We start from the raw sequence: 72,089 nt of genomic DNA, 5'->3' as shown, positions 1-72,089 counted from the left end.
TTCGATACACACTGAAAGTATATTCGACATTGCGGATTTCCCACGAGACTACGGTAGGCAGCCTGTTCTCATTTAAACACAATATCTGCAAACCTGTGGCATCCAAGCCTGCCAGCAATGAAGGTCTACGTTGTATTGTCGGGCACGTTTTCGAGATTACTCATTTTCGGGTTATGAAGAAAAAAGCGTTGGGGGTGCTTTAGTCGAAAACGAAGAGGCCCATGGCCGACTAGGATAAACCGTAAAGCAATGAAAGTGCTCCAGCGTTTTTTTTGATGGCACTAATATTTGCGATGGCTACTGAGTTCTTGAACTTTATATATATATATATATATATATATATATATATATATATATATATATATATATATATATATATATATATATATATATATATATATATATATATATATATATATATTATTTATTCTGTTATCTTAACAACTATGTGGAAAGGGGTAGCCGTCACCAAGCAATGGTGACAACAACTCCTTCATTTATTTTCTATTTCAATAAAAAAAGAAAAGAGGCCTGAACTGCATGAATTGCGTAAGGTGAAATGGATAATAAGAATTGTTAGGGTTTAACATCCCAAAAAACACGATATGATTATGAGGAACGCCGTATTGGAGGGCTCTGGAAATTTCGACCATACGGTGTTCCTTAACATGCGCCTAAATCTAAGTACACGAACCTCAAGCATTTTCGCCTCCATCGAAAATGCGGCCGCCTCGGGTGAAATTCGATCCCGCGACCTTCGGGTCAGCAGTCCAGCACCATAAGCACTAGACCACCGTGGCGGTGGGTGAAATGCATGACACGTGCACTACGCAGCACGACATTGGCTAGTGGAATATGGGCTAGTGCATTGCTTCGGTTAATAACAATGTTAACACTGAAACACCGTGTTGATGCCCAGAGTACTAAATGTCCAAATTACTCCACAGGAATACCAAACTATGAAAGGGTTTTAAATGCGTTTTGCTGTGTTTTGTGCTAACATACAGTCGAGTTGAATGCAGAAGTCACGTTGGGGTGGGTGCCGGTGTTCATTAAATAGTCTAAATTAAACTTATCCGGTATGGAATACCTGTGGCAGTAGTGCGATGAACAACGCTAGTGTCTAGGTGTAATATTATAGTTGTTTACTTTAATTAATCCCAGGAAACTGACCAGATAAAATATAGAAATTTGAAAACACTCTTGAAATATAAGAAACTTGTTTATTTCAGTTCACTAAAAACCTGAATAAGCGATGGGCTATGCACGCTGAACAAAGGCAAGAAAAAATAAACACTTTTACTCCGTAGCACGGCCACTCTTATTTCGTGCACACATATCATGCTGAGACGAAGCCTTCTTCTAATAGTAATAGTAATTCGCATAATCTTTTTTTTAAACATATGTCTAAGAAATGCTCGCGTTTGTGTTTTAATTTATGAGTGCAGGTTTCGTTAGAACGAGAGCTGTCGCAGGAGCTCGTAAAAACGAGCTCATAATGTTAAAGTCAAGCAGACCACATGTAAACATTTGGTGGTGTCCAGCAGCATTACGCCTATTCGAGAAATGTCACCGTGCCTTTTTTAAAGGCGTGCAAGACACGTCTCGTAAACAGAGAAACCGTTTGACCCTTTCCACAGCTTGCTTTGGGACTCGCTTTACGGCGTCTAGTTTACCAGAGGCCGCATTTTGCGCATCTGCGCTATTCAAGTTTATAAGCCTGCAGGCATTTTCAGTAGAGTTTAAGAAAGGTGCATGCTGTACCGTTGTTTAGCGTGCTAAAATTACTGTGTTCTTGCTTCTCTGTCTCGCAGAATATGATGAAATGAAATGAAACGAACCACCGTAGAAGGGTGCACCGTTTAGGGGACGAACGACAAGGCAAACAGGAAATAAAAAAGAAAACTCACAGGGTCCCTTATGCATTCACCTAGGACGACTCGAAGGCGAAAACCATCGCCATCCTTATCTCCTCAGTCGATGCATTGAACCTCCCCCGCACCCCTACGAAAGTCTTCCGCACCTAACATGGTTTTCCAATGCCTCCAGAATCGGAGGCATTGAAAGGTGTCTGCACCTCAGCTGGTTTTGCATTGCCTCCGTGATCGGCCATGTGAAGCCAAAGGACGATGCCATGTGATGATGTCATCAGGCGACGCCTCGTTATGTGACGTCGTAGTGACCACGTGGGATTTCATCGTGACGTAACAAATTTTGGCGAGCCGCACGTCATGATTACGTCATAAAGTGACGTCATCACGTGATGTTTTTTTATCACTCGGGTTGACGCCGACGCCGACGGTCAACTGTCGCGCTTGTTGAGGCATCTAGGAGTTTCGCCTTAATAAACAAGCAAACAACAGCGACAACTGCTGGGGTTTTGCACAGCACTTGCAAGGAAGAAAGGAAAAAAAACACCAAAAGATTAAAAAAAGAGGGGTGAAAGACAGGCCCGCGGGACGTAAGAGTAATTTAATATCTGGAGTTTTTATGTGCCAGAACAAGGGCCGCAGGGGAGAAGCTGCGCTGCGGACATCCTGTCTTCGTGGAGTATATTGTACATGAAGCAAGAACAAGCGAAAAAAAATATATATATTAGAGGCGACAGTAATCATCGACTTAGGTATCTGGCAGTGGCACTCGCACGCCGGCGTTCGTGCGCCCTGTTGTATTCCTTAGATCAAATATGCTCCCTCGCGCTGTAGAAGCGAATCCCACAGGCCACGTATAAAGAGGCGCGTGGTTGTGATCTGATCCGAAAGGGGCCGCAAAAATCTCAGCTGGTCACACACACAAAAAAAAAAAGCATCTGCTCTTTCAACGAAATAATTCAACTAATTTTCACTAATTGTCGTGAGAACTAATTGACACTTATTTTAAGTAAACGTATGCTTCGATAGCATATGTATCCAATATAACTGTTAACTAGAAGCACAACCCTTGATTTCGCGCAAGTTTTATTTTTTTTGCGAGACATTTTCTGAATATTCGTAAAACGGGGAGTAAGTGCTGGACCAGAGGTGCTTTCTAGAGAAATAAGAGCTCCGCTCGGTGCCCGTGCCACTTAAATGTCGGAGAGAAAGACAGCCGCTTCTACGCATTACCACACGGCCACCTGGATTGGCTAGCTCGAAGATCAGTCCACCGAAAGTGTTTCGCGGCTAGCCCGCGGCGCTTTCCGTATACACAAAAGGCACATGTATGCATTCAGGCACGACCCGCTCCGAGCATTTTATAATCTCTGGCTTTAATATGCAGCCTTTTGAGCCCACCACGTCGCCCAGTGTGAGAGTAATGACAATGAGCAACGCGAAATCTACCCCCCACCCCGATCCCGAAATAACTAAGAAAAGTAAATTAGTAGAAAAAATCACAGGGTTCGTTATGCATTCGCCTAGGGCGACTCGAAGGCGAAATTCATCTTCTTCTTTTTCTTCTCAGTCGCTTGTACCGATCCTGCCTAGCAACCCACCGAACGCTTTCCGCACCTAAAGTGGTTTTGCACTGCCTCCAGGGTCGGAGGCGTCGCAAGATTTATGCACGTCATTTGGTTTTGCATTGGCTCCGTGATCGGCTCACCTTTGACCAAGAGACAATGTCATGTGATAAAGACATCATGTGACGTCGCAAATTATTTCAATCTGTAACGTCACGATGACGTCACACGCTGGCGTTATCACGTGATGTTGCTGTTTTGCATCACTCGTGTTGGCACCGACGCCGCTGGACGCCGACGTCACCAACGCGGGACGCCGGTCAATAAAAAGAAGAGAGAACAGTGAAGAGGCACGTCGTTTACTTTGCACGAAACAACAAATGGCTTTATCTTCACGCTTTCGGGTCGGTTATTTCACGTTCCGTACGTCCGAACGTAGATACACGTAAAACACACGTGTCGCATCCTATACAGCCTTATATGAAAAGGCAGATGTTGACGGGAAGATGGAAGCTTAAAGAGATGAAAAATTCGTGAAGAATGGGTGTCGGTGGAGCCGACGGTTCGGCACCCCGTGTCCAGAAATTTTTCATCAACAGCCTTATACATATAATGGAAAAACGAGCGAGTTGGTATTGATTGATTCATGCTTAGGACTGTGCAGCGCTCACAAAAATTACATACATGTATGTGCGTGCGTATGTGTTTTTGCGGGCGTGTGTGTGTGTGGCGTAGCAGGAACCAATGCCGGGAGTAGCCGACAACGAAATGTGCTTGCATTAGAAAAAAAGCATGGTGTGTGAGCCATCTCCCATTTATAACATCTCTATTTCATCTCACGCTCGCACGCTCACACGCACGCACGCACGCACGCACGCACGCGCACACACACACACACACACACACACACACACACACACACACACACACACACACACACACACACACACACACACACACACACACACACACACACACACACACACACGCATGCACGCACACGCACGCTCGCTCGCTCGCTCGCTCGCTCACTCACTCACTCACTCACTCACTCACTCACTCACTCACTCACTCACTCACTCACTCACTCACTCACTCACTCACTCACTCACTCACTCACTCACTCACTCACTCACTCACTCACTCAATCGCAAATGCAAAGCTATCTTTTGGAACTGAGCTAAGGCAGGGTGAGTGCTTTTTCCAAGGAAGTACAGTTTCTATCCCGATAGTTTATTTGTGACTTATACGCATGTTTAATTTTATTACGAGCACGACAATACCTGACCAATGTTTGGTCAGACTAACGCCCCATCTAGGCCATTGGGCAGCGCTTCCTTAAATCATCGAGAGGTCACGCCATAACAATTTGTAAGATCATCCATCCAGATGACGAGTTTACATTTTCCAATGCTTGACAGAAATTCATTGCCGGACCATGGTCGACATTCCCTGCCGGAGACGGCTGTATTACGTCGAATGCTGCAGGACATCAGTCAGCCACATAAGATGATCTTCAAACCAAATCAAATCAGATGCTTATTTTATATTTATATTTTTTGTGGAAGAAAGGAAAGGGGCAGTCACGTTAAGGACGCTGCATTGAGTAGCTTGATGACATGGCTGTCCTTCTGCTGAATCTTGCGAAACAAGTGGTGGGTGGCCTTTATAACCTAGCGTGGCGTTTTCCCTAGTTGTTCGCCGTCCAAAAAATTCCACAGCATATCCACGGGGTGAATGATGATGAGTGGGGCGAAGCTCTCGTACGGCAGGATCTTGGCGGCGGCGTCGCGCAGCTTCACGCCCAGTACATCATCAATGACGTGACATCGTGCCGGTTTATACTAAAGGGTCGATGAGAGTCATGGCGACTAGCAGCTCACTTTAATTTTACATGTACGCTGTGAATTTTTATTGTTTAATCACGCACAGGAGAAATCTCACCAGACACTACCTTGGAGGTAAACAATGGCTGCTAATGGGGAATGAGAGACAGAAGAAGTCTGCTTTTAGCTAACACTTACACTTCTACTAACGTTTCCTACTGGAACATGCCAATGGCTGCTAATGGGGAACGAGAGACAGAAGAAGTCGGCTTTAGTTAACGCGCACGCTGCGAATTTTTTGTTGTTCAACAACGCACAGGAGAAATCTCCCACCGGCACCACCTTGGAGGTCAAGATCTGGTACTAGCGTTAAGACTGGTTACGCACTACGACGGAGACGAACGGGTGCCGCTTTAAGGAGCTTCGCCCCTAAAATGCTTCCGAAGCGCGGAATCGAACCAGGGACCTCTTGCTCCGCAGCGAGTGGCGCTATCCACTACGCCACGAAACGCAGATCCTCCACGTAGCTAACGGCGAGCGTTATATACACACCATTTACCGCTGGACGGACTCAGAGACGCTAGGCGCTTATAAGCGTTTTTTCATTACCAGCGAGATGGCGTTAGGAGCGCGACGGGTGGATTTAAAAGTCGTCGGCAAGCGCGCTCGCTTCTTGTTATGTTTGCGCAGGGAGAACCTTGCCCTTCCGCTCTCTGCTTGCGCGGTTTTCTCGTGCTGAGGGGAAGAGGGATGTTTCAAGCTTTCCCCGTGATGTCCGCCCTCATGTTACGGAGCGTACGAAAGTCACTCGAGCTCAAGGGACGCCGCTAAACGAACAAACAGAAGATGAGCGCGAACTATCAAGTGTCACAGCTCGACACTTGAAGCACTCTAGTTTCCTTCGCTGCTTTGGCCGCCTTTGCAACAGGAGCGCTGTTCAAACTGAGAGCATCCAATGGCGAGCCTCACTTCATATAGCATTAGTTTCTTGCTATCGCATTCATTGCTTCGCCCTTGCGGCGAAGCTGTGACTATTTTTACAAGAAGCGCTAATAAATATATATAATTCGAAAAAACAATTTGAAGGACTCTTGAACTTCGCCTTCAAGAGTAGAACGCGATAGCGTAATCGCACCCCGTGCGCATCGCCTTCTCAATTGATTGTTTCAGTTCCCGGTTTCAGTTCTCGGTGCATGCCCCAACCGTGCCACAAGGAAACAAACGTCTGTACGCGTAACATTGGCCGTTTCAAGCTATCTTAGAATGCCTACTGCAAGTACAGTTGCTGTTGTTGTTGTTGTTGTTGTCCTCTGTGCATGGCTCATACCCAATGCAGGGGATTGGCCAAGTGGAGGGTGAATTTTGCTAATATTATCTTAAGAGTGTCGTTCGTAGAAGCTATTATTAACTAATATAATGAATTTATGTTTCAATTATTGGTAATGAAATATTTACTCAGGCAGAATTTAGATAGATATTCTTTTAGACTGTCGAATGAATTCCTCAATGGCGAAGAAAACATCCCTGTTGCTGTATCCCAGAGTGGTGGCCCCAAAAGAAAGTATAACCGGCTCCGATACTTCTAGGCCCAGCTTTCGAAGAGGTGGTTCTACGATTTTTTTCCTCAGTGTCGTGAACCGTCGACAGGATAAAAAGAAGTGATCGATTGTTTCCTCCTGATTGCAGAAGAGGCACAGTGGGGAAATCGCTAAACCTGCTCTGTGTAAGTAAAAATTGAGGGAGCTAACGCGGCAACGAAATTTCGTCATGACTACTTTCATTATTCTTGACGTGGATAAATCGCTGCGCCAGGAAAATGAGAGGTGCTTATACTCTCGAGAAGCAGTCAATGCTGATGATGGATGAAAGAACTTTATTGTTTGTCCGGCAGATTAACGACCCGGGCTCAGGTCTCCCATGTCGGGACGTGAAGGCCTTGCCTCTCCGCCGCTTCACGGGCCTGCTGGACTGCCCAGAGTTGGTCGGCGAGCTTGGAGCTGCGCAGAGCGGCTTCCCACCTCGCCGAGAGAGCATCGGGATTAATACGTTTGGCTTTAGCCTCGCATTCCCAGAGCATATGCTTAAGCGTAGCTGTGTCTGTCTGGCAGACCTTACATATGCTGGTGTTATAGATCTCGGGGTATATTCGGTGATATAACAGTGGATTAGGGTAAGTGTTCGTTTGCAGCTGTCTCCAGGTAACCGCTTGAGCTCTGCATAGATTGCCACGAGGCGGAGGGTAGCATCGCCGGGCCAAGTAGAAGGTCTTGGTCAGTTCGTTGTATCCCGTAAGTCGATCCCGGTCCGCGAACTCTTCGACAAGGCCAGCTCCTCCCGCACGGGTTGTTGCGTCGCGTGCGGCGGAGTGCACTGCCTCGTTAAGGTTGGGGAAGTGCGGGCAGACTTCGCCCATATGGGCGGGAAACCAGATCAAGGTAGCCTGAGAAACATGGCCGGCATTCGTGAGTATACGAAGGGCTTCGATCGAAATCCTACCCTTAGCGAAATTCCGTACAGCTGTGCGCGAGTCACTGAGTACAGTCTGAGTGTCAGCGTCAGTTATGGCCAGAGCAATGGCCATTTCTTCAGCTACCTCCGGGTGTCGGGTCTTGACACTAGCTGCGTGCGTTGTTATTTTCTCTGTGTTGATCACGACGATCGCGAACCCTCGTCCGTCCGGATAGCACGCGGCGTCAGTGAAACGCGCGTTCTTATCGGTACAGTATGCTTTCAATAGAAGTGTAGCTCTGGCTTTTCTGCGACCTGGGTTGTAAATCGGGTTCATGTTTCTTGGCACCGGGGTGACTTGTATCTTCTCTCTTATCCCCTTAGGTATGTCCGCCTTGTCACCGTGCTGTCGGTGATATGTGATGCCCAACTCTTGTAATATATGCCTTCCCGTGCTGGTGATGGTGAGCCTTTCGAGGTGTGAAATTCTTTGCGCTTCCGCTATCTCGTCCAAAGTGTTATGGATCCCCAGTTTTAGTAACCTCTCAGTGCTGGTGGATTCCGGTAGGCCGAGGGCGACTTTGTATGCCCTGCGGATGATAGTGTTAATCTTATTCTTTTCGCCTTTATACCAATTGTGCATAGACGCTACATATGCGATGTGACAAATGACAAAGGAGTGGATCAGCCTGATGAGGCTGTCCTCCTTCAGCCCACCTCTTCTATTTGTGATCCTGTTGAGAAGTCTGACGGCGTTCTGCCATTCTGAGACAAATATCCGAGCTCGACCTTGGTGAGAGGATTTATAACTATGTTAGAGATTTCCTCACTGGAAGGAAAGCCATCCTTCTAGCGGGCGATATCGCAAGCGAAGAACAGGAGCTCGGCAGCAGAGGAACCCCGCAGGGCTCGGTAATCTCTCCAATGCTCTTCAATTTGATCATGATTGGCCTTGCCAAAAGGCTTCAAACAGTGAGCAATGTCAATCACACAATATATGCGGATGACATCACGATCTGGTCCTTTAAGGGTAGCGACGGACAGATTGAGACGGCCCTGCAGGATGCCATTGAGGTAGTCGAGGAGTACCTGGCTGGCACCGGTCTTCGATGTTCTCCCAAAAAGTCAGAACTCTTGCTGTACCGGCCTACCCTCAAGGGCAGGCCCCCCCAAGAGTTTCGTTAAAACAAGAGAAAACGAAGAGATCCAATTACAGACCAAAGACGGGGGCACCATCCCTATTGTCAATCGCATCCGAGTCCTTGGAATGATTATCGAATCCAACGGGGTGAATGGTGAAACTATAAAAAGACTCACTCACAAGTCAATGCTGAGTCTGAGAAACTTTTTCTGAACGTTAGTGAGCGAAATCTTGCCATCGTGATGTAAGATGTTAGCGGGAAAACAGGAATAATTGGCGCCAAAAGCGACGCTTTTGCTAAAGAATCGGCCATTTCATTTAACAACAAACCTTTGTGTCCTGGAACCCATATTAAATGAACATATTGAAGATGAGCGGGAACTAGTACCTTAAAAAGCTTTAGTATGGGCGTTTCACCAGATGCGGAAAGAGAAGAGCATACAGATAAAGAGTCGGTTACAATTGCAACTACTCTAACTGAAATACTTAACTTGCGTAAAGCTAATATTATTGCCATAAATTCGGCCAGAAAAACAGGAAGAAAATCAGGCAACCGTAATGAAAAAGACCAGTCAAGTTCAGGACAAAATATTCCTATGCCAGCTCTTTCCTCTGATTGCGATGCGTCCGTTGCAATAACAACATTCGTTGGTAGAGTACTTAGGTGCTCTTGTAACAGCCCATTTAAAATACCATAAGGTAGTAATTTTGCGTGGTTCGGAAAAATATCGTGGTAGACAATTACTGGAGAGTTATGTTGCATAATCATAGGAAGCACATCACGAATTTGCACATTTAGTGAATCAAGTAGCGTTTGAACAAATATAATTTGCGGTTTGCGGAATCTTTGCCAATGCTCGGAGAAAAATAAGTAGGGATCGGAGATGAAAACTATTTGAGAATGGTTAGAAGGGGAATCGTACAACCTTAAGAAAGTTTGCACCGTAAGAAGGTTAAAACGGCATAAAAGGGGAGGCGTTCGCGCTTCCAGGTATAAAACAGCATTTGCAACGTATTTTGGAAGGCCTAAGCACAGCCGTAAAGCCTCTCGCTCTAATAGAACTAGTGGCCGAAGCTTGTATGCTGGCGCACCGGAAAAAAGAACACAGCCGAATTCTAAAACCCGGCCGGATGTACATTTTGTATACCATCAAGAGTGCGTTCCTTCTCATACCAGATCTACGGCTGCTCAACCTGCGCAAAAGCCCCATTGCACATGCTCCTTTTGTCGCGACATAATGAATATGAGGGCGCCAATTTAGATGTTCATTATATATAACTCCAAGGTATTTTAATGAATCCACTTGTGGAATATCCTGCAGCTTGTAATTAAGAGATATGTTCACATGGTCATTAACAGGGAAAACAAGAATAGCACACTTTTTAGAATTCAGACTCAAGTGTAAACCATCCAGCCAATTTTCAAGTTCACTCAAGTATGCCTGCAAGATATTGTAAAGACAATGTATGTCATTGGCCATAGCAAAAAACGCAATGTCGTCAGCATAAACATAAGTTTGCACCCCTGGTCGAATGGGGATAGCACACATCAAGATGTTAAATAATACTGGTGAAAGAACTGACCCCTGAGGCACACCTTGCGTTTGCTTGTGTTTGCCGGAAGAAAAGCCATCTTGGAAACAATAAAACTCTCTTCCGCTTAAGAATTCCGTCACGCATGCTACAATATAAGTAGGGAAACCGTCACACTGCAACTGATTAATTAAAACGGAATGCTCAACACTATCGTATGCTTTACATATGTCCAAAGTAACTAGAGCCGCGTGCTGCTTTTTGTGCCGGGCAATGTGAAGTCGACTTTCAAGGTCTATATGTGCGTGCCATATTGAATATCCAGATCTAAAGCCAATTTGACACGGGCTCAACAATTGTTTTTCATTAATAAATTTTGTTATATGACCATGGAGGACCCTTTCGATAAGTTTCACTACATTAGATGTTAATGCAATCGGTCTTATGTTGTCGAGATTATATCCTGCCCCTTGTTTTTTAAGCAACGGTATAATTTTGGCAATCTTCCAATCATAAGGTATCCATGCCTTCCTAATGGAGTAGTTTATAAGACTTAAAAGGTTATTCGGGTACTCCTGGTATATTATCTTTCACATTGTGTTTGTAATTCCGTCAGGGCCTGGTGCTGCATTTGGCAATTTTAACATGGCCTGATCTAATTCGGAAGTCGATACTTCTAAGTAATCCGAAACCGCTGGTGTATAAACATAATTAGGAAGGCGTGTTGTGAACCTCTTTTCGAGTCCCTGAGCCAATAGATTTAATGATTCTTGTAATTCTTGCGAGGTATAAACTATTGAATCTAAATTCCCTGGCATTGGAATTCTCTTCCTACAACGAAGGAAATTAAACAATGCCCGTTTGTTTTTCGATTTAGACAAATACTCGAAGTGATTTTTATCATATTCCTCTTTCGCGCGTGAGACAGTACGTTTAAATGTGGCCGCAATGAATTGATAATCCTTCCAATTTCGTGGACTCTGATTAAGTATAAGACTTTTCCATGCAGCTTTTCTTCTTCTGTAGTCCCGTGTGCACTCCGTATTCCACCATCGGCTAGTTGAAGTATTCTTGGTTGAGGCCGAAGCAATAACAAATTCCGATGTGTTTTTCGAGATTTCTAACACTGAGAAAACGTTCTTACCGAGGTCCTCATTTCTACCATTGGAGACTGCCTTAATGTTAGAACGCAAGCAGTCTTTAAACTTTTTATAATTAACCAACGTTTTCTCTTTTCTTTCAATTGACTTCACTGGACATGCAATTTCAAAGTACACAGGAAGATGGTCACTATTTGAAGCGAAATCAATTGTTCTCCAAGACTTCAGCGGAACACTTGAGGTACAAAATGTCAGATCTAACACTGACCGTGATCGGCCACGAAGAAATGTAGGCTGCCTCATATTTAGGCAGGCAAGATCTTTATGTGTGATCCAGTCCCACAGAAGAGTACCAGCAGAGTGTTCGAAATCCTCATGAAACATGATGGGAGTTGAAGTCACCAGTAAGAATTAATTCAGTCTTGCAGTTGGCTAGAACACTATCTAATTGTTGTGTATTATGCACGCCCGTGGGAAAATAAGCGTTTATAATAGAAAAAGGTCGGTATCCTGGCATGCTGAGGTCTATTGCCAAAATTTCACACTCCGAGGACATTAATTGAAAAGCCATGCTCGCTCTGTGGCAAAATTTGTTCGATATCAGTATCATTACACCACCACCTAGTGAAGGGCGATCTAAACGAAATGTTCGAAAATTTTTAATATTATAATTTTTATTGGGAGTAAGCCAGGTTTCTTGCAGTGTTATTATGTCGGGATTTAATTGGTTAACTAAGCAAAGTAAATCCGCTGAAGTAGAAAACAAAGAACGACAATTCCACTGTAGAACTTTCAAGGTATCTATGTTGATGAACGAATTTTTACTTCAGCAACAACCGTTTCCAAGATACTTTGTTTAATAACTGGATTGGAATTAGCATTTCCTTTCTTGGGTTTTGAACTTGGGCAAGGAGAATTTACTGGAGATCCAGTTCGCTTATGACGCCTGCTGTCATGGCTAATGTCCATCTCATCCTGTGACTCTACTTCAATTGAGGTGGAGGGCTCGGATAGAATAGCCGTTTTATCTGCTCGGGGTTTCCGCTGTGGGGCTGAATTAGACGTCTCTGCTGCTACTGCTGCTGCTGCACAAGATGTCGGTTTGGTCATCGGTACTGCAGCTGTTGAAAGTAGCTGTGTCACTTGACAGCAGAACACTTGCGAGACACACTCAGCTACAGTTGTGATTATGTGATCCATCGCCTTCGACATTGCTTTTTCTACTGCTGCCTCAATGATGTTCAAAAGTTTTGTCTCATTTAAAGGGTCTTGCCTCGCAGTAACTCCAGCATATCCAAAGGCCCTATCCTTAACAACTGCTATAGCTTCTCGCCGCGAACAACGGCGTCTGTCCATTATTTCGAGCAGCTGAACTTCATTTGCTCTTGCCGTACAGTTTGAATAATCCGCGGGATGGTTTCCCGCGCAGTTGCGCAGTGCCCACTACGCCATCATTCTTCCTTTTTCAAATCAGCGAAGGGTCCACTACGCATCCGTAAGGCAGCACTGAACCTACGCTGCAGCTCACTTTGTTGGTGATTTTGCTGCTGATGATGAATAAATATGTTTAAGCGTTTTGTAATGGGTGGTCCTTTAAAACTGCTACTCGTGGCGCAATTCACATGTTTTGACGCCTGGCGCAATTCTACGCTTCTGCCACGCAATATTACATGCATTAGTAAGACTCCTCCCACTATATATGACATTCATTTAGCGTTTTTTTTTTTCGAATCAGTTTCAAGCAATGGCGTGGCTCTTGATAAAAATCCTTTACATGTAGACTTTTATCAAGAGCCACGCAATTGCTTGAAACTGCTTTCAGTTCCAGCCGGACTGGTATCCACTGTTCATGAAATGCACTGCTCTAATATCCTTTTAGAACGCAATCTCATTTGAAACTTTACTGTGTAACGCTTAATGTACGTTTGTAGAGGCGGCCTCGAGTATTTTGTTCGCTGGTATGTATATTACGCACATTTGTAATAAATACCATGAAAGAAAAAAAAAGCGATGGCGTGGTTCTTTGGTAGAACACCTGCTTGCCACGCAGAAGGCCTGGGTTTGATTCTCACTCGAACCAAAGATTTTCATTATTTATTTGATTTGCATCTTTCTCAATTTTTCGGTCCCGGACAACGCAGATTTCTCGCTCACAATCAACGATGATGACGCCGACACCGGAATTTCTGCGAAACGAGCTCTTTAATGCTATCGCGTTAATACAACCATAAAATGATATCATTTTTTCTCAGTTCATTACGGCTATTAAAAACTAACAGTAATGTTTCCGTGAAATAAAACTTGTCATCTTATTTAGTTCAGGATTGATTTTTATGAATACCCTTCTTCACGCAAGTGAGCTTCAATCATAGCTCACATGACTTTCCCCAGTTTACGTTGCTCACAATTTGTTCTCGGCCGCACTTCGTGCAAAACTTCAGGACCACGTGAATGGACCTTGTAAATACGCTTAATTATAAATACCAGAGGAAAACATTTTTCAGCTAGCAGTGGTCCCATAATTATTGCAACTTTCGCATTTGAAGCCGGTTAAAAAACGCACGTGATAGGGGCTCGGCAATGCACCTTATCATAAGTAACGCTGTTAACACACAAAAAGATCTTTATTTCTCGTATTGATTTCCACGTTATTCTGATTCCCGCGGCTGATGAGATAAATAATAGCATCGTCCCACCGTGACGTATATTCAAGGCTTTTATGCAACTTTGAATTAATTAGCGTTCCCACTTGAAGTTGTCACAAACACCTTTTCGGCAAGTCTGTAAGGAGAAACGCATTTTAACGACTTCAAGATATTCGTGAATATATCACAGTAACGAAAACGTTCACATATATATAGAGAAAAATATTTGAGTTGCTGCAGTGCCAGGTATTCTTCAGAATACGAAACCTGTTTGCATTAAAGTTTACCGACGCATTTAAATGTTAGCCTGCTCACATTACGAACAGTTTCGCCACATTAGCAAATTAGTTCTAATATGATGTCTCTTGACAATGTGTACTACAAATATTCGCAATAAGTGCTTTTAAAAACACTGCCTTTGTACAAGCGCCTCCTGTTTTCAAGCGAAGTTTGCTATGAGCTAGATTTAGGTCACAGCGGCGGCGTTGTACGCCAAGCATCCGGCGCCGGGGAATGTACAGAAATGCGACCCCCGAAGGTGCGCAAATTTCGAGCGCATTTGTATACGTCGTTTTCAAATAATTGATGAAAGTCTCGGGCTTCTCGGCGACGAGTCGTTTCTGATATGGCAAGCTGATCTTTTATCGAGATCACTTGTCATTTCCTGCTACCACATTTCATTGTTGCCTGGATATGAACTCATGACCATCGTTGTTGCCTTAGCAAGTGAAGTTCCACGCTGATAAGCTCGTAGTTGAAGGTCGAATCACAGGCACGGAGGAAAGGAAAAGTTAGGAGGGAGTGACAGACAGACAGACAGACAGACAGACAGACAGACAGACAGACAGACAGACAGACAGACAGACAGACAGACAGACAGACAGACAGATAGATAGATAGATAGATAGATAGATAGATAGATAGATAGATAGATAGAGAGATAGATAGATAGATAGATAGATAGATAGATAGATAGATAGATAGATAGATAGATAGATAGATAGATAGATAGATAGATAGATAGATAGATAGATGCACAGAAAGGAAGAAAGAAAGAATGAAAGAAAGAAAGGAAGAAAGAATAGAGGCATCCAAGTGTCAGTGAATTGGTCAGTGAATCGGATCAGTCAATAAATCGAGTGTAAGTCCAGCGACGTTGTGTAAGTGAGTGCTCCTTCTTCTTCGTCCTCGTTTTGGGTTTTGTTGTGAGCTCTGCTTTGTTGTGTGTTTTCTTATTTTGCTATACTGGCATATCAATTTGTCGAGGAAGTGATCTCCGCGTTATCGTCTAAACCATCGAAACAGGCGACATTTAGGAAACCTATTTAATTTCTAAAAAAAAATGGATATAAGCACATTGTACCGGCCTACCTTGCCTTCGTCACATGGCATTCCTTCCAGCACGTACTCCGTTGAACATTTTCCTGCCCCATAGTACGTCCTCAGACAGCATTGAAACCTACATTCTTTAAGCATGTCTGGTTTCTGAGGAGGAAGACGTAAGAGTACAAATAACAATAAAATATTTAGAAAGCCACGGTTATTTCGTAACTATTTCAAGCAGAAAAGTATATGAGCAAATATTTACAGTCATAATAAATTTCACAACACATAGCTGCGCTCAGCAATTTATTCGGCGTAAACTCATTTATTGCAGTAACACTCGTCTAGTGGCTATTGTCATCTGGTCATTGCTTATCATTAAATTTTGTTTTGCTTTCTGTAAAATCGTATAATCCATAATTCATTATTATTCGTTCGATTTCAATACCAGTTTTTATTATCCTCATCATCGAATGAAGAGAGAACTTCGTAAAAGCAATGACATATAGGGGTGCCTGGTCGTCATATCGCGATTTTGACAGGTAAAGCCAGAAAACTCTAGTTTTCATTTAATGATATAGGGCAACAGACTGCATCAGCGAGATGCGGTTAAAAGCGATGTAATTATTCAAATTCCGAATGACAGAATATGTAGAAGAGAGCAAGATTCTAAAGAACATAAAATTTGTTTCGTATAAAACTACTCAATCTTTCGGGCCATGTCTTATCGTGGATTTGAGCCACGTTTAAGACTCCTAATCATCAGCTTCACAGTCGCTTGGGCTTTTTAACCCTGAAGTGTTTTATGCTGTACTCCTCTAACAAATAACTGACGTCATTTCCGTCACAGAATTGACGTCAGTAAATGAGCACGTTAGTTGTTTGGCATCTGTACATTATAGCAGTCTTCGGGACTGATCAGCTGGCCAGGTACTTTTCGATGAATAGCCATGTAGTCTTCCATCGATATGTCGTCGAAACATAGTAGAACAAATGCCTGCGAGCAGTTTGAATGACACACCGTTCATTCTGGTCTCTTACTCCTCTTTCGTTTTCCATCTGACTTCGTGTTGTGGCCCAGGCTGACGAACTGCTCCTAGGAAAGTTCGGCGATTCTCGACATCGCGGAGAAGGCCCAGGTGACACGCCGTACCAGGGCATTGGGAGAAAAACGAATGCGTGAAGGAGCCTCTCTCTAAGTAGATTCCGAAAGTTGGATCCGCTGCGATTTATTAAGGCGACAGCCTTAGGTGCTTCATCAAATGCGAAAAGTGACCGTCGGCGGCGGCGGTGGCGTCAGAAACGAGCGCTGCAAAAATCATTACAATAGAATGACGTCACAGGTCTGCAAAATTTGTGACGTCATCAAGACATCACTATGACACCACATCACGTGACGTCGGACGATGAATTCATCACGTGACACCATCGCTCGGTCAAAGGTGGGCTGGTCACGGAGGCAATCGAGTGGGGTCAATGCAATCGGCTGGGAAGAAAAAGAAATAACATTCCTTTCCAGTCGCCTTAGGTAGATGCATAAGAGATTTTGTGGCTTTTTTTGCTCCTTCCTGCACGAGTGGAGACGGTGCCAAAGCACACGCGTCCCTTCAATACCACAGTTGCAGTTGTATTTTATACGCAATAAAAGAGAATTTTCGCTCGGAGTCTTTCTATATATTACAGCGCAGCTGTCTTAGTCGACTCTGCGCCATTGACGTCGTTGGCGTAATGCTGGTCACGTGACCTGAGGGGCGAGAGTGATGCTCGGTGGTGAGGGCTGCGTCACGCCGATAGGGAGCTGGCGCAAAGGTAGAAAGGCTGTGCCTCGCCGAGAGGAGTAGGTCAGTGCAGGGTCCGGTGGAGCATAAAGAACGGGCTGTGACGCTGGCTGTGGCTTTAAAGGGGCCATGAATCAGCCCTTGGGCTTGTTGAAAAAACACATCCTGCGGAAAGCTGACACGGCTATGAACTGCTCTGCCAAATATTACAGTCGTGCGCGCCGCGTAAAGGCCACAAGCGGAGCGCGAAGTTGCCGTTTCGTCAGGCGCCCTCTTTTCAAACAGAGGCCGGTTCTCACTCTCGTCGGTGGGCGGGGCGTCTGCATGTGGACGTCGCGGATCTGCCTGTTTACGTCGCAAGAGACATAGCATGGTTATTGGCCGATAGCCGACATAAATCAAGAGCGGCGTTCGGATCAAATGCGCTTCTTTTTGCCACGGGGTGCCGCCACTTGCCGGCGCCGCACTCCTCAGTACACGGTAGCCGCACTCGCGCACGCGAATCACAGCGGGAGAGCGATCGCGTTTCATGACGCGCGCTGACGTAACTTCTTTCCCCCGTGCCATTTCTCCCCGTGTAGCTTCCAGTGCGCTCGTCGGCACGAGAAAAGAGAGAAAGCGCTGAGAGCGTGCGCCAAACCCCCGTAACTCCGCTCATTCTTGACGGATTCGAGAAATGTTTGCGGCAATCGATTCGGGAGGCAGTGAACTCCGATACTGCGGTCATTAGATCATTACTTGAAAAAGTGGTTCATGACCCCTTTAATGCATCATTTACGTAGTTGGTGCGGGGGGACTCAGCAATAAAGTACTACCAGTTTCACGCCGTGCAGATATTCGACCCGTAACCAGATGCCAAACTTAGCACAAACAAAAGAAACGACAAGGAAGAAACTTGAAACTTATAAATCAAGGCGGAACTGCGAAGGCCTGAGTGAAAGGGGGTGACAGCTTCGCTGTTTGACGGTTTTCCCAGCGTGGAACTGGCAGTACTTTTTACTATGGCAATAAAAAAAAAATAGGGTGCTTTTGCGAGGGTACTGAGCTGTAGAGTTGTGCAGAACGCCTACCAGCAACGGAACTCCGTGACCTTGATTCTTCATTAAAATCTTGCAGTAGTCTTCTGGACTGACCAGCTGGCCCGGTACTTTTCGATGATTGGCCATGTAGTCTTCCTTGGATATCTCATCCAAACATGTCTGCGGTAAATGCCTGCGAGAAGTAAGACAGAACGCGCTTCATTTATCAAAAGAAACTGCACTTTAGACGAAAATAAGATTCCGAACGCAGTCATGCGTTATGTTATTTAGTCATTAGCTGAAGAATTATGATACTGGCTATACATGGCCTTAATATACGCTTAATGCGCATTTGTGACTTTTGTTACATTTCACCTGTTGGTGTGAAACGCGCGTGTCATAGTATGGCACTTATATTAGCATGCGTTCTTCACGCTTGTTTGCACGCTTTTCTGTCACATGGCTGTCACCCAAGCGAAATCTCCCCACTCGTCAATTACTCCCCCCTGACAAAAGTTGCCTGTCTCGAGGAAAGGAAAGGGATGAACTCCTAATGACATAATTTCATTCAACCGCCCTCTTTGGGGGCTTTTTGACGATCGTTGCTTGCTTTTCAGTTCTTTTTAAGTCGAATGCCTTAGATGCCTAATCAAACGCGAAAATTCACCGTCGTCGCCAGTACATGAAAAAAAAAAATCGGCACGTGATGACGTCACCATACATCATCACAACGTCACAGGTCACCGGAATTTGCGACGTCATTATGACGTCACTATAATGTTACATAACGTAGCGTCATTTGATGACGTCATCACGTGACATCGTGGCTTGGTCAAAGGTGGACTGATCACGGAGGCAGTGCAAAACTAGGTGAGGTGTAGAAAGATTGCAATGCCTCCAACCCTGGAGGCAGTGCTAAACCACAGTGCAGAAAGCTTTGGAGGGGAGCGCAGGAGGATCAATACATCGACTAAGAAAAAAAAAGGTGGCTTTCGCCTTCAGTGGTCTTAGGCGTATGCGTAAGGGACACCGTGAGTTTTCTTCTTTCGTGATCGATGCAACAGGGCTTGTTGCTGAGCTAGTAGGTTCCCACCTTGAGGATAGCAGGTATAGTGCTAAAAGTACGGGGATGAAGTGAAGACAAGAAACGACGACAGGCACGGGCGCCAAATGCGCCCGTGTTTGTCCTTTTGTGACATACCTATTTTCTCCAATGATCAATGCAGCATCTGATGCCTACGGAAACCATTCGCAATATTCGATCTCGACAAATTTCAGTTTTGGGCTTAATTTCATTGCGACTTACTTGATCATGGCCCGTATCTGAGCTTCGGTGCACGGTGACATCTGGAACTTCTTGGTGCCTCCATCCATGTAGCTCATGAGGTAGCCCTCCTCCCAGGGACAATCTTTGGCTCCCGGGTGGTCGGGTATGTGATCCACCCCGGCGTAACCATCGTGAACGGAGCCCAACCTAGAAAAACCAAGGATGTATAGTGGGTCCAGTGAACTATCACTGATTGGTGTGACATATAGAAAAAGTCACAGTTCCGCCGCAACGGCGAAGCAATGAATGCGATAGCATTCATTGCTACTATACTTGCACTATACTTGCTACTATACGTGCCACTATACTTGCAAGTGCGTTGATGTGAACCTCACCACTAACCTGTCTTGATCCTCGCATATTCTAAGGTTCTAACGCCAGCTTCGTGGGTGGAAGTGCCCACAGTAAACTCAGCGAAACAGAAAAAGCTCTATTCACTTCATTTTTTAGTGTTTTGGAAAAATACTGTTTTGCTGAATACTGAACAATGCGGAATATGATTTTCTATCGATAGTTTTAAACCAGCGTAATAACATGCACGAGTGACCAAACTCAGCGATGAGATGAGCGGACACGGGTTGCTCATACATGGTCCACATAGCAACAGATAAATGAAACAAGATGAAGGTACGCCTGCAGCCCTGGACAGTTCGTCTTTTCGTCGGCATTCATGACCATTTATCGTATGATCTGTCCATTTACGCCACAGATAGTAGGTAATTTAGCCAGTCGTATAGCTAGCGGTTTAGCTAAAGGTGGCTAAATGGGCTCTTTGGTGAAGCATCTTCTACATTGTCGCAATGAGGAGAACAACAAGGACAGACAGAAGAAAAACACGGCAATGAAGTACAGCGCTTGCGTCAGATGCACAAGTATGTAGCAACATCAGTGGTAACGCTCTTTCACGTGATCAGACAATCAGCATAAAACGTGCGTAAACTCACAAGCGCTGTGGAGTACTGAAATCGGCTCAGAAACATACGTGTGCGCCAGTTCATGAGCGGCTGCGTACACTCCCTTGAAACTGCCGGCTGGATCTTCACCAATAGCGACGTTACGAGGACCGCAAAGCATTCCGACATATGCCAAACCTGTTTCGGAAAAAGCGGTTAACGTTATCAAATGCGACGAACTTGTTACATTGGATTTTAGAGAGAAGCACTTGCTATACGCGACATAAATGCGTAATGGCGCCATCTCCGTTACTCCTCGAAAAAGGGATTGTTGTGTCTTAAAAGGAACATTGTGTTCAACAATTCCTACTGGCTTTTCATATCAGGTTATTTTCGTAATTTTTCTGCGCATTCAGCTAACTCTTTTCGCAGGCATTTCTTTTTGCATAAGGTGGCTGCCGTAAACACTGAATAGAATTTACCAGGTATCTTCAGTGAATGGCTCTACAATGCGTTAGTGCCATTCGATCTACCACTGTTCCGAAGTTTGTGCCGCTAGCAATCGATCTACAGTAAATGGTGAATGTTTCCGTAATACGCTACTTTCGTGAATCTTACTTCGCGCTTTACGAACAATGCAAGAAAAAACGTCAAAGACGACAAACTAAGCACACTCAAACACTTTGCCGGCAATCGAACACGTGAAAAAATGACAAAAATCAAAAACAAAAAACAGACGCATCTTAAAGGCAACTTTAAAAGGACACTAAAGAGAAACAATGAATTGGTTTAGATTGATAAAGTGTTCTCGGAGAACTCTTGTGTAGTTTATTTCACCACCATATGTGTATTATTAGAGAAGAAAACCAAGTTCAAAGTTTCATTCTTAAATTTCGCGCTGAACTTTGTAATTCGTGACGTAAAAGATTTCCAAGAGCATTTAACGTATTTCGGCGCCACTGGCTCTGGGAAATTTCCACAAACTCGTTATGTAAAGTCTCTAGCCCCCTCAGAGGACAATGTACTTCGATTTAACCGATTAGGAACTTCGTAGGCCCAAGCAGGCGCAGTCAAAAATATGTGACGTCACGGCAAATGGTGCGGGAATTCCAAGGTGGCGTCGCCACCTGTATTTTCTTTTTGCGCGTTTTCTCGCTTATTAAGCGTGTTCTCGCAGCAAGCGTGGTGTTTTTGGTATCGTGGAAGACTACTTTACTAATGCAAGAAAAATCGTTTTGCTCTTTAGCGTCCCTTTAAAGACCAAACTTCGCTCAGCGGTGTGCTTCCACGTTATCTTGATTCTGTGTCATACAGAGTGACAGAGGATCTTGCGACCCGTGCTTCACCCAATTTACGAATAAAGCGGCCTTTTCTGTCTAACGTGCCAGCATTTTTTTTTTACCTGGGGAGTACTGCGGCTTCAGAAAACAGTGGAGCACTGCCAGATTGCTTACAGCGTAAAGACAAGTTAGATAGTGTTTGTCCCTTCTAAAAAGCGTTATGATCCTTTAATCATTTATTTAGGGAGCGACCGGTCCGCACGAAGTGGAATGTCTCGGAAGAGAGCGCAATGTCACATGCGACACCTTTCATTCACGCGGGGCCTGCATGATTAGCTACGGCAACGCGCCGTTGCTCGTTGCCGGAGCCGGTCGTGGAGGCTACGATTCTCGTATATTGACACTCGCGATACTCACCAGCGACGCCATTGTCGATGCTTCCAGTAAACGAAACAGACGCCAAGTCTTGGCTGGGAAGTGGAAAAACAATTAACGTGTTAGTCATGGTGGCGACTGAACTGTTTCTAAAAGGAAACACTGCATTTTTATACTTTGTAACTCAAAATAAATGTTGCTGCATATTGAAGACACAGGAAAGGCACACCGAATTATTCTGTATTTTCAATACTTTCGCATTAGCGCGCAATTCCAAGCATTTTTGTTTTAAGTGCAGGGTTTGATGCAGAGTACCTTTGACGTTAAAGACTAGGACGATTCACTTTAAGTACGCAGATATATAAACGCAAGAAGAAGAAACCTGGTCATCAAGTAAACGGCGTCAGGCTTTCCCGGTATTTGGGTCTGGGCATACTCTGCGAATCTGCTGATAGTTCTGTCAGCAATTAGAAAGCCTTCTTCTTTTACTTCATACTCGCCATCCTGAAAACGAGAATGCAATGAACGAGTGGTGAGCACACACACAAATAAGACTCTTGCGTCAAAGTAAATGTTATATTCATCTTGTACCATGTGTGGATTACTCAATAGCACACCATGTGCCTATTCGAAAGAAAACTGCCTGAAATATGGCGTGTGATGCCGCTAGGAAAGTTCACATTCACAAGTCTTAAAGGGACTGTCTACCGTCCTTCATTGCTTTTCTGTTTTGTACCGCAATCGAAAGCATGCAGCCTGAAGCGTCCATCCCTGCAGCGTTTTCTCTGGAAAGTGAGTAGAAATTTTTAAAACAGAATTTTTCGATCTGCGTTCGGTCTTCTTCCATTGGCGTGAAACATGGCCACAATACTGGTTAGTGGACGCGATGACGATTGTAGTGCCGGTAAAAATTAAAACCGAAAGCACACGTGATTTCTGTAGGATTACATTATTTTCGCTGAACACTAATGTAATGATTGTAACAGTCGTTTTCAGCGCGCTAGCGGTTAAATGAAGCCTTATTTACGATTACAGAACACTTGTTTTGCTGTAATCGCAGTCTATGCGTTTGTTTTAGCACTGCTGCCGCAATCCAAGCCAAGTCGGTTCATCAAAAAGAGACAATACACAGCGCAGCACATGTGAGACATCCTAACAGCAATACAGTGGCACGGTACGACCAGCGCGGCGGGCCGCATGGCATAGCTCATGAGTTGAAGCAGACGAAATCGAAGGCGGCGCCGCAAGCAGCGCCACCGGGCGCCTTTTTAGATGCGTGAGGAAAAAAGCAAAAAAAAAAAAAATTACTCTTTGACGCAACCGAAAGCTGCCTCAAGTGCGTAAAATACAATTTTAAGTTATACATGTTTTTTAAGCAAAATGAGTCTACCTGCAAGGATTTCTTGTCCTACCAGTAGATTGAACCACATCGCCGTTGGGTGACGCTAGCGGTCACTCTTTTACGATTTTCAACATCAAATTCAAGATATAATTCTTTTTTTATGGGACAAAAGCATGCTTGTTGCCGCCGATGTGACGAACGATCTTCTCATTTTCACCACAATCAGAAAAATTTAGCCGAGCGGTAGATAGTCCCTTTAATTTTGACCAGCCACACGCTAAATGTACCGCAGTGTTTCGGCCTTCAAGAATTTCTTTAAAAATTGGAGCACTTACTTGATTGCGAGTAATGCCGACGACTTTCACTCTTACTCGTGGGCTCTCCATTCCTTCGTACCATATATTCACCTGAAAATCCCCGTTGTGCGATCGAACTTGTCAATAAGAACTCAGGCGCTTAAAAGAATAAATTTACCGTGCTATTTTGGAAAGTTTATCAGCATATTTTCATTTCAAGTTGTTTTAAACTTAGACAGCACGTTCAACAATTCCGCGCGACTCGCCCGGCTGAAAGAGTAAATTTATTTTTTCACCTTCAGCTGCCTATTGTTTCTAATAACTGAAGCGTGTACTTAAACGCAATGACATTTGGCAGTAAAGCAGTTATGAGGTTCCTTAACCAAAGGAATGTTAAAAACATTTCGTTGTTCTCAAGGGTTTATTGATAGTGACCATGGTGATTTACGTAATACGCGATAATTTCATCACCATTACGACTAAAACGAGTTTCCTTGAAATTGTTGATTTTATCTAGTTTTATGATGCACCAATGACGTTCCGCATTTCCTACTCTCACACGAAGGGGATATTGCAGTTTCGAAATTTCTCAAGAAGTTTATCTTTTATAAAACCATTAAAAAATTGAGTGGTTTTATAAAGGACGTTCTGGCTATTCCGAGGAACGTATTCCTCTTAATCATTATCGCCCCTGACCCACTACACCTAGGTTCACAAACAAAACTACACACTACTGTAAAAAAAAAAGAAATTATAGCAGCTTCGCACTACTGGTGCCAAGGCTGAAGGAATAGTGGAGCCTTCCTTGTTTACTTTATTTTTTTATTTTTTATTTACAGTATACTGTGGTCACGAAGGACCATGCCGGTGGGAAACTATACAGTTGCAAATTAACAAACACAAATGGAGCCGTAAAGCACACAAGCTCAGAGAAAAGGGAAACAAAGCAACCTATCGGCATATCTAGAAATATTACAAAAAAAATTAAAAAAAGTAAAAGAAACCAGCGCAGCTTGTCAAGATAACAAAATAATACAGTTCATAGGCGAGTGACGCATACTATAAGAAGTATAAAAGTAAACAAAAAAGAACTCTTCTCGGAATACATCGGGTGCGTAAATGCAGTATTTGGAAATTATGAAGTGACACTGTATCAATAAAAACACGTAGTGAAAAAAATGACGAAATGCAAAAGTGACAGCGAAAAGAAAAAAGAAAAGTCACATGAACATTCAGTGGTTTACTGCATTTCTAAATCGGTAAGTAGCGCACTTTCAAATGCACTTGTAGATTCTAAAGAAACAATATTTTCAGGCAGTGAATTCCAATCAGAAATGGTTCGTGGAAAAAAAGAGTACTTAAAAAGATTAGTGCGCGTTTGATAAGAAAGTAGATTATGTGCATGTCGATTTTTCGAGGTGCGTCGCAAAAATGGTTGAATAAATGCACGCGCACTGGCATTCAGTCTGTTGTGATAAAGCAAGAATAAAAATTTAAAGTCTTGATATTTTCCTGCGCTGCTCTAAGGTTGGAATCTTATTTTCCAGCATTAGAGATGACTGTGAATCTGTTCTTTTATATTTGTTAAATATGAAGCGTACTGCCCGCCTCTGTACCATCTCGAGCCTATGCTTATCTTTTTTGTAGTGGGGATCCCAAACTACGCTCGCGTATTCAACTTCAGGCAAAACAAAAGTTTTGTAGGCGAGAAGTTTTGCATCGGGGGGCGCCTTTTTCAGTCTGTGCCTAAGTAGGCCAAGTTTGTGAGTAGCTGCTGTACAGATGTTTTCGATGTGGGAGGACCATGTGAGTTTGTTGGCGATCGTCAATCCCAAATATTTGTACTCCGTGGCTTCCGCGACGGTGTCATTACTAATTTTATACGTGTGTAAGAAAGGTTGTCTTTTATTGCTTACGCGCAGCAGTACAGTTTTTTCGGAATTCAGGGACATTGACCATGTTGTGCACCATTCGTGGATTTTCGCTGGACTAGTGTTTAAAGAAATTTGGTCATTTTGGCATGTTACCTTTTTGAAAATCAAACAATCATCGGCAAACAGCCTAATTTGGACATCAGGACACACAGCTGCGTTTATATCGTTGACATACATGAGAAAAAGAATTGGTCCCAAGACGCTTCCTTGAGTCACACCAGACGTAACTGGCAAGCGTTTGGATGAGTACCCATCGACATCAACAGAGTTCGGTTGGATAAGTACTGCTTTATCCAATTTATAATAAAAGATGGTAGGCCAAATCTGTGGAGTTTGTTTAGAAGTTTACTCTCTTTACTGTTCTCTCTCTCTCTTTGTTTCTTGTATCTCTTTTATGTATCTGTTTCTTTTTATTTCTTTCGTTCTGACTCAATGTTTTTTCTTTCTCGCCATTTCTATACTTCTTTCTAATCCTTCCCTTTCTCTCTCTCTATCGCTTCTTCTTTCTTTCTCTCACTTTCTTTGTTTTTTCTCCTTTTCTCTCTCTGTCTATGTTTTTCTGCCTTTTTATATTTTTATGTCTTTATTCCCTTCATTTCTCACTATTTTCTCCTCATCTTTCTTTCAATTGTTTTTCTGTCTCTCAATTTTCTATCTCTTTCTTTTTCTCTATATTTTTCCCGTGTTCCTTTTCGTTTGACACTCACACTTTATTTCTCTCTTTCTTTTCCACGTGTTCGTTTTCGTTTGAAACTCGCACCTGCTATAGTACACTATAGCACCTGCTGTGCACGGTAGTGGGGCTTGCCCAATTCCCGTGGCGCATATCCACGTGAGGAGTTTTGCACGACGGATCACAAGTTACCGATAAAGAGAATGAGGAGAGCGCGTGCCGGTTGATGAACATGATAGTTCTTTACGACGTAGCGCAAGGTACCGACAGCTTAAACAGCTTCGCTGCTAAAAAGGAGGAATAAAAATCGAGCACTGTTTCTGCCAGAGAGTGCACCCTGTCTGTTCTTTAGGAAAGAGGGAACAGAAAAAAGAAAGGTCTATAAATGGGAGGCTAACTCATGTTTCGTGTACGTAAGTTTCGTGAACCGAAGTTTCGTGAGCGTAAGTGGATGGCGAGGCAGTCAACCGGCAACCTAAAAACTGCCTTGCCATCCAAAACTCGCTTGTTTTCATATATTGCTTATCGCTTTCTACCAGTGAGAGCCGTGCTCGCGGTTTCGAATGGTTTCTGAAATAAAAGGTATCAAATGAATACACCATGAGGCATCGGAACAAATACAGCGTAAGATTTTAACAGAGTGGGCACAGGACACTGGTTGCTCTGAAATAGCGGACCCGCAGTGGTAGTATGGTGGTTGTGGTGCTCGACTACTGACCCAAAGGTCGCGAGATCCAATCCTGGCCGCGGCGGCCGCATTTCGATGAAGGCGAAATGCTCGAGGCCCGTGTACCTAGATTTAGGTGCACGGTAAAGTACCCCGGGTGGTCGAAATTTCCGGAGTCCTGGACTACGGCGTCACTCATAATCATATCGTTTTGGGCCATAAAACCCGAACAATTATCGCCGTGAAACTCGCTTGTTTTTACACATTGTTTAGCACCTTTCTACCAGTTAGAGCTATGCTCGCCGTTTCGAATGATTTCTGAAATAAAAGGTATCAAATCAAAACCCCATAAGGCATCGAAACAAATACAGCGTAACATTTTAACAGAGTGGGAACAGGACACTGGCTGCACAGAAAAAGTAGTACTTACTGCGTTCATTAGTACGGCGACGTAGGCTATGAGCTCTTCGTTTGTCTCGAACTGCCTCTCGTGAACGCTGCAAGACACTACGTGTACTTCAGCGACGTACTCCTCGGGCAGCTGGTCTACCCCCATCGGTGGTGGTTGGTGCGGTGCCTGCTGATCTGTAAGTACAAGATCTCGTATTCCGTTCAGGCGCCGATTATTATGTCAATTAGAACAACATTCCATGTGGGTTAGGCAGCGCACACGACTGGGGCTAAGCAAGGCACACGAATACACGACACTTGCTGTATCGAGTTATGTTCTGGTGTCTTACTTACACCTCGGGAAAATACTTGAGCCTATGTCTTTAACTTCTCAGCAGCGTCAAATTTAAAAAAATTCTGTTCAGGTTCCTTGAGGACTTTAACTTAGTTGATAAACTGTAAACTGACTTACATCACAACCATTGCGGCCGGCAGAATCCTCTGTTCTTCATTATATAGCTTTCTCTCTCCTAGTCCTAGTCCTGTGCGCTGCTTCACTCACACGCAAGGATGATCGATCACTCAGTTTTCAGTCAGCGCCTGTCCCGTGTCCTCTTCTCTGTGCCCTGTTTTCCACGCGCTAAGTCGCGCCATGAATCTATACCAGCACACCGCTTTACTTACAGTACACCATTTTACTGTAGTTGATCAATCACCCAACTAGCAAACTGTCCACCTTACAGAACTTCATTGCTACTGGGCAGTAATTTCTGGGCGATATTTTTTGCTTTTATAAAGCATGGAAAACGTGCAGCTGCATAGCAAGTCAAGTGTTGTCTCTTGAAGACAACGCCTAATGTCTACCCTGGCCCCTCCACCCACACTTTTTGGGGGAATACGACGAATAGTATTAAATTAAACTGCCAAGTTTATTTTCATACTACCAGCACTATCAGTGTTCCTGAATGAAAACTAACGTTGGCTAGGACGTGATAATTTTACTAAATATGCCTTAATGGTAATTAATATTGGCTATAGTGTCGACTAACGTCGGTAAATGTTCGGTATGTGCCATTACAACAGTAGTTGCGTCTTCATTGAGTCTGAATCCAATGATCGAGTTCGAAATATTTTCATGGAGAAATTTTTCAAGTTAAGGGATTGTTGACTTCGTCCGAGAACTTTGTACGGGAATGCCAGACGCGATAATATAAATTATTAAATTTTTAGCGTTTACTCGAAAAGTGACTGGGCAGCCTAGTGAAAAAAAAAAATTCTTGGTGTATAACACTGTGACGAACAACGAAAAAAAAGTGAACGTGCTACATGAACTGATTTCGAGAGCAAACGCCCGTCCATCTACTTGCAAGCTTGTTTTGCTAAGGTATCCTACGCAGATTATTCTGTCTTGCTGCACATTTCGTTCAGGCAAATTAATTGTTTATTTGTAAATAGTGCTGTTCCTTATATCCATCCCATTTCGTTCTTTCGCTGCTGCCCTGTCTCATCATCATCACCATTATCATAATCATTGTCATCATCGCCGTCATCGTCGTCAGCCTATCTATGTCCACTGCATGACAAAGGCCTTTTCCAATGATCTCCAACGGACCCTCTCCTGCGCGAGTTAATTTCCATGTTATGCCTCCAAATCACGTAATTTCGTCGCTCCAGCAAGGCCCCTGCCATCCTCGGGCGCGCTTCCCGCCTCTTGATATCCTGTCCTGTCTAGCAGTGCTCTCTCTATTCAGTGCTGAAACGAATTATCAACTCGGCGAAATGCGTGCTCCGCACGGTTAACCGAATTTCGTTGCTGTAGAGCCGCTAGGAAAACGGAAAATATTAACGCAATACTTACTCGAAGGTCCCCATGGAACGTTGAACCAAGGTACGTTGAAGGGGATGACCCAAGTGTTAAGTGCTGAAGAAGATGCAGGACAGTAAAATTATTCAATACACTGACCCAGCTGGGCAAGTGTACCGTCAATTGTGAATATATAATGTATTACAAGTTGACGTTTCTCTCAATGAGACCAACGTCCATGCAGTCATTCGCACTCGTTGTGGGCCGCTTTTGACAGCGATTCTGGTAACCAGCGATTTATTCTCTTGGTTGACGTTGTTTTTGAAGCTGAGTTACGCACGGTCACTTTCCTTGTATATCTTTTTTTTTCACTGAAACCAATTAATATGCTCCTGGATGCTATTAGGTGCTACACGTGCGTTTTCTTTATAATGTAAAAAATAGCTGAAAATTGTTTTGGGCCCTTTTGGGAGGTTAAGCCACGAAGCGCACGCGATACGAAGCGCACGCGATGCAGTGACCCTTTTTATCGCTTTACACGATAGCGCTGGTTGTGGGGTGTGGTATACACGTGTGTGGATGCGTGCGTGGATGAGGGCGTGCTAAGTTGCCCCTAGCTACTTCATTATGTTTACACCACAAGCTGCTTGATTCACGACCTAATAAACAACGAAAGAAACAGGTTAGACAACTCTTTCGGAACTTCGTTACTACTGCTGTACAGGCGTAAGCAAAAATAAGGTCGCAAGCAAGAGTGCTCTCAGGCCTGAAACCATCAAGTCGACATGTCTAATAGAAGTAATAATTGTTTGATTCTAAGGTGCAGATGAAATGACGAATAACCCAGTTTCTTACTAACATTTGCCAAACTCTCGCTTGGGGTCTTCAATTTCGTAGACTCTATGAAGTATTCTAGCGTCACTGGAGCGCTCGCCTAATGGCATTGGTTTTATCCTCAAAGTCGCGGTTAATATGCCTTCCTGTAAAAAAACAAAAACAATGTGAGGTCGGTATAATAAACTCAGTGCATATGCTGTTAGCGGAAAGTAGCAATAAATTGCAGTAGCGTAAAGTATTATTTGTAAGCCTTCTTCGCTTACAAATGTTATAATTATTTCGCTGTGGCAAACGTAATCATGAAACGTGCGCTTACCACTTTCAAAGTATGGTCGTCTTGATAAAGCATAACTGACGACTGGTGCTTGCTGTCGTGGTACAGGTTTTCTTGTATACGAGATCCATTCCACTGGATACAAAAAGTGATTCACTTAGTATAAGCAACATAAGTTCTAAATAATCCAGCACCGATGTTAAATGGACAATAAATAAGAATGCTATATAACCTCAGGTAGATATACATCGTTACAAAACTCTATCCTCGTAAATATTACGATGAGGGCAAGAGTTCTAAAGTAAGTGCGGATATTGTGGATTAGTAAACAACAGCAACGAGCAGCCAAATATTCGACACTAGCCAAAATTAACCAGTGTAGCCATGATGAGGCAACGTTCGCGAACAGAGCTGGTAAAACTCGCTTTTGTGCGTTAATAAGTGTTGGAATATCTTTGAGAAGTCATCTCTATAAGTCGTTTATTATAACTTTCATATAATATGCTTATTTTATATTGTAATTACCATCTCTAGAGGTCTTCCTGCAATTTTATCTCGGCAAATGTCTTTCGTGCTGACCGAAAAATGTGGCCCAAATAAATTTTGCTATGCCCTCCCTCAAAATGTCCACCCCTAAACGATTTCTGCGGAGAACCCTGAGCTCAGGTTATCTTTTTTTCTGTCCTTTTGAATAGAAAACATTACAGCCGTGAGGTAGGACAGGGGTGGCAGCTTGGGCTTGTTGGAAATTCATGGCTGTGTACTACCAGCGCGAAGACACCAGAACAAGAACGAGGACGACACACAGCGCAGTGTATCGTCCTCGTTTTTGTCCTGGTGTCTTCGCGCTGGCAGTATACTGTAGTGAAGTAAGACATGGCTGTTCGCGGTCAGAGGGACTTCAACATTGTTCTCACCACTGTGTCTTCTGACCGTCCTCCGGCATTCGTGGTGAAGAAGAGGTCATTGGCCAGCACCGAGCTCTTCTGAAGCTGCAGCGTCATGTCGCGGTCAATTCGAAGGAGCAACCGTCCATCGTCGCTACGCTGCTGCAGCAGCTCTGGGTAAACTAATTCTTCTCTGAGGGTGACTTGAAGAAGGAAGCCAGAAATCAGGATGGCACTCTAGAAACTGGTGAGCCTCCGTTCTCTCCTCCCAGATTACCCTACCTCAGCGTATGGCAGCAAACCGGATATTGCAATCTAGTTAATTTTGCTGTACTTCCATTACTATCTGTCTATTTCTTGATTTATCTGAAGTTTTCTGTACTTACTTGAAAGCAGAAATGCTGCGGCCATAAGAAGGGTGGTACTTGTTGCGCAAACTTCTCTAGCACTAACAAGCGTTTTCCTGTGCTACAACAGTAGTCATTGTGCGCATTTGCTCAGCTTATTTCACTTTATTTTCTTTTTTATCTTTCTACTCCCATCCCCGACCCACTGAGCAAAGTAGCAAATCGAATTTTTTTCGTGTTGAACTTCCTCACCTTTTTTCCTTTGATAGCTATCTCTAATCCTTTTTGTGTCTCAACCTATTCTTCGATAGAAAGGTACATGTAGCCATTGAGGGTTGGACAGCAAATGCAGTCAGTCCTAAAGCTTAATAGACAGAAGCCTTGCATAAAGAAAGAATTCCTGTGAATGTGAAGCTTGGGCGCATATTACAATTTAAAGTTTCAGTCTATGGTGGTTTCGGCGACCCATGCAGTAATGTATTAAACTAAGAGCCTCATTTCCAGCTCGCAAAAATCTATATTTGCCATTGATTATGTGTCCCGTAAACCTCTGTGGCAGACTGTCTATCCTACTATGCCTCTGTATTAGCGTCGAGATTCGGGCTAGTTGGTATATGCTACGTTGATAATAATAGCGCATAAAAAAAAATGAATGGGACAAAGGCAAAATATTACAGGACGAGCGCTGTCCGGTAGTCTTTTATTTTTTACCATGTCCTTTTTTTGCGTTGTTCTTATGAACTTAGTAGCTTTTTTACTTTAGCTGTAAGAATTGTACCTGTTAATACCTTCTTAAACAGAGAACCACGAAAAGTATGACTTCTAGTCATTACCTATTGCCTCCTGAGAGTCAAATATGATTCGCACATTGTCATATGGCCGCTATATGAATAATATTTATTCTCGTAGAACCTAATTAGGCACTCACTCCCGTGTCACTGACAACATGCTTAAATATTTTCGACTCACCCGCTAAAATGACTTCGACGAAAGTTAAAACCAGTGCTAGAACAAACATGCCAGTAAATTCTAGGCTCCCGGCGACAGCTATTCACTCCTAAAGTAGGTAGATTTAACAGAAGGTTTTCGTTATATACGTGTAGTCGAGTGGCATTACCATCTTGACAGGCAGCTGCGGTCGACAGTGCTTGACAAGAGTTTTTAAAGCAAAGCCACCAAACCAGGTCTGTTATATATTTACCCGAGCTCGTGCTGGGGCTGCGCTCACTTAAGTTTAGAGACGGTTTAAAAGTTGTGCCTAGCGGTTTGTATTATCCGGGGTCAACGAGGGACCTCGATTTATTTATTCAGTTGTGGTGGAGCACAATGTGTAAACGCGTGATTTATTATAAGAAACTTCTGGCTTAGAATTCCAGAAATCTGATAAAACACGTATATTATATTAGCCATAGCTGGGAAACGCATGCGATACTGCGGAAGCTTGCGATGGCGTTTTTGATGATGTGGTGCTTGTGTTCCGTAGGCTTATATCCGCATTGTCACACCATGTACTATACGCAAAACCTGAAACTCGAACAGCGGAGTGATGAGCCTCGAGCCATACAAGTGCCTTACAAATAAATACATGGGGTAACTCCCTTAATACCTTCTGTGGTTTCATTTTTTATGTGTTTTCTCAAAGATGCGACCGACCAAAGAATTTAGCGCCTCGGTGCCGCTCGTTGTTGTCGCCGATATTGTGTTTATCAGAGTCAGTAAGCGTCATGCACCTATGCATGTTGGGAAATTATTACGCAAAAGCTCGCGTGCCCATAGCTACGGATTGGCTTGCGATTGAAGACAGAGTTTTACAGCAGTGATGCGCGCAGAAGCGTCTATTGCTCGATTAAATTCGCGCCAAAAGACTGAAGCGATTTCTTGAGGTGGAACAACCGGAAACGTCTTTCTGGCATTACGCAATGCCTGCAACTAGGCAGGAGAAAGAGAGAGAAAGACAGACAGACAATGAACTTTATTTAGGTCCTGAGGGGCGAGCGAAAAAGAAAGAGAGAGAAAAAATTTTTCTCTGCAGGTAAGCGTGCAGTTGAGGAAGGAGATCTAACCTATGTCAAAATTGCGCGCACGTTTCTCTAGTTTTGCATGCGACGAGCCATCTCTGAAACGAACGTCACTCTTCTGCGTAGTATTTTTAACTTATGCCTCTGACTAGAGCGCGAGTTCCCAACAATGCTTGGAAAAAGCGTCGCACTGTTTTGAGATATCACACAACAGGCGACATTTACAATGTTTTGACGCAGCGCGAAGTGCCTTGTTGCCATTTGGAAAGATCCGCCAAGGATGCCATTCCCGACGTCTCTTTTCGCTTGTATATGATAAATATACTTCACGGGCGACCTGTCATAAAACGAGTGTGAGAGCTAGTTAAAAAAGTTTAATATTCATGGCAGCCAGAAAAGAAAGCTGTTGCGTAATGAAGAAAAGTACAGAAAACATCGAGGTTTCAATAGACACTAACACTGCACAAAGCCATGGTATTGTACCTGTATGATGTGCAGTTAACACGAATCCTATAATATTTCGAGCTTTTTGAACCTTAATGTCCTGTATATCGACCTCCCGAAGCATACGGCAACACCAACTTTTATTGAATTTTAAGAGAACTATCTGCGAAGATAATAAAATTAGTGCACCGAAAGATGCCAGTCTCTTGAATCAGCATCGTGTATCAGTACTTGTATACCATTCGCCTGTCGTGCGATATTTTATTGCGATAATAATTATATGGACACTCTCGGCGGGTTTTTGCTGTCGCCGTAATGTTGCGTATATGTATATGTATGTATATATAGAAACCACACAGAAAAATTAAATTAGAAGAAACAAATTTTTGATGCGCGCGACCGGGGATTCGAACCTGCGACCCCTCGCACCACAGCGCCCCATTAAACAACTCTGCCACGCGCCATACGTTTTCCAAAATACCAACGGCGAGCTATTTATGTCACACCATTTACCGCTGGCGGTACACAGAGCTCGGCCGTTGTTTCAGCATGTTCCCTATCACCCGCAAGATGGCGAAAAGGGCGTGCTTTAAAGGTCGTCGCCCGCAACGCTCCTAGATTTTCTTTCAGTTTGAAAACTGCCCTTGAGACGCGCACTAAAAGTCACCTATTTTTGTACCCTTTCGCGTTGTGGAACGCCGGGAAAACAACGCGGTGACCGCTACTGCGCGACAGGAATCGCAGACTGGAGGCTCCACGCACCTAACGTTAAGACAACGCTTCCGAGCCGCTGGTTCCGACGCACTGCGGGAATAGATGTTACGCGAAGCAGGCGGCGTACAAGACAAGCAATTAAAGATATTCTTGTAATGACATAGGTAATTCATGTTCGTGATACACTCATGTCGTGCTATGCAAACTGTGGTATATATAAAGCCAACCACACGGCCACGAGAGCACAGAAATGGAGGCGGCTAGATCATGGTTTATGTGACCTGCATGTCCCAATTTTCATGTTGTGACCTGTCATTCATGTTCGTCATACGCTAATTACATGCTGTGCGCGAGAGGAGAGGCCAGGAAGGAGATGGAACGAATATTTAGATTCTGTGACATTATCCAGTTCTACCAAAAGTCGAGGCGCAGATTTCCACCATCTAGCTCTAAATTAGACAGATCTCAGGAGGTTGACTGGAACTGACTTCAAACCAGAGTTGTCAGTTCCGCTTATAATAAGCGGATTTGGGCTTCTTTTTTCGCCGAGTCGCTTGTAGAATTTTGCAGTCGCTTGTCACGTTTTTTTTTACTTATTTGCAATTTTCAGCAAATATCGATATCTTAGTGGTCATCACATTCCCCAATAGCGCAGTTGTTGATGTCTTTGAGTAGTTGAGTGTTGAAATCAAACATACGTTGGGGGAATCAACAAGTAACCTTAAAGGGATATTGAACAAAATTTTTTCCGCCAAGATTTTCAGCCAAATTTAATGATTGCGTGCTGCAATCGATAGAAACAACCTTCATTTTAGGCAGAAGCTAGAGGGAGACAATGAATTTAGTGCGTTTTTAGATGTGAAGCATCTTATGGCGGAGTTCAATCCGGTGGTGGTGGTGGTGGTGGTGTGCGGCGTGACCACCCTTACTGCGCATGCGCAAACCTTGTCCACTTGCCCTCTCCACTCCCCCTCTCCCCATTTCCTCTCCACATCACCTCTCCCCTTTCCTTTCCCCCTTCCCTCCCCCTAATTTCCCTTTCCCACCCCCTCTCCACTTCTCTCCACTCATACTCTCCACTTTCCCATCTCTCCTCCCCCTCTCCACATCACCTCTCCCCTTCACTTCCCCCTCTCATTTCCCTTTCGCACCCCCCTCTCCACTTCTTCTCTCCCCTCACGTCTCTCCTCCCCTCCCCTCTCCCCTCCCTCCTCGCTCTTTCCCCTTCTACCCCTCTCCACATCACTTCTCCCCTTCCCCTTCTTCTTTCCCTTTCCCCTCCCCCTCTCCATTCCCCCTCTCCCCTCTCCCCCTAACCACTCCACCTCTGAAACGCGGGCTCTTCATGCCGAAACACTGCTTCGCATCGCCTCATGGTCCCCTTTAGCGGGAGATGGTGTGATTTTTCACAAACTGCCACGTCTAGCGGCCGCGCCGTGAACTGGAGGAGGTGACGTTTGGTGACGTTACATACACCTGAAACGGGCATGCCAACAATGCCAGCCGTCGGCCGCGTCTCTCAACCCAGTCAGCTTCCAGTACGGTTCCCATAATCACTACACGAACAGCACCGGCAGCGAGCAATGTTCCCGGCTGGGGTAAAGCATCCGGGCTTTGTGGAAGGCGGGAAGTGGAATGAAAGGAGAGGTGGGGAGAGAAGCGGAGGACAGCAACACGTGCACCCTGCATGCGCCTCGGAGAATGTGACGTCACGGCTCGCGCTTGCGTGCAGTCGCCGCGCGCTGACAATCCACTAAAAATACAGCCAACTGTTCAAAAATAAGCAAAATAAACTGTGTGTCGGAAAACTCGCGTCTTCCGAGTGGAGTGTCAATATTTTCGCCAGTTTGTCCAATTTTTGTTCAGTATCCCTTTAATCATGCACTGGCAAACATGCATTCAAACGGAGACTATCCTGGCGACAAAGTCGACACTTGCAGCGCGCTGCTCAAACACAAAGAAGTAACAGCTGTGACAGTTGTTAGTTCGCGCTCGTCCTGTGTATACCAGTGCATTCTTTTCGAACGACCTTCTTTGTGTTTGAGCAGCATGCTGCTAGTGTCGATCTGTGACAGTTGTTGGTTCGCGCTTGTCCTATGCGTGTTCCTTTGGTGCGTCCTTTGTGTTTGAGCGGCGCGCTGCAAGTTTAGAGCTGTTTGCCGTTCTTTTGTGATATATTACAATTTGTTGCTATCGTACTCATTGCTTCGAATTTGCGGCGAAACTGTTACTTATTTTGTACTGATGAAATACCAACTGTGCGTCAAAAGGACGCAATACTGATCATATTGGTAATCGATATTTTGTCATTCACAGCGAGAAGTTACAATACGAAACGAAAAACCGTTGACTAACAACTTATATGTATATACGTGTTTTCAATAAAAATTCTGTTGCTTAGCGCTTGTGCGCTTGTCTCTGTTCAGTCATGTAAGTTCGTGGTGTGAATGTTAAAGGGGTACTGACACAATATTTCGCGGCCGAGATAGCCTGCGGGATCGATTCCGGTGAACATGCGTATATCATCAGCAAATTACCGACAGCGAATATAGCTTGGAAGTTATATTAAAAGAATTTTGAAATTTGCGTGAGCGATCATCATCCTTTCGCTGCTGACACCCTCAAAGAGGACCCTTGGGGACCCCCTACTTCGCTCACGTGACCACGCTGCAACAACTTATGATGACGTCATAGGCGCCATGTTTTTTCGCCGCGTTTGCTCCAGCAGCTTACTTCTCGGCGGCTGCTCGCGAACCGTGCGGAAGTGCGTCACAGTTCTGTGTGCTGACGTAATCGAGCGCTGCACCCGCTAGGTGGTGATAGTTGCACCCGGAGAGCCTCATTCAGGTGGACGTACCCCGCACCGTGGAATAGGTACTCTCGTATTCACAAGACAATTAAAGGAGGGCCGCGCTAATGAAAACAACTAAACTACACGAGATTACTCTGTCTAAAAAACAGTTAATAACTGTCACCATAATGCACTGTATCTTATGTACTGCCACCTCTAATATACTGTTAATTGATGTCCACTTCATAGTACTTTTGCCACCCAAAAGTAGCTTTAGTTCATTTGTGAATGAAAGAAGGGAATTTTCAGGGCTCGTTTATTTGTTTGATACAGGTTTAATGAAAACCAACAGGCGAGATAGAGAGAGAGAGAACAACTTTATTAAAAATAAACGAACCCCAGTCCGGGTCCACTAATAAAAAAAGGCAAGGCTTAGCCATCAGACAGGGCTAAAAGTTTCAAATGTCCGAGTAGTGCCTTCATGATGTATGGGGAGGAGTCCGCCAGCCACTCTTCCAGGGTCGCAAGTCTTAGATTGGTAGGTATGTGTTTAAAGCTCTCGCCTATGTAATGAAGCCAAGGAGGGGGTAGGGGACGCTAATTGTACTGTTTTAAGTGTATTGTAGTATTTATGATATAGATGTGAAGAAAGTGAAGTTGTCTTTTCGTCCACTTCAATTTGTTCACATCTACATCATAATTACTACAATACACTTAAAACAGTAAAATTAGCGTCCCCTACCCCCTCCTGGCCCTTCCTTGACCAGTTAGATATCATGCCAATAAAGTCACTGTACAATGCAATTTCGCTAAAACGGCTTTGAACGAAAAGAAAAAAAATATAGCATTAGTTTGCTGGAGCGTCTGTCAAGGCTAACATTAAATTCGAACACGTTCAGTACACGTCACAGAGAAACCTGGTATGTTTCACATTCTAGAACCAACTATGGAAACCAAATGCTCCATCATGCCTTGCTATATTTACTCAACTATCTTCATTAATTGCCATATTTACTCTAAGGACGTGCATATATCGGTAATTCATTCTCTTATTTGTCAGCTTTACTTGTGTTTTTGATGAATATGCATTTTATTTTAATAGCGCATGGTGATGCTTTTTCAAACTTTATATATTCATTATGTTTGTATATTCATTATGTATATTCTTTCTATATTTTTTTGTTGAAAGTGCATGGTGATGCGGTTTCAATGTTTGTATATTCATTAGTTCGATATTTAAGATAGAAGTGCTTTTAAATTACTTCTATTTTACTGTCTAATTTCTTTTTCCTGAAAATTCAAGAAACACGTTATTTTGGATTCATGTCAATTAATTTTTACCCGTGTTTTTTATGCACATGGCTTTTTCTCTGTACATGCACCTGTTCATGCATTGTATTTTTGTTTTCCCTGTGCGAGGCGTGACGTGAAAATGCTCATCACCCTTTAATCCCCTTACCCCTTTCCCACCTTATCACCAACAGCGACCAAGAGTCGTCCTTTAATTTCAATAAAGGTCACATTCATTCATTCATTTTTGCTCTTGCACGTTTGCTGCTTGTTGCCAGAAAGGAACACAGACCTAGTCAAGCCATTATGTGTCTTTTTGTCTGCGTTCCTGTTATCTGCACCATGTATGGAGGCGAAATAAAGTTCGTAGTTCGAATTATCTGCTGGTTTTCAATTAGTTTATTTTTGTACTTGTTAATAATCGTAATGAAATTATTTAATATTAGTTTATTAATCCCGACATGATCAAGGCATTTTATTACAACTTCGAACTGCCAATTCATTTCTAATTTACACGGCAGAAATTCTGACACATGTAAAGTCACAACTTTAGAGACCACGAGACACAAGAAAAAAGCTGAATATTCCCGCTACTTCGGCAGAGAGCCTTGAATTCAGATTCGAGGCTGTACTGTGCAGTTCGATCGAAAAGTCATTAATAGCTTAGGAATTCAAAGCTGTCTTCGAACTGGTGGTATCTAAACTTCTGACGCCGACTGCACGTAATGCAGTAACCCAGCCCATCTATAAGTATCCCAGGTCCAGGTAGAAATCCCTCCACTGTCACGGTGTTCCTGTGGGTGTCATCCACGTGCATGCGGGATTGTATATGTAGTATTTTCTTGAGGCACCGCAGTTCTGGTCGAATATGAACTCGCAGCAATACGACGACTCGTGGAGGTTGTTCGAGCGACGCCAAAGCGAACAGCCCATGCCTGCGCGGTAGGAAGAAAATCGCTAAAACGTGAAGTACAACGAGGGGACACCAAGAACTGAATTGCAGAAGCATGCTCAGTTGGGAGACTTGGTAATCCTACACGCTGGAAAGTTACAGCGCAGATTTTTGATACCTTCAACAAGTGAAAAGTAAACCTTCACTTGATAGAAGCGTGAAATGCTGGACTAGCTGGCGTGACACTTATAAGGTAAAGCGCGGAAAATTCTCAACGAATAACAGACCGAAGAAAGGGACACAGGACTGACAGGAAAGACGCTACTGCCACTACTGCCGCCACCACCACTACAGCGTCGGTATACTCCTTCTTTTAATCCTCGTAGGCACCACTTCCTTTCAGCGACACTGTGCTTAGAGATCCGCTGCAGAGTAAAAGCGCACTCACCATTTTTAGCGTAAGGATGTCGAGTAATGACACAAGTCTCACAGTTGATGTATATGATCTGAAACCACTCTTCCGAATAATTGTCTGAAAAATAATTTGACTCTCACAATTATGAACTCTGTGCATGCCGCAAGAATTTTGTAATTCAGACGCTGCTTGAAATCTGTACGTACTGTTGTCCGGAACAAACGTCTTTACGTTTTTGCCGACGTAGCAGTCTGTCGAACTCAGGGTAAGCTTGCCCATCCTGGAATGTAACAAAAAATATAGCTGAGAGCCAACGTACGCAAACGCAATAAGCAACGGAGGTTCAATGAACATGAATAGGTGTGTCAGACATGTTGGCCGTCGTTTCTATAGGCAAATCTGAAAAAGACAGCGCCACTTATCGAAATGTCAGCGAGCTTCTCTGATGTGTCTCATGTGTCAGCCAGCCCGTCTGATGCGATGTGTCAAAACGAGTGTAACGAAAAGACGGGGATGAGACCCGGACCCGTACGTCTGGCTGAATCGAAGGAATGGAAGCAACTGCCCATGCCAGCGCCCTTGGCCGATGCTCGTGTTGCGCACCCTTTCGTTCTCTTTATATGGAACATCAGAGACATGGATTCCTGTTCATCGGACCTCTATCAAACACGAAAGGACGCGGAGCATTTTCAGAGCTTCGGTATTTGGAGCGTTCGTAAAACAGTTACTTTTTCGGAAGTGTCCTCGAGTATTTGCTGCTACGCTTAGGCTTTCGGGCAGGCTAAATGTGCTCATGGCAAAGCAAAATTCCTTGGAACTCATTTTTTTTCCATTGAAGTATCATTGCTTATTTTCGACACAATGCCGCAATAGCAGGTATGGAGGCACTGCCTATTAGATTGTTACTGATACTGCTGCGGTATCGGTGCCTTGAATCAAGTGCCTAAAGCCGACGTGGTAGTCCTTTATAGTTGATGGGTTTTTTTCTTGCATTTTAACAAACGTGGAAGAAGGGAACATCGTAACAGGTAGGATGAGCTTTACGAAAAGCATACCATGTAACACAACGGCCGTAGCTGCCGCAACAACAACAAATTTATTTTAAAGAAAGGCGAGACACTAATATATCCGCAGATCGCGAATAAAGTCTAGACACATGGCTAATGAGATTACACAGGTGAACCAAGCATGTGCAGACAAATTAGAATGTTATGGGAACATGGAAGCTTGAAGGGATGGGAAGTGACTGAAGAAATGTCGGCGGAGCAAACGCTTCGACAAAGGGGCTTACGTTTTTTGCAAATACAGGTAACGTGCATAGCCAGCCTCAGAAGTTTAGGAGCCACGAGAAACAATAAAAACCTGAATATTCCCGCTGTTTCAGCAGGCAGCCTTGAAATTAAAGGGGCCCTGCAGCCCTTTCATTGCGATAGCAATTATATGGATAGTCTCGGCTGGTTTCTGTTTCTGCCGTCGCCATCGCCGGCGTCCCGCTCCGCATATATATATATATATATATATATATATATATATATATATATATATATATATATATATATATTGTAGCGAAGCGTTGGAAGCCTGTAATGGGTCGCCCTTTCGAGCGCTTACTAGTGCGTCGTCCTCTTCCGCTCTTCTCGGACAGCACGCTCCTCGCGCTCAGAGTCGGCACCCCGCCTTGACTGTCGCAGTCGTTTATCGTCGCCGAGTGCCCGCTAATAAACGTCTTTATAATTTGGTGGAGGGTGCTGGGCTTTCACAACAACTTCGGCCCTCATTCGATGCCCCTGGCTCTTCGATCCCGTACCCTGCCGCCTACGATGCCTCAAGACGCCTCCCAGCAAACGGCCCCGCCTACACCGACCTCATGCCCAGGTGTGCCTCGTATCCGCGACCCTCCGGTCTTCACTGGCGCAGATGGCACCGACGTGGAGGACTGGCTCGCGATTTACGAGCGCGTGAGTGTCCCCAATAAATGGGACGAGGCAGGAAAACTGACTAACCTCGTTTTCTACGTCGCGGGTGTGGCGGGCAGGGTTGCCACTGACTTTCGAGTAAATGTCGCCAAACGACGAGCAAAAAGTCGCTAGAAGTCGCCATTTTTTTACAGATTTCGCCAAAAAAGTCGCCATTCTAGATATGTGCGTCATACCTATAGTAATAAAAATTTCCTCTCACGTATAGCCCCGTAGAATACAGTACCATCCAAGACCGTTAAATTATATTGACGTTTCTCAATGCCAGTCGTACGGCCCGCTTCACCATGGGAGTGCATGGTGCTGCTTCTCCGACTAGCCGCAAGATGTGCGTGGTGGCGCAAGGATGAATGAATGAAACACTCACGATATCCTTCCATCCCAGTCCGCTCGTTAAGGTAGAAGTGTGCTAAACATTGGGCGAAAACCGTGAAAGCGTTGTTTGTAGCCAGCTTTACGCGAACATTATGAATTAAATGGATTAAAAGGTTTATTGAAGGTAAGACGACAGAATTCTTACAGGAACCGATCATTAGTGAGTCTTACACCTTTTCAGTGTGAACTAATATGATAAAGGACGTCACCGGCCCTTTCTTATAGTCCCTTATATCTACACGCGTCAATCCGATGCGTTATTAATGAACAGGTAGGCAATGTAAAATGTTATATAGCAATTGTTTTCATTGCACACGCTCACCGAGAGCAGTGGAAAATGCCTGAATAAATAATTTTTTATTGCACAAACAGCCACGTATCCACCTCTCTTCGCTATTCCAAAACAGTCTTTACCTGCTGAATTGGGGGTACTGCAACAGTGAATAAGTCGCCGAGCTATTAAGAACTGTTGGAGCTTTGACGGAACAAATGGGTGGAACCTTCAGCCCCTTCAGAAGCGAAACTTTAGAGAAGCTTAAAGCGCCGAAAGCTATTAACTTATAGTCAAACACTGCCCCCTCGCGGTTTACATTTTGCTAGAATGTCTCTGGGGGACGTTGCAGTATCTCCTGCCTCTAGATAAATTGAGGAGATACGCACGAGTTACAAGACGGACATACGGAATGACGCGTAATGTGCACATTCTACTCTTGGGTCTAAAACCAAGAAAAATACAGAGAATGTTGCCGCTCATTCGTTGGGAAGACACTGAGCTTAGGATGCATAATTCAGTGGAGACCTAAGCCGAAAATCGCCAAAAATTCGCCATGTCGCCATTCATAATTTTAGGTCGCTACGGGCCCCTCAAATTCGCCAATTTGGCGAAAAGTAGCCACCATTGGCAACCCTGGTGGCGGGCTTGTGGCACAACAACCACGCATCAGATTTTACAACGTGGTCCGACTTCAAGACTGCCATTATCAATGTGTTTGGCCGCCCTGCCGTTCGTAAGCTGCAGGCCGAACAGCGCTTACGTGAACGCGCTCAGCAGGCCGGTGAATCATTCACCAGTTACATTGAAGACGTCCTCGATTTCTGTAAGAAAGCCGACGCCACCATGTCCGAATCTGACAAGATCCGGCACATCATGAAAGGCATCGGCGACGACGCCTTCACCAGGCTGCTCGCCAAGAACCCCAGCACAGTGGCTGAGGTCATAACGCTCAGCCAAAGCTATGAGGAGCTGCGCCGGCAGCGATCGATGACTCGTCGCTCTCCATCACGCGACGCCGAGCTCGCTGGCTTGTCGACCATATCCGACCACTCCGCGTTGCTCGCAGAGATGAACACATTCGTGCGCGAGGAAATCGCGCGCCAATTCTCTCTGCTGGACTTTGCTCGCCCGCAGTACGTCCAACAGCCGTCGACCACCCTTCTGCCTCCGCTCCGTCGAGCAATTGAGCAAGAAATCGCAGAGGTCATGCCCGAGTACCACCAGAACCATACGGCTCCTGCACCCTTGAGTTACGCCCAAGTGGTCGCAAGAACGCCCCCAGCAATCCCTACGGCTGCCCCACACATTTACGCCGAAGCCTCCGCTCGACCTCATTCTTTCGAAGCGGATGTACCGGTAACCTGCGCCGACGTCACGCACAGGCCACGACTGCAGCCCACCGTCCAGTCCTATCAGTTGCCGCCCCGTCAATCCCGTCCTGCACCATGGGCGGGCCCTGCCCCAGCGAACCGATGGCGCGCACACCTGACAACCGCCCCATATGCTTCGCATGCGGTTACGCCGGCCACGTGGCGCGCTATTGCAATCGCGTGCAGCCGCCTAGAGTCGCGTCGCCTGCCACCAGCCCGGCGCACCGCCCATATTACGACCCACCTACGCCTCTGTCGCCGACGTCTCGCCCCGCTCCATCTACCCGCCGTTCACCGTCACCACGACGCCGCTCGCTGTCACCGATGCGGCCACGTCTGGTCCCACGAGACCAGGAAAACTAGTCGTCGCAGTCCACGAGGCAAGGGCTGCGATGCTGTCGAACGGCGAAAGCCCTCAGCGAAGCCCATCGAACGTGATAGACGTGTTTGTGGACGGTGTTCGTGCATCTGCCCTTATCGACACTGGAGTCGCCGTATCCGTTATGGACGCAAAGGTTAGCCGAATACTGCGAAAAGTGACGACGCCACTTTCCGGGCTCTCCCTCCGTACAGCCAGCGCCCAAAGCATTCACCCTACAGCGGTATGCACAGCCCGCGTCATGATTAAGGACGCTATGTACGCCGTCGAATTGATCGTAATTCCTGCATGCTCTCACGACGTCATCCTCGGATGGGATTTTCTCTCCCGCCACGACGCCGTAATTCATTGCGCACCCGCCGAAATAGAGCTCTCACTATTCTCTAATTTGACGCCGGCAGACAGTCCATCGGCTGCGAGCAAGGTACTCGTCAAAGACGACATAAAAGTGCCTGCAAACTCGTCAACGGCGGTCTCAGTCTACTGCGCCAGCCTATCCGACACCGTTGCACTCCTCTCGCCATATGACCGTGTTTGCACGAGGAAAGGCTTACTGGTGCCTTTCGCGCCCGTTCAAGCCACCCAGGGCAGCACCTCTATTTTTGTAATCAACCCCTCCCCATACAGTGTTACGTTGGTGCGAGGGGAATGTCTGGGCAGCGTAGAACCCCTCGAAGACGCACAAGTTATGGACGAGCCCGATGATTCGCACGGCTGAAGTTCGAGTACGCTCAGTGCTGTTTCGACGTCTGGTTCATCACACGCTGACGTATTTGGTTCCTCCATAGCTGACAACCTTACGCAGGTCCAGCGTTCCCAGCTTTTGGACCTGTTGGAAGAATTTCGCCCTTCTTTCGATGTCGCTCAAACTTCTCTCGGCCGCACGTCGGCCGTTACGCATGGCATCGACACTGGCGACCACCTGCCACTGCGGCAACGTCCATATCGCGTATCTCCCGCCGAACGCCGTGTAATCACCGAGCAAGTCGACGACATGCTTCGACGTGATGTCATTCGACCCTCTAACAGCCCCTGGGCGTCTCCTGTCGTTCTTGTTGCGAAGAAGGACGGTTCTGTGCGGTTCTGTGTGGACTACAGACGACTCAACAAGATCACTCGTAAGGACGTGTATCCACTGCCGCGAATAGACGACGCGATTGACAGCCTGCAAGGCGCCGAATTCTGTTCATCTCTCGATTTGCGGTCAGGGTACTGGCAAGTACCTATGGCTGATGACGCTCGACCGAAGACCGCCTTTGTCACGCCCGACGGCCTGTACGAATTTAACGTCATGCCGTTTGGGCTGTGTAATGAGCCCGCCACCTTTGAGCGCATGATGGATACCGTTCTGCGCAACCTGAAATGGCACACGTGCTTGTGCTACCTCGACGATGTCGTCGTGTTTGCTCCGGACTTCTCCACGCATCTTCAACGCCTACGGCATGTTTTGACGCGTTTGAGCGACGCCGGTCTGCAACTGAATCTAAAGAAGTACCGATTTGCAGCACGGCAGCTGACAATCCTCGGCTACGTCGTGTCCAAGGACGGAATTCTTCCTGATCCCGCCAAGCTTCGGGCCGTGACTGAGTTCCCCAAACCTACGTCCGTCAAAGAACTGCGCAGTTTCGTAGGACTGTGTTCCTACTTTCGGCGCTTCATTCGAAATTTCGCGACTATCATATCGCCACTGACGAAGCTTCTCGGAAGTAACGGGCCCCTCCATTCGTGGTCGTCGGAGTGCGACGACGCTTTCGCAAAGCTCCGTCGTTTGTTGACGTCGCCTCCCATACTACGCCACTACGACCCTGCGGCCCCTACAGAGGTACACACAGACGCTAGCGGTGTTGGCCTTGGCGCTGTCCTTGCGCAGCGCAAACCAGGGTTCCCTGAATATGTCGTGGCATATGCAAGTGGTACGCTTACTAAAGCCGAGACCAATTACACCGTCACCGAAAAGGAATGCCTGGCGATCATCTGGGCCCTTACGAAATTCCGACCTTATTTGTATGGTCGCCCATTTGATGTCATCACCGACCATCATGCACTATGCTGGTTGTCGTCATTGAAGGATCCCTCAGGCCGCCTCGCCCGCTGGGCACTTCGCCTACAGGACTACGATATCCGCGTGCTGTACCGCAACGGACGCCAGCATGCTGACGCCGACGCACTCTCGCGCTCCCCCTTGCCTGACGACAATACTTCCAGCTCAGTGTCTCACAATGCCGTTTCGTCTATCGACATTCAAACCATCGCCACTGAACAGCGCAAGGATCACTGGATTGCCTCACTGATAGCCTTGCTGAGTGATCCATCGGCGACACCATCCACTCGCGCATTGCGTCGTCAAGCGCACCATTTCGCCGTTCGCGACGACCTCCTCCACCGACGTAATTACGGCGACGGCCGCCAGTGGCTACTCGTAATACCCCGCAGTTTGCGTTCTGACATATGCGAGTCGTTCCACTCTGACCCGCAGTGTGCACACTCTGGGGTATCGAAAACCTACCACTGCATTCGCCAACGGTACTTTTGGCGAGGGATGTACCGCTACGTGCAGAAGTTCGTTCGCTCCTGCATCGATTGTCAGCGCCGCAAAACTTCAACGCACCTGTCGCCGGCAGGTCTGCAACCTATACCTTGCCCTGACCGGCCGTTTGGGCGCGTTGGCATCGATTTGTATGGACCACTCCCTCTAACGTCGGCTGGTAACCGCTGGGCCATCGTCGCTGTTGACCACCTTACGCGATACGCCGGAACTGCCGCCCTCCCAGCGGCTACAGCGCGCGATCCTTCCTGCTGCACCGATTCATGCTGCGCCACGGTCCACCCCAGGAGCTGCTCAGCGATCGAGGTCGTGTCTTCTTGTCCGAAGTCGTCGAAGCCATTCTCAAAGAGTGCAACGTTGTTCACCGGAAAACTACTGCTTACCACCCGCAGACGAATGGCCTCACTGAACGCTTCAACCGCACGCTCGGCGACATGCTCTCGATGTACGTCGCCGCCGATCACACAAATTGGGATGCCATTCTGCCTTTTGTCACCTACGCCTACAATACCGCCCCGCAGAGCACTACTGGTTTCTCGCCCTTTTTCTTATTGTACGGCAGGCACCCGTCGACACAATCGACACAATCCTTCCCTACAAGCCGGACCCGTCTGAGTGTGCACCTATTTCTGCCACAGCAAGACTCGCTGAGGAGTGTCGGGAGCTTGCCAAGACATTTACTACGAATGACCAAGAGCGGCAGAAGAGCATTCGCGGTGACACCACCACTTCTGCGCCCACGTTCCTCCCTGGTGTACTCGTATGGCTCTCGGTCCCTACCACTGCACCTGGCCTCTCTTTAAAACTACTGCCGAAATACGACGGCCCCTACCGTGTCGTCGAACGCACGTCCCCGGTCAACTACGTGATCGAACCCCTTGAACCATCTTCGGACATGCGCCGTCGAGGGCGCGACATTGTCAACGTGGAGCGCCTGAAACCCTACCATGACCCGCTCATAGTGACAAGCAGTTAGGTCGCCAGGCGGCTCCCTTTTCGTACCCGGGGTAATTGTAGCGAAGCGTTGGAAGCCTGTAATGGGTCGCCCTTTCGAGTGCTTACTAGTGGGTCGTCCTCTTCCGCTCTTCTCGGACAGCACGCTCCTCGCGCTCAGAGTCGGCACCCCGCCTTGACTGTCGCAGTCGTTTATCGTCGCCGAGTGCCCGCTAATAAACGTCTTTATAATATATATATATATATATATATATATATATATATATATATATATATAAGCCACAAAGAAAAATATTTCAGAAAAACTTTCCGACGCGCGGAATCGAACGGGCGACCTCTCGCTTCGCAGCGCGCGGCGTTAGACGGCTAGGCCACAAAAAGTACCGTCTTTCAGCCAGCTAACGGTGAGCTATTTATCAACACTATTTAATTTAGCAGGCTTTCTTGGTCCCACCGAGATGGCACTTTAAAGATTGTCGCCACGCTCCTGAGAACGCCGTTGCTCTTCGCCCTACATGGTGTGGTCGCCTTCGTGCGCTTATCTCGAGGAAAGAAGGGGACGGCCAGGGGGGTGTAGCGGGGGGTTCTATGTCTTGTGCTTTCCCCGCGATGTCCGCGCTGAAGTCACAGAGCGTACGAAGGTCACTTCGCTCGCTGCAGCGGCCGCGTTTGTGAAAGGGGCGCGCTATTCAAACAGAAATAAGTAACAATTCGCGCTCGTCCTGTGTGTATCTGTTCGTTCGTTTCGTGCGTCCTGCTTTATGTTTGAGCAGTGCGCTTCAAGTGTCGAGCTGTGACGTGACGCATGTGCTGGTCCTGTGTGCGTTCTTTTCGTGCGCCCTTTGGGCTCGAGCGACGCGCTGGCAATTTCGAGCTGCTTTCCGTTCTTCGCGTTTTTCCAATTTATTGCTATCTCATTCATTGCTTCGCCGTTGCGGCGAAACTGTGAGTTTTTCAGCATGGTCAGAAAACGCTGCCGATCGGTAGTCGAGCCTCCTCAGAACACGCGAGCCAAACATTAGAGCGCAGCGCGCGGCCTCAAAGTTATAATTAATTCTCAATCAGCTAGAAATCGCTGCCTCTTCTCTCTACAAATGACGCCATATACCCAAATTACTGTGCCATAGACCCAAAGTCCATGGCCGTTGACTGATTTGAACATGGTGAGCTGCAATTTACCGTGCCCGCTGCGGGAGGCCACCACGCTCTCGCTTGCGCACTCGCAATCACACTGAAAGTAAGCCGCGAATTCGAAGAAAAAATGAAAAGAAGGTGCTCGAGGTCATGACGCGTGCTGACGAAGGGACGCAACTTTTGGCAATTTTGTAAACCCGGTCTGGGGCATATCATATTCAGAAAGATGATAGGCAAAACGATAGTTGCAAGCACTGTGGGGCGATAGGGACCCTCGACCACATAATCTGGTAGTGTGGTAGCTCCCCAGGGGCTAAATCAAATATCAATTGTAGAGAGGCCTGGGAAGCCCTGCTGCGGAGCGAGGACCCGCTTCACAGCAACAAGCCATCCGCCTGGTGGAAGAAGCCGCGAGGAGTCAAGACCTCTTCGCCTACTTCTAATCGCGGAGGTGCCGGCCCCCGTCACCTAGGCCTGTATGCCGGGGACGGGGAGTAGGGGGCCACCTTATCTGGCGGAACAATAAAGTTGTTATCATCATCATCAGCTTGTCCCCTTGTCATGCCCCTCCCTGCGTAGCTTTCAGCGGGAGAAAGGAATCACTTAAAGCGTTTTCTTACTCCGCTCGCACTTGGCGGAGTCTAAAAATTTTTGCGGCAGTCGATTCGCGAGGCAATAAGCCCTTTCAATGAAGCCCTTAGAGGATTACATAGAAAAGTGTTGCAGGGCTCCTTTAAATGTCGTCCTGTTTTAGAACACGCTAACAACATGCACTGTGCAGTTCGACCGGATACAGTCACAAAATACTCGGAAATTCAAAGTTCTTTCAGGCCAAGTGGTCTCTAAACCTTTGACGCCAACTGTTCACAGAAGAAATGAAGGGTCCACATTAACTACCGTTACACAGAGTTTATCTGCTGATATGGCACCAATGTTGGTTGAAAACGAGTATTATGGTTCAACAGTGGGCATACGCGGGAATTAAGGTGATGATTGATTTCTTGGGTTTAAAGTTCTAAAGTGACTGAGGCTATGATGCACGCCATAGTGGAGAGATACGGTTAATTTCGACCACCTGAGCTTCCTTAACGTGCGGGGACATGCCACAGTACACGGACTTCCAGCATTTCACCTCCGTCTAGATGTGACCGCCACGGCCGTGTTCGAACCTGCATCTTGCCGGTCAGCAGCCGAGCATCGGCTAGAGTTATAATGATGTCTGGTCATATAACGCTTTTTAGGGTACCGCGCAGTGCTAGAATTCGGTTGACATTTTTATTAACGGCTCCAGGGCTCTTGATCGTTACACATGCGATAAAGATGTTACGGTTGCACTCTCTGCCTACGCAGTTCCCTTCACTTCACTTTATTACCTTAAGGATACAATGAGGCGGAGGTGTTACATAAGGGGTGGATATACAAAACAACACCAACAAAAATAAACAAGAGTACGCTGATGACGAACAGTTAATTATGCGACACAGAGTTTGTGACGGTTTGGGTAAATAAATATGGAGGTAGGTGACGATGTTAGGGCTGTGGGAAAGGCCATTCCATTCGGGCAGTGCGCGTGGAAAGAAGTATTAGTTCCTAAATTGATCGAAAGTAACGGGAACGGTGCCTCATAAAAGGTGGCACACTCGATTGCTCCGCAGCGTGAAATCACATTACAGTGGTTCGGCACGCGTGGCATGTTATAGAAGAGTTGTAAATGATCTCACAGATATCCATCGCTGCCAAAAGTAAGCATGGCGGAGGTGCTGAAGTTTTCATACGATCCATAGTGGCTGTACTTGACACACTTTGCTGTTCCACCAAGGTCGGCATCGACGTCGTAGTTTCTGTACATTAGGTACCATTCTCCAACGTCGGGATAACACTAAAAAATATGGAAGTAGTGAGGCACATGACTGAGAAAGAGAGCTGATCTCTGTTTCAGGGGAAGCCGGTCATAACACGAAAGTGAAACGCCTTTTCATAGAAATGGTTGCAGCTTTGTCTTTTTTTTTATTGACATGATGTAAGGAGACGTTGGCGCACAAATAAGGCGCCGGCTACTCCTTAGCTCTTGGAGTACATAGGGTTCATAAAAATAAAGTACATAGTGTCCAAATTTCTAATCACAATTAACCCGTAGTACATACAATATACAACTTAGCGTAACAGTCAAGACATAACAGTCAAAACAACATATTCAACGATCACATACATGTGTACACACGGTGATGTTAAAAAAAAAGAAACAGCAACTGTTGCATAACATATCCAAGACAAAAATAGTCAACACACATGAATATACTCTCTGCCGTTAATACAAAACAAAGCTTAAATGCGCTAGTAATGGCCAAGGATGCCACTCTCTTCAAGAAAAATTTTCAATGCTTTTAAAGCACACTTCTGTAAGCCTCTTGTTGGCCACGGGCCCAAAAGTTTCCTTAAACTTAGTGGTCTGCGGTCTAATGTTATTAACGATGATTGAAGTCGGCGTCTTGGTGCGTCGTGTTGTGGGCATTCTAGAAGGAGGTGATATATGTCTTCATCTACGAATCCACAATCACATTCAGGAGTTTCACCGCGGCCAATTTTGTGTAAAAAATGCTTCGTGTAGGCAGTTCCTAGCCTTAATCGGTGAATTGTTATAGTCGGTTACATCCTAAAAAAATACAAGCTCTGGCCCCCAGAATTGCGACGCGCCGGCCATTCATCTGGGCAAGAGAGTCAGGCTAGGTGTTTTTCGTTCTAACCACGACTACTTTTAGAGCGCAGCTCTTAGGCGCTCGTTCCTGTGTTGAGCGCCGTCGCCGTCGGTGGGGTAACCGACAGACATGAAAAAAAGGTGGCTGATTCCTACTTCATAGGAATCGGTATAACACAAAAGTGACACGTGTCGTCACAGAAGTAGTTTATTCTTTATAGTATATTGGTATATGAGAACTTGTACAATGTCTACTGTTGTTTGGAAGATATAGCACCGTTTGATGTGGACGCATCGCACTCACGTTCACGCCTAGTGGCACATCTTCGTACGGACGACACATGGACACCGCATATAGTGAATCCCTCGCAAAGATGACATCAACAAGCACATAATAAACACTAATGCTCGATATGCACTCCTTGAAGGCGTCGTGAAATGCGAAGAGAAACGCTACGCGCGTCGTGTCTTTTCTCTAGCCTGGCCGTTACTTTTCTCAGGGCGAGCGGGGAACGCAGTGCGACCACTGACCTCCATTAAAAAGGCTGGACGGCGCATCCCCGCTCAGCGAGGCGGGCGCTTGTGAAGCCACCGGAAGGTCCCCTGTTTGTCCCGGAAGCTGGCGCCTTCTGTCCGTCTCAGTCGCGCAATTCAAATATTCTCGGGTGGCAGCTGTTGTTATGATCGTTTTTCTTTTTATTTTTCAAACTCTGCGATTACGCCTCACTTTAAACGCCGACGAACGCTACACGAAAGATGACAGACGCCGTGCCGACACCATCCGAATAATGCGGAGTGCTGCAACGTACAAAATGCGTAAAAAGTAATGCAACTTTGAGGTACTTACGCGTGAAATGTCTTCCCTGACGACTTTTCTGGTCGATTCGTACAGTTTACTGAGCTACAGGCAGGTATTTCTTTAAAAAAGGAAGAGAAAAGCTCTCTTCCGGGACAAAAACGGCGGCTTCCGGTGGCTTCACGCACGCGTACTCGATGCTCCATCCAGCTCCTCCTAGTGGAGATCAGTGGGTGCGACCATAGAGTTTCCTAAAATTAACTAGAGGGGACTCTGGCGCTGCGATCGTTTAGCTACCATGGGAATGATAGGTAGTACACAAATTTTTCTAGTCTTCGTGCTTGCGGCTTCAAACGTACTTGTAGCTTTGTTCATTGCTGTGTTTTGGCGTTCGTTTCTAATAAAAGAATAGACCGTTGTGAACTTCATGACCAGGTTTGATTTGGTGAGCCTAAAAAAGTTGAAGTGGTGAAGTGGAACTGCTGACTTTTGCTGGACTTTGTTTTGCGACAAAGCGGATGCAGCCGACGCGGAGCCAAACTGAGCCGAAAGAACGAAGTTTAGACAAATTTGTGTACTACCCATCATTCCCATGCTGGCTGAAGCGTCATGCATTGCAGCTCCCATAGACAGTAGCGCCAAAGTTCCCTCTAGTAAGTATTGTAGGAAACTCTATGGGTGCGACAGCCAGGCGAGCGTCGGAGAGCTATTTGTCGATATGGATGGATGCTATGAGCGAGGCTTGGGCTAAAGCCGCCACCTCACTGTGTGTTAAAGCGTTCACGAAATCATAGAGTTAATATACTGACTCTAGAGGAAAAGCTCCCCATAGGGCCCATGCATTGAAACCTATAACCGCATGGGTTCCGCCATGATGGAACAAAACGATCGTTGGCAGCGTTGCCAGACCCTGAGACGCTCGCTATATTTGACGGTAATAATCAGTTTTAATCTACCAACCTAAGCCAGCTACGCGCTGTTCAGAGAACATCAGCTGTGTTTTGATGCGTGAAGCCGTGTGTTAGTGTACGGTTGTCTGTGCAGCTTTTCCGGTTGATAACAGTTAAAATTTCCACCTGTTTGTGCATGGTTTTTACTAGGCACTCCCTACCAAAGTTTCTCCGTTCGCTGGCACAAAGGTCACTCGACAGATTCGCAGCTCGAAGCAAAGTCCGTAGGCCGTGGTCGCGCGCTGATTCGACTTGCAATGGCGAGACACCTGTATCCACGAATGTGAGTGAGACATCTCCCGAAAGCTTCAATCGAAACTAAAGTCACACGGCCCACGAAGCTTTATCGCCGTTAAAAAGTATAAAAAAAATCAGTTGCGACTAGTACATAACTTCCAGGGCTTGTCTCATCTCTTCTTTGCCGTCCGTCCTGGTTTGCACTGATGCACTGAAGTTTCCAGCTCGAAAGAAAACAAGGGCTGTCACATGAAGTCGAGTGGTATGCGGCGACGGAAAACGCACACAACGGGACACTATGACAACTACGAGATACAGGTCACGAACGAAGTTTCAGGGGCTTTAACACGACGCGCAAACCGGCGCAATCGGCCGCAAGCACACACTCGCGTACTCGCGAGTGTTGATATGGTGGTGCCATCTAGTTAACCAGCCTGCAAACGCTCCTTTCCGCGCGCAGTAAACTGCATAAATAGCCGTCGTATTCTTTCGTAGAAGTATTCAAAATAAACACAGAACAATACCCGCAAGTTTTACAGCGAAAGCTGTTATGAGATCATTTCTCCGGCCGTTTTTGGTGCCGTAGTTGTCCGCCGCCGCTGCCGCCGCCGCTGCCGCCGCCGCCGCCGCCGGTGTCCGTAACCAGTATCGCTCGAAATAAGAAAAAAAAACTAAATAAGAAAAAATTCCAGGATAGAACGAGGTTCGAACCTGGGCCCTCTGCGTGGGAGCCCAGTATTCAACCTCTGAGCCATGCCGGTGCTTGAAACTGCTTTGCAAAAAGGTCCTATACAGGCTTCATGTCGGGAAGGAACCACATTAGCATATGCAATATAGCGTGGTAGAAGATTAAAATAAGCACCAAGCCTCGCACAACGCGAATTCTGTAACCAGGCGTCAAACAATTGCGAATTGCGCAACGAGTAGGTTGTTGAATGCTTCCAACCCATTACAAAAGGGCTCTGCCATAATTCTTCATCGTCGTCAGGCGCAGAATCAACAAAGTGCGCATAATCCCTTACATGCGTTTAGCAGGTACCAACGCCCTCCGTAGAATGACGAAAAATGGCACAGTGCCTGCTGCCCTACTTCTAAAAAATTACCATTATTCATAGCGTAGTGGGTTCCTCGCAAGTGCACTTGCATTGGTTGCCAAGGAAGCCCATAAGCGCATGATACACTTCCTCGTGGTCTCAGTAAGATTACAATGATTTATAGCGTAGTGGGTTCCTTGCAAGTGCACTTGTATTGGTTGCCAAGGAAGCCCATAAGCGCATGATCCATTACCTCGCGGTCTCAATAAAGTTCTTCGCCCCCCCCCCCCCGTCTCTCTCCCACGTCAACGTATGTTATACAGCATGACGGGAGAGGGAAATAGCGACCGGGCGTCACCCAATGCAAATTACATAACTGGTGGGCCGCTTAAAGATTCCAACCCATTACAAAGGGCTGAGCCATAATTCTTCATCGTCATCAGTCGTCACGTCAACAAAGTGCACATAATGCCTTACAGACGTGTAGCTGGTGCCTCGCTTCTCCATAGAATGTCGAATAATGGCTTAGTGGGTGCTTCCGAACTTCACAAAAATTTTGATTTGTGGCGTAGTGGGTACCTTTCTAGTGTACTTGTATTGTAGCCCCAAGAAAGCTTAACGGGCTCTAGAAACGCCGCTCTTCCAGCTTTCGCTGTGACTGTGCTGCGGTTTCAGCGCAGGCCTGGCGTTTTTTAATTGTGCAGATGCTTCTTTAGGATTAATATGTGATGGCAAGAATGACAACGTTCCAAGATGTCAGCGTTCTTGTGGTTATAGGTCTCGCGGCCCAGCTTTTCCTCTAGAGTCAGTATATTAACTCTATGCACGAAATTAAACTTGTATTAGAAACGCGCCGAATGGGCGGTCGTTGCAACGGCGTTTTAGGGGCGAAGCTCCTTTGGATGTGGGTCTGTCCATCCTCTGTAGTATGTAGTAGTAGTAGGTAGCCACCTCTAGTTCTTGTAGTGTTCACTAGATGGCGCTGTCGTAGCAACCTCTAGTTCTCAGAAAGATCCTTAGATGGCGCGGAGGTGCTCGCTGCGTTGCAGATGCGTGCTCTAGTCCCCCCTCTCTCTCGCCTCGCGACGCCGACGCTCCGCGCTCGCTGCGTTGCAGATGCGTGCTCATAATACCTTACAAAGTGCGATTAATACCCTACAGATGTGTAGCGGGTACCTCGCTTATGCACAGAAAGAGGAACAATGACGTTGTGGGCGCTGTCCTGCTTCACAAAAATTATGATTTATGGCGTACTGGATACCTTCCATGTGTACTTGTATTAGTTGCCCAAAGAGAGTTTAGAACGGGCTCTAGAAAGGCCGCTCTTCCAGCGTTCGATGGGACTCTGCTGCGCGTTCCCCGCAGGCCTGGCATCTTAGAGCGCAGCTCTTAGGCGCCCGTTCCTGCGTTGAGCGGCGTCGCCGTTGGTGTCGACGTAACCGATAGAGCGAACGAGGGCGAAAAAGAGCGAACGCTTATAGCAATCGAGCGCTGGCAGTCTCTGTGGCAATATGTAACGAACGTTACATTGCTAAAACTTCAAACACATTTGGCGTATCGCAATCGTCGGTGAATTGTTTCGCTGCTAATGCAAATACTACGCATCTTAAGAATTAAAAGTTCGTCGTCCTTCCTTAAACTTTTACGTTTGGCTCAGCAGTGATGTCGGAAATTTGCCAGGGAATTTAACTTTTCAACCAAAAACCAGTTACATGAATGTGTGTCTATGTGGGAAAGTGACACACCTGAAATAGGTGAGGGGTGGTTGACGTCACGTAAATAAGCAAACGCAATTGGATGGCACATATGTGCGCATTATCTCTGGGTGAGACAGAGACGGCTGTATGCGGAGATTGTATTTTTTTAGGTTGTAACCGACTATAGACGTTAAGAAATGCGGGTACGTGAAATAGCGCAATCTCTATTGCCGAAAGTAAATAATAATGACCCCATATTTAAAGTGCCCTTTTGGAATTCTCTTTGGTGACTGTTCTGTTCTGTTTTAACTTGCTTGCTGTACAGAGGTTGAGGTTTATATTACCTCGGCTACTCCATTTCTATGAGTTCTGCAGCGAAAAAAAAAATTGGTTACCCGAAATAAAAGAATGAACAACTAAAGAAAAAACATATAGAAAACTAAAAGAAGTTAAACAAATAACTTGGGAATGTACAGTTCACTTGCAGGAGTTCACATTGGAATAGAACGTCCATAGACACACATTTCTAGTTCTGTCCACATTATATGGACTATTTAAGACGTGAATCAAGTGTTTAGCACACAAGACAAGGACGTGCACTTATCCCCGTCTAGTGTGCCAAAGCTTCATTCAGTTTCATTCAAAGCTTCAGTCCATCAAGTTCCTGCAGAATGCCGTATTGCCAAATCGTTTCATTGCTTTGGCTTGCCGTTATGGCTGTGTCTGCTGCATTGACATTTCAGACTTTATTACTCCAGCGTTTTTTTTTGCACAGTTAACGGAGTGCTCCACATTGAATAAGGTACACCCCGTTTATCTCACAGAAACTAAAAGAATTACGCTGACTACGGCCAGTTTTAAACGTCTACGCTCGCAAGTACACAAACGTCAGAGAACGCACCTTGCTTGCATCTTGATATTCTTGTAAGTCGCTCCTTAACTCCGGGTATTCAGGACTATTCGCAGATGTCAACGGAATCAACGGGATGATCAGGCATATATATACTTCGACGGGCTTTCTAGCCAAATACATCGTCTATCGAGCGACGCTTGAACTTTTCACAGTGGGCGAGACCAACCGTCACACGATCGTATACATATGTAAGTATGTATTAAATTTTGCGGTTGTACCGCTTTCAGACAGTTCGTGCAACGGCTTTCCGGTCGTTTCACTGCATCAAATAGCCGTGATGCGTTTTCAAAGCATTTCTAAACGTCTATCATATATAAAACAGGGTTCTCTAATTTGCGGACGTCCGTTCAAAGTCTCTAGCTCTTAAAAAGCTGCAGCAGTTAAAGCATTTGACACAATATCCGACACGTGGACTTGACCACTCTGTTTTATTACCAGCTTCATTGTCTTTCAAGTAACGGCATCCGCCAGAATATAATTGCATTGCAAGATTGCAGAAAGGTTTGAAAACTGGAAGCTGGAAATAGCGACGGTGTATGGCTGAGTTTGATGGCGAACGCGATTGCGATAATGCTCGCTAGACTGTGTATGCGTGCTTTACGCTGTCCGTGTGGCGTTCTGTTCCTCACCTCTCTCCGTCTCTCCCTCATCCGGTCCTTACTGTGTCACAGCTAGGCCTCATTAACTTATTCATATTTTATCTCTATTTCCCTTACATCGGAGAAGTGTGTTCGGCAGTTCTCTGCAGTGACTTATTTTCAACTACCTTACTCTTGACCAATCCTTCAGAGGGGTTGTGAGCCTGTAGATCTAAGGATCTACATCCACATCTACGCATCACCAGCGCTATGCAAGAGGCCCGAGCTGGAAGTTGCTGTCGCTGTAGCTGACAAAACATTGGCTGTCGCGTCGTCCTATTTGTGCTGGCATCCACGGTGTATTGTCTAATTATCAAGGCGGAAAGTGACCGTCGGCCGCGGCATCGTTGTCAACACGAAGTGATGCAAATAATCATGTAATGACGTCATTATGTGACGCCATTACGAAGTCGCAGATCGCGAAAATTTGTGACGTCACTACGACGCCACATAACACGAAGGCGTGTGATGACGCCATCGCATGGCTTTCGCCTTCGAGCCGTCTTAGGTGAACGGATAAGGGACCACATGACTTGTTTGTTATAATTGGTGCACGTGCCGATGTATTTACTATTGCTGTACTTGCGCAGTTCGACACTACCTGCAGTGATGACCACAAAGAGCAACGCCAGTGCGCCACCACCTGCGCCCCAGACCTCCGCGTGCTTCAGCACGCTTCGTCGGCGCGACTCTGTCAAATTCGCGGCACATATGTTGTCATGTTATACGGACATTAGCCTTCATCAAGAAGTGAGATGGTCACACGAAGTTCAGAAACACCAGTTTTTACTTGACCTGACGTAGCGAGTTTGTGGCTTCCGCATCAAAAAAAAAAAAAAAAATAACCGACGTCCAAAGCTGCGCTGCATTCAAGACCATGCCCAATGGGGTCTTCGGCCGTCCCGTGTATTGCAATTTTCGCTCGGAGCAACGTTTGTGCTGTCGATCACAGGATCCCGGTGAGAAGATCACCGGTGTTCTCGAGGAAGTTGCCAACCTGTGCAAACGCGTTTATTGATCAGTGACCGAGGTGTAGAGGATCAGACGCACTATTAAAGACTACGAAGATAACACGTTTCACGTGCCTCTGACGAAGAGACCCCGTACCGTAGTCAAAGTTATTCGGCTGCACCGCACCTTGGAAGACCTCCAGCGAAATTCATCCATCGCCATTCCGCACGAGAAAAAATTGCTGTCTGGCTTGTCTCCTCTTTTGCTCTCTCCTTCCCTTAACTAGCAGGTCAAAGAATTTTTGTGGGAACTTAATAACTCGCCAGCTCTCACCAAACACCACAAGAGTAGTTCTTGTAGTGCTAATACCATAGCTCTTGACTGAGAGGATAGAATTAATCACAAATTAAAGAATGCAGGACAAGCACTCGTCCCATCTCCTTTGTTTCGTGATTGCCTGTTTCGTGATAAACAATGCTAACATCTCCGTGGTTATCACTAAAAATTCCTGGACTGAGGGACCCTCCCACCTAAGGTGACCCCGAGCTTACGAGCTCGGGAACACCGTTTCGGCAAATTAAAAGTTTATTTCATCATCATCATCATCATCCCGTCCATCCGTCCATCCATCTATCCATCGGTCGATAAGGCAAAATGTAAAAAAAAAGAATGAATAAAATCAAAAATTTATTTAGGAGTGTTGCATAGGCGTAGAGGTTTATTGTAGGTTTGAGCCTTCCGTAGAAAGTAGTTTACGGGCTGCATCTTTCATCTTCTTTCCAGCGTTCGTCAGCTTCTGGAACGGCCATATAAAAGGCGCATGCCGCGACCACCGAAACATGTGTGTGGCGTCACGTTTTCCCCAAACCTAAACTATGCCGATGCGTGCAATCCTCCATGTTGGCATCACACTTCAACATATATATGAGGGCTTTTATTCCATAACCAGAAAATTCAACGAGAATTTCATTGAAATCGCCCTCTTACATTTGCTTTGCGCCGCGGATGCAACGCATTCAAAGGGTTGAGATATATCCGCTTTCTGCAAGCATGCGTGTGTACCCCAGTGTCAATAACCCAAAGAAAACGATGCGGAGAAGCACCCGTAGCGTAGGGACATAAGTTCAAACCCGCGCAGGAAATTTATCTTGTTTTACACACTTATTTCCTTATAGCGATGATCGTCTTACGTGACAGAGGGACGGACGGACGGACAGTTTTTTCGTTTAGTAGGCATAGGAATGCTTGGGCACTTACAAAAAACTGAAAAGAAAGTTGCCATTTAGGCTGATATAATGATCTCGTGAAATGACAAGTTATTTCTGTAATAGCACTAGAGAAAGAAATGCCAACAAATACTCTGAAACAATTTTGGCGCACTTTGTGGAAGCTCGAACTACCTCTCATATAAGCAAACAAAAACTGCATGAAAACGAATAACTCATAAATACATAAATGTATAACTTCAAAGATTGCTGTTTTCCGCTGCTGCCAGGCACTGCCGCTCAAGCCCTATGTGGCTTTGGCAGGCCTGATATGTGTATTACTTTCTTTATGAAATGTACAATAAAGAATATAATTGTTATTATTACATAGTTTTGGACTACATGTTGTTGACTCTCTTGTAACGTCTTTTTTTCTTCTGCTAATGTTTGCACAATCAAACTTATAAATTGTGCTAGAATAGTGATGTTGGCGAGTTGGTTTATGCTCATGGTGATAATGAGCAGAAATTTAGAGACAAATGTGTCAGTCAGGCATCAGTGGCCTTACACGATAAGGGAGTCGGACTTTTGAGCCTGTGAACGCCCTAATCTTGTTCACCGTCTCTGTTGGTTCGCCACTTTGCCACAAAATGAAATAAAACATAGCTCGCGTTCGTCTCTCTTACGCTTCCGTGTTTTTCCTTGCTTGTACTTCTGCACTTCGGTGCTTTGCGCTGCTCATCTTCACCATTTAAGAAATGTGGAATGCTCTAACCTTTTCGAACGGCTTAAAACCCTCGTTCGGAGAAGAACTGTCGGAGCTGCCGGAGCTGCCCGAGCTGCCTGAGCTGTCGGAGTTGTCGGAGCTCTCAGAGTTGTCGGAACTTCCCGATTCTTCTGCCAAATCCGTCGGCACGCCAAAAGTGCAAGTCGAGTCGTACATTTTGTACTTCGGCGAGGTGCCGCAGTTCTCGTCGTAGATGAAATCGCAGCAATCGGCTGGATCATCAAGAGTGTCCACACGACGCCAGTAGGAGCAACCATAGCCTGCGCAGTCGTGACATCAAATATTGGCCGCGGTTCAGTGTAGTGCTAGTTGGTGCTGCATTATGCATGTTTCCTAGCGCACAGAACAACGAGCTAAGGCACTGTGTATGTGTGTGCGTGTGTTTGTATACGTGTGTGTGTCTTCCTTCATTCGTCGTTGTCCTATACGCTGGAAAACATCGATTATCACCTGGTGCCAAAACACTGTTAGCCAGCTTTTCGCTGAATACACCATGGCGCCGTAGACATTTGGGCGAGTTTTACGGTTCTACAGTCTGATGAAGGTGGAGCAACATTCGGAATTAGTGTTGTGCTATCTTCACAACACCGAGATAAGCCATAATTTTTGCCACGTACTAGATATTGTTCTTGGTGTGCTCGCACGATTACAAAGTATAGTCACCGTGAGACTCAACCCGAACAACAAAGAAGCGGGGCTTGCAGCCTATCATTAACAAAAGACAAAAAGACGGGGTGCACGGCGCAATTTCAAATCTTTTGGAAAGCAGACACGTAGCAACATTGAAGGCACCGTAAGCAGAAATCTCTAGCATCCCTCGCAGGAAAAGCAGTAGGAAGCTCTAAAAGTGGTCGGGTTGAGTATAACGGAAGGTGAACGTCCCTGCCACTTTGCGAATTCTGCGACTTCTAACAAAGTGGTGATACAGGAACTCAGCATTCACGCCTCTGCACACAGAAGAAATTTTCCTTGCATTTATGTGTGTTGAACTTTACCATAAATAATATCTTTACCCTTAAGTTTTCTTTCACACACCCATAGATGTGCGCACAAGGGGGGGGGGGGGGGCTAGTGGGGGAGGGCAACCGCTTCTCCTAATCACCTAAGGAGGGTGCAAAGTCTGGCAAATACTTTTACTCAGTCGGACCGGTCCCATCCTTGCTTAAAGAGCAAGGTTATGGCACGGCAGGTTTTTGACGATAATGGCGGCCCCTGATATTGCATTCCAAAAGCTATTTACGTTCCATATTTATTCCTGCAAAACCAGGGACCAAACGCCGGCCATAGTAGGAATCACGTCATTGGTTAATTTTAATTTTTTTCATTGATTGTGGAGCATGTTGTCTTTTGAGCACGACCAACAGGGGTGGGTGGGGGAGGGGCTGCGATGAAAATTTGCCCCCCCCCCCCCCCAGCGGCCCCTAACGGGGAACCCTGCGCGCACACCCTTTTTGTGGAAAGAAATATCGCATAGATGTTTTTAACGCGCATAGATGTTTTTATAGTGAAAATAAGTGAACTATGAGTACATGCACGGAGGCCATAAATCGGATTTGACTTGCATATACATTGCATATGAAGGACGGTGGCATATAATGCACACAAGTTCTCAGAACTTCATCGCGCCTAAAATCATGCATTTAAACAAGCGAAAGTGCGATTCTGCATAAGCATTCAGTAGTGTTAACGATTGCACACTCACCGTTATCAGCATACTCGTGACGTGCGATGAAACAGAGTTTGCAGTCTATGTAGACTATATGCAGCGACTCTATAGGTGTACCATCTAAAAGTTGATGTAAAGTTTTATTAGATGCTCTTCTGTGATCGTTCATAACATTAATCAGCAGAGAAAAGAGCGTAGTATATGTTAAAGTTTATGATATATGCACAGGTGTACTGTTTACGTGCAACGCGTATGCACACACTTCCCAGTATATATATGCATCCTTGTGGGCCTCCAGCTCGCCACAGGCTGTCATTTGGCACTGTATGACCGACTACCCGACATCTGAGTCCAAATATCGGTTATAATGTTCCTGTATTTAAAAACATGAGCCGTCTAACTATGGAATCAAATAAGCAATTTATCTAACGTTGGAAGTTGGGCAAGTTGGCACGGGATCATCTTCTGAAAAAACTGCGCAGCAGGACGGGACACGAAGAAAGAAAGAAGGGACAAACAAGCGCAGTTTGTCCCTTCTTTCTTTCCTCGTGTCCCGTCCTGCTGCGCAGGTTTTTCAGAAAATAACTTATCGCGATTGTTTACAGCTGTGAGCCGGATTACCCGCAAGGAACGAGGAAAGAAGAACGTCTTTGTTGGGCGTTATTACTCCGCGAAACGAGTCTCTAAGTTATGTAATCTTAAAGAGATGTCAACAGTGACAGTCGCCATCTTGTGCAAACAGCTAGTAATGAACTGCCTTAGTAAGAAAAAAAAAAGCTGTTTTGCCGTCAAACTTACTCAAACCACTCAATGCAAAACGTATACTCTGCGAAGGAGATAGATCTTTGTACTCTGTCATAGGGCCGTCATATTTTTTGTAAAAGGAAAACATATATGTGCTCACTTTGATAAGGAACAAATTCCTTCTTGTTTTTTCCTGTGTAGCATGGTGTAGAGCTGAGAGTCATTTTTCCTTTTCTGAAACACGAAGGAAAAAAAAAAAATGTTGGCATTCCATTTCATGAGAAATGAGAGTTGTCGAGAAGATGGCGTTCTATTTCGGCCGTCAATTAATTGCTACGAATAATTATTGAGACGAAAGCCTTATATGCCTCACGCGAACATGATCTTTAACGAAAAGCCGGCTTCAGCATATCTCAAGCGCGAGCTGCGCGTTCATTTCTTCTTTGCGGCGACCACGTGGCTGAAGAAATAAAACAGCGGCGCTCGCGTGCTGCGCGGTCACTCTATCATTCCAGCGTTCGCGTGAATAAGGAAAAAAAGAAAAAAACAAGCGGCGCTCACGTTATATATGTGCACCGTAAGATAGCCATACCGAATGGCTGTCGTCTTTCAATCGCCCTAGACGAATGTATAAGGGACCCTGCGAGTTTTTTTCTACTGAGAACTTATAATCCAACGTGATACGTTCTGACATATATATTCTAGTTATCCGTATTTTTGTACTTCTAGCCGATATACTTCAAATTGTAAGGCTCTAACACTAATATACATGGACGCTTCCTTACTCTTTGCCAATTCTTTTTCAGCCATTAATGTTCCAAAATACTCGCTTCAGAGAAAATATTGACATTGGTGGAATGGAGTTCGGCATCGACGAAGGTATATCTCCTCTGCAGAAGTGTCATGTGTGCGATTCCGTTAGGGATATAGACCACTTAAACGCGCCGCAGATTACACGGTCGTTCCTGTTAGAATTAGAATTGCCGCTTTACGAAAAAACTAGGACGTTCACTGCATTTGGGCGACGGATTTCTTATAGCCTGCGCCTTTCTGCAAACTGACATCGTTGTGATTGGGCGTTGTTGTAGTAAATGCACATATGGCTTAATTCCACTAATTAAAATTAATGAAACTGTTTAAGAAGATTGGCACTACAAATGGCTGTGAAAGTTTTGCCTTCGAAATAACGTAACTTTGGGCATGTTGGCATTCCGTTTCAGCATCCCTAGCCCAGGACACAACACAAGGACAGAATGCCTTCGTCATATTTCACTTTGTCCTTGTGCTATGTCCTGCGCTAGATGCTAAAATATTGTCCTCATCCACAACCAGTCCACTATGAAAAGCAGAAATGTATATAATATTTTGAATAATGCAAATAAAAAATGTCTGCAGTAAAATAAGGACGCAGCTGGTATTGATGCTGGCATAAGGATTATTTATGCGCTGTCAGCATGCGTGGACATACCGTTGCAGATAATTACACATATTTTTTCTTGCGTTTTAATCGTGGTTGGTGACCATGCATCAAACGTAACAGTATTGCAAAACATATTACGCAAACCGCCTGTCAAATTGCATCTTCAAGATTTACATCCACTGTTCATCAACTTGCCTTACACACAGTTACATCAGGAATGTTCTGATTGTAGTTTATCATAGGCGAACCGTCATGGATACCACTTTCCTTTCCTAATGAAAAACACAACTTAAAGAAAGTTAACTACGACCAATCTGCTCACAAAAATCCATTTTGTCCAAAAGTGAACAAGGCTGGTGAGCTGAAGTTTGCGTAGTCGCCGTATCTGCTGTACTTGACACAGCTTTCGGTTCCACCGAAGTCAGGATCGGCGTAGTAGTTTCTGTACATCAGGTACCATTCTCCAACGTCGGGGTAACACTGAAAAAATAATAAAATGGAATGGGAATATTTTTAACACAAGAAGCAACCGCTTGATCTTTGCAAACTAGGTGACCGCGGAAGCTGAGATAGGGGAGGCGTGACAGAAAGAACGAAAGTTATCACAGAAGCGCTACTACGCGTGCAATTAGTGGCCGTGTAAAAAAAGGTAAGGCCACCACGCTTTTGATTCAGCGGCAAGTAACAGAAACAAACCTTTTAGGATGATTTTATGCATATAATCTGACCTGACCATGTCGCGCTACGAGTCTATTCATCTGTAAACTTATTCCGTGTCCCCGTGACTGGACTTCGCCAATTTTGGTGGTGTTATGTGACTGGAAGTTATGTGAAGGAAAGCAGATGATTTTTCAAGGGCTCGTTCATCTTTGTTAGACACAATATTAATGAGAGCTAACAGACAATAAGGCCAAGGAAAGTACAGGGGGTGTTATCTGTAGTATTTAGAATATAAATGTGAAGAAAGTAAAGTGGACGAAAAGATGACTTGCCGCCGGCAGGGACCGAACCTGCGACCTTCGAATAACGCGTCCGATGCTCTACCGCTGAGCTACGGCGGCGGTCATCCTCCTGTCCACTTTCTGGGGTATATATGTTGATTTAAACCTAGGAGTGTTATCTAACACGAAATTGTTTTATGCCGGGGTCCCCCACGGCTCCACTGACGTATTTCCGCCACGGATATGGCGTTATAAAATATGAAGACTAACAGACGGCAAAGAAAAAAAAATGTGGTTGATCCCTCTGATATAGGAATCGGTAAAGAACACGAAAGTGAAACAGTTGGCACATAAGCGGAAGTCTCGGAAAGACTCGCGACCGGGCTACATTGTCCGGAGACACTGCATTGCACGCGCCGGAGCATCGAGCAAATCACAGGTGAACCACAGGCGTTCGCAAACCGTGCAGGCGAAACCGAACGGGTTGTCACTGAATCGTTTGGTGAACTCGCGGTCCGCTGCAGCGAAGGGTGCATGATTTGCGGGTCGTGGACCATCCTGTGGGTGTGCTGGGCATCCTGCGTCGTATTGTCGAGCGGCTTCGGCGAAGGTACGATCATCTCGGTCATGGTTCGGTGTGTGTCGCGATGCGGTCAACTTCAGGAAAGCGAGTGGCAGAGTTCTCAACTTGAGCCGTGAACGCGCGAAGGCCTCCCGCTCCCCCCTGGCGTCTCCATCGCTGCACCAAACTCACTTGCGCGACGTTAGCTCGCCGACGTCGTTGTCTTTCGACGGCGCTTAATGCCGCAGTTCTCGTAGTCGGTGCCATCACACTCGTATCAGTAGACAGTGGAGACGGTTGGTGCATATGAAAGCTGCACTACTTTGCACACGCTAGCACAACGCGAAAGACGAAGCACGTAACTGACACACTAATACAACGCCAAAGACAGAGCACGCAACTGAATCGTCACCGAGTCAAATCAGCGCGTATAGCGCGTCGCAATTGCAGCCTCCGCGATCAACTTCAGAAACATCTTCAGAGCGAATTGCGGAGGACACGCTCCGCTGTGCTGAGTAGGGCGAACGCCACCTAGGTGGCGTTGGTAGTGCTTCTTGATGCCAGAGTCCCTTCGAATGCTGGCATCGAGGCGTCGTAGTGCTGAGACCACCGAAGCGTTCACTGTCGGTGCGCGTTAGTGTCATAATGCAGTACTTCTCTTTTCTGCTCGTAGGCGGCGGCACCGCCCCGAGCAAGAGCGCAGGTACGGAGGAGTGTTAGATATATAAGGCGCGTCTGTGTGGCTCTCTGCAAATGCGTTTGTGGCGCAATGGGTTAAACGCTCGGCGATCTATCGTCGCGGACCGACAGGTCGTGGGTTCGATTCCCAAATTTCCCATGTTGGAGAACTTTTTCTTCTGGTTTTTTTTCTTTGTATTATGTTCGTGTACATATTAAGAACGTCATATCCGTGACGGAAATACGTCAGTGAAGTCTTGGTGGACCCCGGCATAAAACACTTTCGTGTTAAAAAAATTGGAAGAAAAAGTCCCGTCACCGGGAATCGAACTTACGACGCCTCGCTCCGCAGCGCGCAACGCGAAACGATTAGGCTACAGACGGCACATTCTTCGCCATACTAACAGCGAGCTATTTATGTACACCATTTGCCGGTGGCGGTACTCAGAGATCGGTGGTACATTAGCCCGTTTTCGTTATCACTAGCGAGATGGCGCGAAGGGCTCGAAGAGCGTGCTTTAAAGACCGACGCCCCACGCATCGCGATGAGTGCGCGCCTATACAGGGCGTAGTCGCTCGTGCGCGCGTTTATCTCTTGATGGCGGTGGTTTGTACGTCTTGTGCTCTCACCGCAAGTTTGCGTTGAGAGCACGGTCACTTCGCTTTTGCGAAGTCACTTCGCTTTGCAGCGGCCGCTTTTGCGAAAGGAGCGCGCTGCTCACACAAAAATATGTTTCAACATATGACAGTTCGCGCTTATCCTGTGTATGTTCGTTTCATGCGTCCTTTCTGCTTAAGCAGCGCGTTGCAAGTTTCGAGATGCTTGCCGTTCTTCGCGTGACATTACAATTTGTTGCTGTAGCAATCATTCCTTCGCGCTTGGGGCGAAAGAATGCGCAACAAACGCTCAACTACGTCTGTGAAGACACGTTTCACTTTCGTGTTATACCGATTCCTATGACAGAGGGATCAGCCATGTTTTTGAACATAATCGGTATTCGTGTGACTGAATTTTATGTGAACTATAGTCTTATGTGACGGCACTTTCGTGTTCTTTTTTGTGTCGCTATATGACTAGACTTCGAGTTCATGTGATTTTTTATGGCTTCACTGACTTACGTGAACTGTCCCTGTGTGCTTTTTTACATAATTTTTATTCATTGTGGTGGTTTTTAGTAATTCTATTACCTATACTCTTTTGTGTAGCCGGCGCTGCCTAGAAGTGCTATCGTCTTATTAACAACATGTAATTTCAGAAAATATCGGCTCCCTTCGTATAACCTCAAAAGCGTGTGAGAAAGTCGTGAGATAGCGTAAATCGGAATTGGTCGAAAGCAGGGGTGGTCATCGCTGAATATGAGGTCACTTGTCTGAGGCTCTATCTCGCCCCTTCTCGTTTGCTTTTAAATATAGAGATAATTAATAAGCACTGATAAGAAGAATGACACCTTAAGTTAAACAGGCAGGGCAATGTGGTTCTGCCTTTAATCTAGATTCTTTTCTATACTTAATTTGCTAGCACGATTTAAGGGCAATTAAATTAAATTATGTAAAGGCTTCGATTTTTTCGGTACTAGCATACGCTCTGCTTATATGAATGCGCTTCGTATTGGTTGTTAAGATTAAGTATTAGGTGTAATTCATGAATTAAGAACTGGATGTTGCAGTTGTAGATATAGAGTATATACAACGTAGTTATATTAGCATTGTAGATAGGCACAGATGTTACGGTCCCAAAAGTGCTACATACGAACTTTTATTTATAAACTGTAGACACCCGACGGGCTGAAACATCTGATGTTTTGTTTATCGTAGACGAATAAATTTTACTTTTCAGGGTTTTCAAGTGCACAAAATACTGAGGACTAGCCACAGAAAATAAGCCATACCTTGCTAGAATCTTGATATCGTTGCAGATCAGTTCGCAACTCTGGGTAGCGAGGCTTAGCGCCGGATGTCGTTACCAGCTGTACTGCTAGGAATGCGAGAAGCGCCTTCAGCGATATCTGTGTGGTCATCGTGACAGCACGCCTACAAGTAAACTGGTTTATTAGAAAATCTCAGTGCCTTAGTTTTACAGTGAAAAAAGCGCATAGTGATCGTATAACACCGTCAGCGAGACGAGCTTAAAGCAGCTGTTGACATTTAATGAACTTCCTGGAAGCGCAAACGCTTGCAGCTCATAAAGCGCCAAAATTGGGTGCAATGTACCAGCGACGGGAAGTGTGGTAGGAGTACGCGCGGGTCAGACGAGGAATTCCACTGGTGGAGAATAATTTATTGCACTTCCTACAGAATATGTCTTTGTAGAGTTCATCACACTCTCAGTCATCCTTGATAAGGGCCTTTTAGGAACCGGAAGCATCGTGAAATTTTCCAGCTACTTAGGAGGACGTAAAGAATCTCATAATGCACGGAGAAATGGCGCAGCACACACAATACAATGAACACGCTTTGTTTGGTGCATGTCGAATGCGATCTGGTACTATAATGAAGTTATGACTGGGATGACGTTGATGGAAGTGTGCAGCCGGTACTGAGACAGCGTAGCACTTATATATTTACCACAAGGCTCTCTACTGTGGCTGGAGTAGCTAGTCCAGGGCCCCACTGGCAATGGCGGCTCGCCGGGCCTGGTCAAGGGTCACCAATGGGCTTCCCAAGTCCATGCACGGAACATTGGTTGTGCACAAGCTAGACGAGGATGCAGAAGACACGGACGTGTTCCTTGTCTAGTTTGTGCACAACCAGTTTTCCTTGCAAGTATTAACCAACTCACCTAGCAGAAAGTCTTATTTCTCAAGTCCAACCTTTGACCTCGAGCTCAGCGTAGTTACAGCCACTAAGACACAGCTGCGGGTCGTGAACTAGCGGACAGTTCGCTATGCAGAATGAACGCAATGCTTCCCGTGCGATGCCTGCTACGAACTCGATCTTCAAAGGGCCTGGGCGTGCGGAAAACATGCTTGTAGAGAGAGATACATGCACCGGATGACGGTGCCCAGTCGAATCCCCTCTGCTCCGGTTTGTGCCATACTCCCAGACCTCCCAGCGCCATCTGCACGTTACGGACACTACAATTCGATGCCGCAATGGTGTGTTGACATAAGGAAATACCAAAAAGCGGGTCGCGTTCTGGCAAAACAACGACTTCGTTACTTCTGCCTTAATCCAGCACAAATTGCTGCACTGAGATTTAGAAAAGCACCATGTGTTAAGCTGTGGTAGTTCAAAGTGAAACGGCACGACACTCTAGCCTAGTCCTAGGTCAATCGAGGACGTAAACCCCAATATACTGGCATAATTGTAGATATACTAGTACGTTTGGCATGAACAGAGGTTTCGATCAGCTTGCGTAAGTCCTGCCGCGTTCACTCTTTAGCTCTAAACTAAAATGTCTGTTTTCTCCTGTATGGACCCAGAGATGGTTATGCCTAACATGTGGCTACGTGTTTGTGTCTGAGAGAAGTTAGCGTCCCGATAGATTCTCTACCTTATTTTTTATACGATAGAAGGAGTTGTGGTCAGAAAAATACGGCACCAACTATTTTTTGGCTATGGAACAGTAGGGTCACAGAACATAATTTATTATTTTGCAGAAATCGAGATAGCATGAGAACATTACAAAAGATAGGCGCTATATACAGTATTAAACTTTGGTATCACGTCGACAAGCCGATTTCTCTTGTTATAAGAAGTGAACATTCTTGAACAGGGAGTGTCGCTGGAGCCAATGTTTCGACAAGCGGTCTTGTCTTCTTCAAGGCAGCAGCTGTCTATTTCACCTATAGTGCTTCATGTCTTTTTATTTAAGGCGAAAGCCTTAGATGCCTCATCAAACACGAAAACTGACCGTCGGCATCAACATGGGTGATGCAAAAAGTCATCGTCACGTGATGACGTCACCACGTGACGTTATGTTGACGTCACAGATCGCCAAAATTTATGACGTCACCATGATGTCATCATAACGCCACACTACGTGACGTTAGATGATGACGTCATCGCATAACATCGTCGCTTGGTCAAACGTGGACCGATCGCGGAGGCAGCGCAAAACAATGTGAAGTGCAGAAAACTTGGAATGTCTCCGATCTTGGGGGCACAAAAAAAAAGAAACCACGTTAGGTGCAGAACAATTTCGGAAGAAGGCGAGGAGCATCACTGCATCGACTGAGAAGGTGAGGAGCAGAAAAGAAGATGAGGCGCAGAAAGCTTGCAATGCCTCCGATCCTGAAGGCCGTGCCAAACCAAGTTAGGTGCAGAAAGCTTTCGGAGGGTGGTGTGCGGGGATCTATACATTGACTGAGAAGAAAAAGAAGATGGCTTTCGCCTTGGAGTCGTCTCAGGCGACTGCATGAGAGACCTTGTGAGTTGTTTCTTTATCTCCATAGATGGTTCTCATAGCAGCAATTTCTGATTTGGGTACTTAGTTTCAGAGCTACAGTATTTTACACGACTGTAAGTCGACTCGAATGTTGGTCGACCCTCCTAAGTTCTCATGGTAAAAGAAAGAAAAAAAGAGATATGCGAGCGCATTTCATAAATGAAATTTGTTTACGATGTCGCTGAAGAAAACACACTCGAATTCCGTTGCGTAAAGCTGGCTTGACGGCAGTGCTTAAAGCTATGCAAAAAAGCTAGCTTTACGGCTATACGCGGGGATCATCTTTAGAAAATTTTCCGCGAGTCGATGCTGAGGGTGCGGATTATACGCAAGAAAATACGGTATATGTTACAGGGAGAGCCGGAACGTAAATATAATGTCGTAGCCATGCCACGGCGTGCCTGATTTCTCGTTTGTTTGGGTTGTAAGTCGACCTTACAACCAAAAATAGTTTCGGTTTCGATTGTCAGTCGACCTTCCAACTTCGGATTTAAAATTTAGATATAATGGCTTATGCTAGTCTAAACATGCTCATGAAAATGCTGCTTCCAAGAGTCTATATATAGTTCAGCGTTTCTGCTTGGGCAGGTGCAAGAGGTTTTGTTGAAGTTAATCTAGCTTGGCCTAAAAGTCTGGCCATCC

The 72,089-nt window shown here is 45.6% G+C and overlaps 2 protein-coding genes and 1 long non-coding RNA gene across 3 annotated transcripts; all 3 read right to left on the bottom strand.

Annotated features, from left to right (window-relative positions):
• Nucleotides 1–14,122: 14,122 nt before the first annotated feature.
• Nucleotides 14,123–29,342, bottom strand: LOC119402600 (venom metalloproteinase antarease TserMP_A-like). Its single transcript, XM_037669734.2, has 10 exons — nt 29,285–29,342; nt 27,467–27,621; nt 23,802–23,873; nt 22,507–22,628; nt 22,167–22,219; nt 20,559–20,667; nt 19,556–19,723; nt 18,301–18,442; nt 15,501–15,614; nt 14,123–14,265 (listed from the first exon to the last, which is right to left on the bottom strand). Exons 2-10 carry the CDS (start codon nt 27,590–27,592, stop codon nt 14,221–14,223), a joined length of 951 nt encoding a protein of 316 aa, XP_037525662.2. The 5' UTR covers nt 27,593–27,621; nt 29,285–29,342; the 3' UTR covers nt 14,123–14,220.
• A 648-nt stretch (nt 29,343–29,990) lies between these two features.
• LOC125759673 (venom metalloproteinase antarease-like TtrivMP_A) lies at nt 29,991–31,478 on the bottom strand. The gene is made up of 3 exons (XM_049418719.1): nt 31,259–31,478; nt 30,384–30,476; nt 29,991–30,210 (listed from the first exon to the last, which is right to left on the bottom strand). Exons 1-3 carry the CDS (start codon nt 31,343–31,345, stop codon nt 30,085–30,087), a joined length of 306 nt encoding a protein of 101 aa, XP_049274676.1. The 5' UTR covers nt 31,346–31,478; the 3' UTR covers nt 29,991–30,084.
• Nucleotides 31,479–39,222: 7,744 nt separating this feature from the next.
• On the bottom strand, nt 39,223–40,419 carry LOC119402598 (uncharacterized). Its single transcript, XR_007417275.1, has 3 exons — nt 40,346–40,419; nt 40,173–40,256; nt 39,223–39,767 (listed from the first exon to the last, which is right to left on the bottom strand). It is a non-coding gene; the product is annotated as an uncharacterized LOC119402598 (long non-coding RNA).
• Between the last annotated feature and the right edge of the window lie 31,670 nt (nt 40,420–72,089).

The sequence above is a fragment of the Rhipicephalus sanguineus genome, chromosome 8, assembly GCF_013339695.2.
Source record: "Rhipicephalus sanguineus isolate Rsan-2018 chromosome 8, BIME_Rsan_1.4, whole genome shotgun sequence".
In the NCBI taxonomy this organism is placed as follows: Eukaryota; Metazoa; Arthropoda; class Arachnida; order Ixodida; family Ixodidae; genus Rhipicephalus; species Rhipicephalus sanguineus.
Note: the sequence above shows the minus strand (reverse complement) of the source record. Positions and strands in the feature narration are given on the sequence as shown.

Excerpts from the sequence above, each read along its gene's own strand:
- LOC119402600 (XM_037669734.2), bottom strand. The coding sequence starts at position 27,592 with ATGGGGGTAGACCAGCTGCCCGAGGAGTACGTCGCTGAAGTACACGTA. Across the intron at positions 22,220-22,506 it reads GCCGTTTACTTGATGACCAG|CCAAGACTTGGCGTCTGTTT; the intron begins GTTTCTTCTTCT and ends TCCACTTCCCAG. Across the intron at positions 14,266-15,500 it reads TGCCATGTGACGAAGGCAAG|ACTTGCCGAAAAGGTGTTTG; the intron begins GTAGGCCGGTAC and ends TTCTCCTTACAG.
- LOC125759673 (XM_049418719.1), bottom strand. The coding sequence starts at position 31,345 with ATGACGCTGCAGCTTCAGAAGAGCTCGGTGCTGGCCAATGACCTCTTC. Across the intron at positions 30,477-31,258 it reads GACGGTCAGAAGACACAGTG|TGGAATGGATCTCGTATACA; the intron begins GTGAGAACAATG and ends TTTTGTATCCAG. Across the intron at positions 30,211-30,383 it reads ACGACCATACTTTGAAAGTG|GAAGGCATATTAACCGCGAC; the intron begins GTAAGCGCACGT and ends GTTTTTTTACAG.